At 42.5% G+C, this 53,067-nt stretch overlaps 1 protein-coding gene across 1 annotated transcript; it reads left to right on the top strand.

The window, feature by feature from the left end:
* The first annotated feature begins 8,153 nt into the window (after window positions 1-8,153).
* Window positions 8,154-37,474, top strand: LOC134487214 (probable hydrolase PNKD). The gene is made up of 9 exons (XM_063288874.1): window positions 8,154-8,350; window positions 17,899-18,014; window positions 19,692-19,804; window positions 30,649-30,707; window positions 31,017-31,109; window positions 31,365-31,528; window positions 31,891-31,977; window positions 33,391-33,506; window positions 35,541-37,474. Exons 1-9 carry the CDS (start codon window positions 8,190-8,192, stop codon window positions 35,715-35,717), a joined length of 1,086 nt encoding a protein of 361 aa, XP_063144944.1. The 5' UTR covers window positions 8,154-8,189; the 3' UTR covers window positions 35,718-37,474.
* Window positions 37,475-53,067: the final 15,593 nt, after the last annotated feature.

Here is a 53,067-nt window from a genome sequence, read left to right as displayed (position 1 = left end):
GAGAACCGGAATAAAGATCTTGGCAATGCACACTTCTGAGAATACCAAAAGTGTATTTTTCCTTTTCCTACTTTGTTTTAATCTTTCAGCACAAACAATCAAGACATATCTCTGCAAGTAGTTCTTTGCCCAGTTCTCAAAAGACCTGATTCAGTAACAATAAAATGGGAAAGAGTAGCAGCTTGGATGCAAAGAAAAAACCTGGCTGACATTACTTTATGTATGAAGCAAAATGCAAACAAAACCAAATGTTTTTCAGAAAACCTATTTATAAATAAGCTCAAAGTTACTAAAGGGTGGGCAGATGAGTAGGACACATTTATGAAATAGAGTGGGCATGGATGCAGCTATTGTGATATTTATTTATTTATTTATTTATTTATTTATTCGATTTCTATAGCCGCCCATCTCAACAAGTGACTCTGGGAGGCTTACAACAATAAAACCACAAAACAGTTAAAACAATTACAATTAAAACAATTAAAATATAAAATAAATACAAGGTAAATATACATGGCTGCCAGGTAAGCAATATATGGATGTTAATATAACCAAGAGGCAGGACCATCCACATGCTCAAGGCCCCAGGCCCAGGCACAAAGCCAGGTCTTTATGGCCTTACGAAAGGCCAGCAGGGTTGGGGACATCCTAATTTCTGGAGGGAGAATGTTCCAGACGGCAGGCGCTATGGAAGAGAAGGCACACCTTCTAGTTCCCACCAACCGACACTCCCTGGCTGACAGGACCCGTAGCATACCCAACCTGCTAGATCAAATTGGACAGGCAGAAACAACTGGGAGTTTATTTATAGACTGGGTTCACAAATTATGGTAAACCATGGTTTGTTTAACTATGGTTTATTAAATAAGCTACTATTGGCTAAATTCACACTCCACATTAACCCAAAGCCAAGCAAACCACATAATGCTTAGCATGAGATGTGGTACTTAATATTAATATTTAGTATTTTTATTTGGTAATAAGTGCAACACAATGCTTAATGTTTAGAAATGCTACCTCAGCCATATTCTCTCTCTTCTCATCTGATTCCAGAGAAGATTGTTACTAATCATCAGCACTTTGAGGCCTAAAGTTATGATTTATTTTAATAATGATTTGTTGAATATATTAGGATACATACATACATACATATATACATATATACATATATATATATATACATATATCCATCTCCTAAGCCAAAGTAAAGTGTCTGCATTCATCATTCATATGGTATGCTACAAACTACAGTATTTTTTAAATCAATATGTGAATCCACCTTAAAGTTAAAATTACAACTTTTTAAAAGTTAAATTTAAACTTTTTTGTAATTTTTTGTAATTTTGTGTATAGGCAAATGGAAGAGACAGCAGCTGGAAGGTGCAAAGCATCATAAAAATCAGGGACACTGATTATCCCAGAAGAAGTAGTAACTTCTGGTAGGATGTGTAGAATCAAAAACATGACTACTTCACAAGTGTTACCTATTTTGTCCATTGAATGTGAACTTTCAGGAGCAATTACTTGGGAAACAGTGCCTGTTATTGTGATGAAGTATGTCATTAGATTATTTCTAAAACATTTCAGCTGCATCTGTTCTGGTCTGAAATGTGTGTAGGAAGTAAAAGTGCAGGAACCAAGTACAGTTTAACAAAGCAGTGTTAAACCTATTTATGGTAATTCCATCATTTACTGCACTCTCACAGGTATACCATATACTGTATATTTTTGTTGTTGTTTATTCGTTTAGTCGCTTCCGACTCTTCGTGACTTCATGGACCAGCCCACGCCAGAGCTTCCTGTCGGTCGTCAGCACCCCCAGCTCCCCCAGGGACGGGTCCGTCACCTCTAGAATATCATCCATCCACCTTGCCCTTGGTCGGCCCCTCTTCCTTTTGCCTTCCACTCTCCCTAGCATCAGCATCTTCTCCAGGGTGTCCTGTCTTCTCATTATGTGGCCAAAGTACTTCAGTTTTGCCTTGAATATCATTCCCTCAAGTGAGCAGTCTGGCTTGATTTCCTGGAGGATGGACTGGTTTGATCTTCTGGCAGTCCAAGGCACTCTCAGAATTTTCCTCCAACACCACAGTTCAAAAGCATCGATCTTCCTTCTCTCAGCCTTCCTTATGGTCCAGCTCTCGCAGCCATATGTTACTACGGGGAACACCATTGCTTTAACTATGCAGACATTTGTTGTCAGTGTGATGTCTCTGCTCTTAACTATTTTATTGAGATTTGTCATTGCTCTTCTCCCAAGGATTAAGCATCTTCTGATTTCCTGACTGCAGTCAGCATCTGCAGTAATCTTCGCACCTAGAAATACAATGTCTTTCACTGCTTCTACATTTTCTCCCTCTATTTGCCAGTTATCAATCAAGCTGGTTGCCATAATCTTGGTTTTTTTGAGGTTTAGCTGCAAGCCAGCTTTTGCACTTTCTTCTTTCACCTTCATCATAAGGCTCCTCAGTTCCTCTTCGCTTCCAGCCATCAAAGTGGTATCATCTGCATATCTGAGATTGTTAACGTTTCCTCCAGCAATTTTAACTCCAGCCTTGGATTCCTCAAGCCCAGCACGTCGCATGATGTGTTCTGCATGCAAGTTGAATAGGTAGGGTGAGAGGATACAGCCCTGCCGTACTCCTTTCCCAATCTTAAACCAGTCCGTTGTTCCGTTCTTACTGTTGCTACTTGGTCGTTATACAGATTCTTCAGGAGGCAGACAAGATGACGTGGTATCCCCATACCACTAAGAACTTGCCACAATTTGTTATGGTCCACACAGTCAAAGGCTTTAGAATAGTCAATAAAACAGAAATAGATGTTTTTCTGAAACTCCCTGGCTTTTTCCATTATCCATCGGATATTGGCAATTTGGTCCCTAGTTTCTCTGCCTTTTCTAAACCCAGCTTGTACCTCTGGCAATTCTCGCTCCATGAATTGCTGAAGTCTACCTTGCAGGATCTTGAGCATTACCTTACTGGCATGTGAAATGAGTGCCACTGTTCAATAGTTTGAGCATTCTTTAGTGTTCCCCTTTTTTGGTATGGGGATATAAGTTGATTTTTTCCAGTCTGATGGCCATTCTTGTGTTTTCCAAATTTGCTGGCATATAGCAAGCATTACCTTGACAGCATCATCTTGCAAGATTTTGAACAGTTCAGCTGGGATGCTGTCGTCTCCTGCTGCCTTGTTATTAGCAATGCTTCTTAAGGCCCACTCAACCTCACTCTTCAGGATGTCTGGCTCTAGCTCACTGACCACACCGTCAAAGCTATCCCCGATATTGTTATCCTTCCTATACAGGTCTTCTGTATATTCTTGCCACCTTTTCTTGATCTCTTCTTCTTCTGTTAGATCCTTGCCATCTTGGTTTTTGATCATACCCATTTTGGCCTGGAATTCACCTCCAATGTTTCTAATTTTCTGGAAGAGGTCTCTTGTCCTTCCTATTCTATTGTCTTCTTCCACTTCCGCGCATTGCTTGTTTAAAAATAATTCCTTATCTCTTCTGGCTAACCTCTGGAATTTTGCATTTAATTGGGCACATCTCCCACTATCACTGTTGCTTTTGCTTTCCTTCTTTCTTGGGCTACTTCTAGTGTCTCAGCAGACAGCCATTTTGCCTTCTTGGTTTTCTCTTTCTTTGGGATGTATTTTGTTGCCGCCTCCTGAACAACGTTGCAAACTTCTGTCCATAGTTCTTCCGGGATCCTATCTACTAAGTCCAGTCCCTTAAATCTATTCTTCACCTCAGCTGCATATTCCTTAGGAATATTAGTGAGCTCATATCTAGCTGATCTTTATCTGGGTCTTCCCTAATCTCTTTAGTCTGATCCTAAATTGTGCAAGAAAAAGTTCGTGATCTGAACTACAGTCAGCTCCAGGTCTTGTTTTTACCGACTGTATAGATGTCCGCCACCTTTGGCTGCAAAGGATGTAGTCAATCTGATTTCGGTGTTGTCCATCTGGTGAAGTCCATGTATAAAGCCATCTCTTAGGTTGTTGGAAGAGAGTGTTTGTTATGCAGAGTGAGTTGTCTTGGCAAAATTCTATCAGCCTATGTCCTGCTCCGTTTTGTTCTCCCAGGCCATGCTTACCTGTAATTCCAGGTGTCATTTGACTGCCCACCTTAGCATTCCAGTCTCCCGTGATGAAAATAACATCTCTTTTAGGCGTGTTGTCCAGTAGGTGCTGCAGATCCTCATAGAACTGCTCTACTTCAGCTTCTTCAGCATCTGTGGTTGGGGCGTATATTTGGATCACTGTGATGTTAGATGGCTTGCCCTGAATTCGAATTGAGATCATTCTATCATTTTTTGGATTGTATCCAAGCACTGCTTTCGCCACTTTACTATTAATTATGAAGGCTACTCCATTTCTTCTGTGGTCCTCTTGTCCACAGTAGTAGATCTGGTGGTCATTTGATGTGAAGTGGCCCATTCCAGTCCATTTCAGTTCACTGACGCCCAGAATGTCTATCTTTAATCTTGACATCTCACCAATAACCACATCCAATTTGCCCTGGCTCATAGATCTTACATTCCAGGTTCCAATGGTGTGTTGATCCTTAGAACATCGGATTCGCCGTTCACCACCAGCACCGTCGGCTGCTAGCCGTCCTTTTGGCTTTGAGTTAGCTGCGTCATCACGTCTGGGGCTAGTTGAACTCATCCTCTGTTCCTCCCCAGTAGCATTTTGACCATCTTCCGACCTGGGGGTCTCATCTTCCGATGGTATACCGACATATCTCTGGTTGTACTGATCCATTGAGTTTTCACGGCAAGAATACTGGGGTGGGTTGCCATTACCTTCCCCAGGGATCGCATTGAGTCTGACCTCTCTGTCATGACCTTCCCGTCTTGGGTGGCCCTTCACAGTTTAGCTCATGGCATCATTGAGGTGCTCAAGCTCCGGCACCATGACAAAGTAACGATCCTTTGCTGAAGACTGTATATTTTTAAGAAGCTGTATTATTATAATCTATATTATATACAACTTAAAGGCTAACATTTCAATATATCTGCTCATGAAATCCTCAATTGTTTAATGACTTCTGTGGATTCCGTTTAAATACTCAAACTATATTCATGATAGCCATATCATGTTGCCATAGTAATGGACAGACTACCCATAGGGAAAAACCCCACAGTAGATATTATTGCAATAATAAAAAAGGAACAAAATATTATAGAAATTTGGATGTGAGTTAGAAATTAAGGCCATTTTTGCTAGGAGGCATCTTCGGAGTAGATGCATCAAAGCTTTGGGGAAAAAGTATAATTAATGGAGCCTGATTTTTATTTTTATATATATATGAAAAAAAAGAAATCCCTTCTCATCCCTGTGGTTGGTATGTGTCTTCCTCAACCTCGGGTCCTCCACCAGAGGCCTGGGAGTTTGAGGGTTCTGCGCAGCATCTTAGCTGTGCCTAGCACTGCACTCTTCTGGTTGGAGAGCTCTGATGTTGCTCCTGGGATCTGTTGGAGCCACTCTCCCAGCTTGGGAGTCACAGCCCTGAGTGTCCCTACCACCCCTGGGACCACTTTGGCCTTCACTTTCCACATTTCCACAAAATGAACTAAATTATGCTCCCTAGGAAGGAACCCCTCGAGAGCGTGAATTAAGGTAAATTTGCTCAGGCTTTTCTTAAAAGGGAAAATCATGCTTGTTGTCCACCCTCCTCTCAGCTGTTTCTATGGTCAATGGGAAGGAATCCCGAACATCTGGCTAGGCTTGGGGACACTCTAGTGGGACTGAGGATGGAAAAAATAACAAAATGAGATATTATGAAGAGAAGAGGAAGAAAGGTAGAAGTGCAAGGGGTCTGCAGGGAGGGCATCAAAAAAGTGAAGATGGTGGCTGCAACCATGTGATTGAAGCCCCACCCCTTTCTTTACATGTATCACATGCATGATGTATGCAAAAAAGGGGCAGGATTTCAAGCAGCCACCAGCTTGACTTTTTTGCCCTCCCCTCAGTAGAAATACAAAACTGAGTTAAAAGACTAAAGAACAGAAACTGGGATTACATTTGTAAAACCCAATGAACTTCTATTTTTAATGTGTGTTTTAGGGGGCTAGTGCAGTCTGATCTCCCATGTCTGCCATAAAAAAGGGGAAGCCTAGTCATCTGCAACATGCTTGGAAATGCAAGTTTCGGACATTTTAGCAGGCTGGTAAAAAGAAAAAGGAACACTTCCTGTTAAGCGTACAGTACTGGTGGATGAAGAACGGAGGGGAGATCCACCGGCTTGCTACTAAATTCTGAACTAGACAGAAAACTTCTTCCTTCGTGGCCAGCAAGGAAACCTAGCCCAGAGGGAAGGGAGGCAGCGGATCGGCCCTGCTTCACTCGCCACCATGGAATTCGTTCTCCTTTAACTCTGCTGAGTTTCTTGATAAATACAAAGGATGAAGATAAAGAACAGAGAGGAAGAAATCAAGGAACTCTACTGGGTTTGGGAGGAGGAAGAACACATTATTAACAGAAATATGCATAGTAATCTTGAAAGGAATTGAAGAAAAAAAGGCTGTGTGTATCAGAGTCACCCAGAAATTACTACCCAAGCTAATGCAGCAGACATCACACAACTCCTCATTCGCTTCTGGCACTTTGTGGACCTTATAGCACGGTTCTCCCTGCAGCCTCTCCATCGTATAGAAGCAGGATATTTTTGCTCCGGATCACGGCTAGAATATTGTTCATGCAAACTCTAAATTATTTAAAAACTAATTCAAGCACAGCTCCCTCTTTTGCAATACAGGGCTGCTTATTACCAAATTCAGTGGCTCAGTATAGAAATGCATATGGATTGAAAATACTACATAGTATACTATATATTATTAATGCAAATTGAAATAAAGTTCAAATGGTTCCCATCATTACAAAAGCAGAAGCTTGACATTTATGGGTGCACGTGACAAAGTTAAATGTGAATTTCAGCATTTGGAGATAAAGGAGAATGCAGCAATTTATTTTGGAAATAAATCCAAATTGGAAAGCCTTATTTCTAAATATGCATGTAGCTAGGAAAAATTACTACAATACAAACTATACCTTTAGAGGTGTTTGGCAATACATTAATACTGTAATGAATGTATAAATTTAATCTTTCATTCCACAATTACTTTTCTCTTGGCTTCCCTTACATATTTATACTACTCCTTTCCACCAGGTAGGATTCACAATGCAGCTACAGATAACAGAACTGTAAAATACCCAGAAATACAAGCAAAAGAGGACAAAGCAGAGGGACCAACCACGATGTGTTTCAGAATAGCCTCTGAAATAGCAGCTTGATCATACATACAGTCTTTCAGAAATAAACCCAGTTGATTAATTAGGTAACTTAATTAGCCAAAAGCACAACCTTGAAACAAGTTCAGTATGATATTTAAAAACTCCTTTTTACATGCTCCTAAGCAGCACAGGACCTCACATGTCAGGTGCTTGGAATATTCATTAGTTGCCATTGTTCACACACGGACTTCAAAACTGAAATACCCCAGCATGCTTGTTTGAGGGCTAAGAAAATGACAGTTCCCCAAATGAGATGAAACCACTTAATAGCCTCTGACCTGCAGGGCTTATTTCTGAGGAAAGATCAAGTGTAATTTAGTTAATTCATGTAATGAGTTGGTCCTATAGACAGCTGTTATAATCCAAATTCGGAATTGCTGAAATGACTGCCTTTTTATAAAGACTCAAAATACGCATTTTCTAGACAGGTAGCTGCGTCTCATGACCTCGAGGGTAGAAAGCCTGATAGCCTTTAGAAGTTCTGGACTTCAATTCCCATCAGTCCAGCCAGGAGTGGCAAGAGCTCATGGGACTCTAAAACATCTGACATATGCTTGCCTACACCGGCTGCTGGCGCGCTAAAGCCTACATCTCTCATCCGCTGCTAACCTTTCGTGAATCTCAGTCCACAGCAAGGCAGCTCCAAGCTAACAAAGGCGCGAACGAGTCTCCCACGCTGGATCGTGGACTGTGCTGGTGACAACCTGAGGGGCAGCGTCGAGCGCGAATCCCCCAAACGCGGCGCCTGGCGGTCGCGAAGGGCTTCGGCTGCGAAATACAGGAGCCGGCGTTCCAAGGGGGCGGGTTCCGAATGTGCCGTGCGGGAGTGGGAGGGCTCCTTTGAAGCCAGCGGGGCGGGTTGGAGGCTTGTCGCGCCCCCTCCGCAGAGCATGGCTTGGCTGGGTTGGTTGCTGTGGATCTGGGCTCTGATAACCGCTCTCGCCGCTTCGGGGCGCCGGGCCTTGAGTTACGCCTTTTACCGCTGCGGGAACGGGCAGCATTTGCTCCAGATGCCCATGGCCTTGGCGGGTCCCCTGCTGTTCCGCATTGGGTGAGTCGACGGACCGGAGGGGAAGGGGCGCTTTTTTTTCGTAGTGGCCGTTACAAGAACGTGCTCTGGGGCTGGCACATTCTTGGGCTGAGGGGATGCACTCCCTGATTTGCTGCAAATGGCAAGGTCTTGGCGGGATGAATAGTGAGAAGCGGGGATCTAGGGCTATTACAGTAGGTCGGAGCTGCAAAAATCAGAGCGGCCGCTAGATGGCAGCCAAGAGTGAAGAGTTTCCTGCGGATTTTTGCATCCTAGCTAGAGTACCCGGGATGTGTGTGGTGAAGAACGGGGCAATTTTCTCTGTATTTTTCGGGGTGCAAAGCGATATATGAAGTCGTAGTTCCAGGGCTCTGTGCTTTGGGCTGCGAGGGTGTCCGCTTCGATCCGAAAGGATGTATTTGCTTCGGTAGGATTTTGTTGAATTGAGGACAGTCTGTTCAGTTGCGGGGGGAAGAGTTTATGTGCGCCTGCGCGGGGGGATTAACTGCCTTTTGCAACGCGGACATGAAGGAGGAATTCGGCGGCTCTGTTAGTGGGCGAAAGGAATTATAGGTTAATGAGGATAAGGCTGCTTGCAGGGCTCAGGGATAGCGGGCCGGGTTAGATTTGCGGAATTGGAAGAGCAACATTGTCCGGGGGCATCGCAGCACCCAGAAGGAGCCCTGTGGAGACGACGCTTTGCAGGGCAAAGATTAGCTTAGAAGCCGGTTTAAGAAGCTGCCGGCGTTTGCTTTGCAGCCAGGAAAAGCGCACCGGTAGGCGTGGGTACTTCTGAGAGCAAGCTAGCGTGGGACTGGATTGGTTGGGAACGGTGGATGCCTGCGCATCAAAGGAACATAGGAACCCAGGCTGCACGCGTGATCACTGGCCTTGCGCAGGTAGCTCGCTCTCGAGGGGTTCGTGGCGCGGTGGCACAGAGTACAACTGATGTCCGTTCCCCTCCTCCCAGATCGAAAGATAAAAGGGACGACGTTCTGCTGTGCGCGACTTTTGTGGGATTCTTTCGCCTATAGCGGTTGCATTTTGGTGGCTTTTCCTGAAAGCGCTAGAACATGAGCATGTTCTCTGGAAGTGCCTGTCATTCAAAGGAAAGAATAATAGTGTTACTGTGGTGTTCCGGCTCCTTTATCGTTTAGCAAAAGCGCATTTCCCTCTCTTCCAGAGATCTCCTTGGGTGGTTGGGGGCAGACTTCATGCTTTGTATAAAAAAAAAATGCCTGGGCGTACCCTTGGTATTTCCAGGTGGAGCTGGGAAACCCGCTGCTTAAAAATCCCAGAGAACCATTCTGTTAATCACACAGGTCATCGTGGTTCAGCAGTGCCCTGAATATCTAAAAGGGGCATGCTTCATTTCTCAATCGCTAAGCTCTGAATTCTGATCCTTGTATTCGTTGTGTGTAAGAAAATAAATGGGGAAAAAAGACAGAAATTTTAATGCTGAATTTAGAGCTGTGTGGAATACAGTAGAATTACAATTTGGGGGAGGAGGAGATGGTGAGAAAATAGCACAAACTGTCACGATATGGCTGATACTTCCAAGGGAAGGCTCGGAAGGCAGGATGCTTGCTTGCATAAAGCAAAAAGGGCACAGCCTCTGAAGGATAAACAGCCTTGCAAAAATGTGCTGCATGGGATGCACTTTGCACAGAGATGTAGAGAAAAGCGGCATTATATTTTCTAATAATAGTTCTTCAAACTCCACCCCCACCCATCTTTTATGATAAAAAGGCTGTTGCCTTGAGTAGATAGATGGTGGCAGATGAGGCCTTAGAACTACACACTTTCCAGTAGGTGAAATACAGGGCCTGTGAGCCATCAGGAACCTGCAGTACCATTCTGAACTCCCCTGATGCTAAGTGCTTTCTTCACCCACCCACTACTAAAGGCAAGACAGTTGGGAAGTGGGATGGTTGGAGATATGTGACTCACTGAAAAGGAACAGGGCTTTCACTTTTAAGCAAAATGGTTAAAAGGAGATTGCCAGGTCCTGGCTGGAAGCAAAGGGGAGTGGGGAGGAGGAAGTAGGAAATTGTCTCTGGAAAGAAGCTTAATTCTTAACTCAGAATCCTCTCTTCCTGTAGCTTTTCCAGCATTGGCAAGTGCATTTACAATATCGTTTTGAAAATTGGTGAAGGAAAAACCTCCCAAATGGTTTCTGGTTATTTTTCTTCTTCCCTCAAAAGTCCCCACTCTGAGATTGGATACAAATCTCACAGAAGCATCCCTTTCCTGTATTCTAATTATTCAGTGAAATTTATGTGATGTGTAGTTTGCTTATAGGTTTGCATTCTGTATTTCTTCTTTCCTGAAACATGGGTAGTATGCATGAAGGTTTCCAGATAGCATTTTATCCACGTAGAGGTCAAGTCGCCCTTGAATCAATCTTGACTCCTAGTGACTTTGGCAATAAGATGGAATTGTTTGCCACTGCTTCCAGATGGTTTCTTTTTACTTCCTACAGCCCTGGGATTTCCTGATGGTCTCTTATCCAAGTATTAATTAGATCCAAGCCTGCTTAGTTTTTTCAAGATCAGTCTAAGGTCAGCAAGGGGCTTCTACCAGCCTGGCATTCCATCTAGGTATTGATCAACTTCACTAAGATGGCTGAATTGTTGGTTCCAGACTTAGGGTTATCATTTGAGCAATATCATCTCTTCAGTCTTGGGCTTTGGGGTTTACTTCTTTTTTCCTCTTGCCATATGGGTACAGGTTGTAAAGCTGTGACTTCAGAAAAGCTCATATGAAAAATGATGAAAAGGCTGAAAATATAAATATTACTAATCCAAGTTGGAAGTATTGCCAGGGGGTCTAATGAGCTGATTCCCTGCCTTTTCCCAAAGGCATCTTGGTTTGGTTTTGATTGCTGAGCAGCAAAGTCACCATGCTGATCTTCTCCAAATTACCAATATATGAATCCATGTTTACTTTCTGCTTTTTTGGCTTATGGCACAAAGAATTCAAGGAGTATATATATGCTAAAGCAGGTGGTTTCAAACTTTAAAATAGTTCTTTGCAGGCTTGTGGTTTGGGGGGGTAATTTCAGGAGATGAGGAATATGACTTTGGCTTAATCAAGGCTTAATCTTAATTTAGTTAAATCTCCATCCTTAGTCCTCTGGCTTAATGAAAAGGGAGATGGCAGATTTTCTTTGGAGTGGCAGGATAGGGTGTGTGTGTGTCTTAAATGAGAAGCTGTGGAGCAGGGAGTGAGGTTCAAATAACTTTCCCAACATTCAAGGGATGTAGGTGAGTTACACCTGCTTATTGCTCATCCATTCAGCACACATGATTAGAAATTATCAGGGTTCAGGACCAATGTATTTTAGGCTTCTTTTTAAAAAGCTACCTTTTTAAGTTGACCATGAACTTCCCCATAACATTTTTTTAAAATACCAATTTTTAACTCAGTTTGCTTATTTATTACAGTGATCTGTATGCTGCCCATTCCTTCAATTCTCAGCAGTGTGAGAATCATAAAAGCTGAAAACAGATAAGACTATAAGAAAACAGATAAAACTACATAATCAAACAACCATAAACCATTACTGCCCCACATACTCCTACCGTCTAATGCAGTGCTTCTCAACCTCGGCAACTTTAAGAAGATGCGTGGACTTCAGCTCCCTAAATTCCCCAGCCAGCATGCTGGGAGTCGAAGTCCACGCGTCTTAAAGTTGTTGAGGTTGAGAAACACTGATCTAATGGATTTTTCTCCCCAAAGTCCTTGTGGAAGAGCACAGTTTTAACTGCTTTCCTGAATGTCAGGGTCATCTTGCCCTTGGAGGTTAAGCTATTTCAGAGTGAGTTACTCTGCATTAATTATGCAGAGTAATTGCATAATCCCAAATTAGTTGCGGCACCCTCACTCTTTGTTCAATGAGAAGTGGTATTACAATAATTTAAATTGATTTCACATGCATCTTGGCCCTTAAAGATCACAGTATTTCTTCTGCAAGATGATTTTCATAAAGAAACTATCTAGCCACACTAAACTGCACATATTGTTTATATATTATTCTACCAAGTGGGTTACTTGGTTGATAACTGACCAGTTGCAGGTGGGTTTTACTTGCAGGGTGAGATGCCTTTTTTAATATGTATAAAATGAGAAGGGAAGAGGAAAAGAAGAAAGCCAATAAACTGAACTAAATGCAGTTTAGGAAGCTGTCACATCCGCATTAGTTTCTTGCCTACCTATATTATAGATAATTGTTGGAAGCAGAGTGGAGATGGGCTTAGCCAGCCAGTGAATCAGATAGAATTATCTCCATGCCAGTTATATGTTCATTTGGGGAGGTCTCGTCCCTGTGTTTGACTGCATAAAAATGCCTGCATGGGTGTGTCCTTCCTAGAGCTGGTAATCTGGCTAGTTGGACTTTGTCTATTGGCTGGTCAGTCTGGCAGCTGCTTATCTGACCATTACCTTGGAAGCTGATAGTGAAGGCTTTGCTTTTGTGCTGTTGTTTGTTTCTACAGGCTGGCATCAAAAACACAGCTTAAAAACAGCAGCCACACTTGGCATAATGAACAAACCAGATGGTTGTTGAAGTTTTGGCTTTTCCTAGGCTTACAGGGCAGATTGCCATCCACTCCCACCTCTGTCCCTTTAAGAGAATAGACTTCTCTTCTGGTTCAGATTGTACTTTGAACAGTTTCGTCTTGTCCTTAGAATAAAAGTTCAACTTTTTGCATCCTCTTGATGCTGTCTGTCTGCAGCATGCATGGAGTCTGATTGTATTACCCCTTGATTGCATTGCAACGTATGGCTGCCATCAAGGGTATCTTAGGGTGATTAGTCCCAGCCAGTCGCTCTTCAGTAATGTTGCACTGCAACTCCCATCATCCCACATGCTGGCTGGTCTCACTGGGGATGTTCAGAATAACTATTCAACACTTCTCAAGTTCATCAGGTTGAGGAAAACTAGCTTAGGAGGTATTATTAGTCAAGGAATGTAATCCTGTACAAAGATCATCTGTATTTGAGTCTTCACCATGATTTCATGTTTATTTTCTGCCATGCCCTCTACCGGCATTTTTTCCATCAGCTGCTCAGCTCTTAGGGGCCCTTCAGTGTGGAGGTGGAGCCCTCATTTTATAAATAAGTCACAATGTCATCTGAAAGTTTGTCCATAATCTTTTGAACTACATACTTCAATCCCCTTTGTTAAGTTAACATCATTGTGATCCTGCTAATACCTTTACCAACATAATATTAAAAGTTCAGCAGTGCTTTCTGCTAGATTGAAAATTCCTGTCTATTCGAAGAAATGATGACGTTCATTTCAAGCAGAATATCCAGAGCACATGTTCATTTAATATTGCTAGATGTTCCTTGCTTTCCTAACCAGCTTGAGGAGCCTAGGAATAGAAACTAAAGGGAATCTGCTACAGAAGTATTTGTTTTAACTTTTTCCCTGTTCTCAGAATCAAAGGGTATGTTTGTATTCATTGATTTGTTTGGGAAAGTATAATTCACCTTGTTTGCTATGGAAAGCTTACTCTGATAACCTGATTGAACTGAAGTTTAGAACACTTGTCTGCATGGTGATGGGACTGAATGGTATTTGCAATGCAAGTGTATTATAATTCCAAGGCTGAATTGTGAAACCTTGGCCACGAATTTACTAGATGGCATGGGCAAGATGCCGTTCCATGGAGTTTGCCTCATGTGCAATATGGGGATCCTATACAGACTTGTTATGATTATTGAGAGAATTTATATGGAGAGATTTCAAAATGATGAAAATTCTATGGAATGACTAGCCTGAAAGCTCAGAAAAATGAATGTATGGAAAACAGGTCTTTGAATGCCTTTTGACTATGATAACCAGGGGCCAAATTTGGATGTTTATTGCTACAATTGTGTCTTCTTTGGGGTTTCTCAGTGGCCCTTGGCTCCTCCTCCTTAGACCTGAGAATCCTGGTTAAACAGGCCCTGATAGAGCAGCCATTGCTGCCGATGTGCAAGATTTTAGACGTTTTTCTTCAGGGTCTCTTATTTGAGCCATCTGGAGACATTTGGGTAAAATGAAGTGATTTCACTCCTGCCAGGGAAGAACCTGATCTCTTGTACATGTGGCTGCCTGTCCCATCCTGAGTTTGGGTGGGCTTGCTGTCCCTGGAAAATAAAAACGATTCTATACTGTTTCATTGCCAGCTTGATCTGAACTGAAGAGTGAAGGCTCAACAATGCATATGCTGCAGCTGATGACGCAGGAAAACTGAGTTCTCAGATGTTGATTTGTTGGAGGAAGTTATTGTGGACACAGCTTAGAGGCTGCTCAGTCTTCCAGGAAATGGCTCTGGAGTGGGGCACCTAGGGAGAAAAGCTGGCTCATTTTCAAACTTTTATGAATGTAACATTCCCCAAAGCTCCCTGGCTACCTTCCAAATAAGCAGCCACATTATTGTGTGTTGCAAGTCTCCAGATGTATTAGATTACAACCCATCATCCACACTGAGCAAGGGCTACTATGGGGCTTGTAGTCCAGTACATTTTAAGGAGATCGGTCTAGGGTGCTGTGCAGTATAATGAATGTAGCTTTGTCAGCTGTTGCTGGCACATGCCGTTTGTGGAATCTGTTTCTATTGGCATGGCAGAGCTGCTTTCTAGTGGGGTCTGGAATTTTAATTAAACAAGATGTGCCGCTATGTCAACAAGAGTCCACAGCTAGATTGATCAGTTTTCATTTCTCCTGTGTATTTCCAGCCTTATCTCACAGAGGTTCTCTGAGCTCATTTCTTTCCCCAATTCTTCTCCACTGAAACTTTGGCCATCTTTTGCAGCACCCACCACAAACTGCTACAGAAAATCTTGGCTGATTCAAAATTTTTCTCCAGAGGTTGATGGATTGATGAGGGGCCTTTAGGAATTAGACTTACAGATAGTCCTCGGTTAATGATGGCAACTGGGACTGGAATTTCCATTGCTAAGTGATGCAATTGTAAAGTATGGCGTCACATGATCACGCTGCTTAGCGACAGCACTTCTGGCACTTCCGGTTGCTGTCATTAAGTAAATCCCACACCATCGTTAAGCGCGACATCATGTCATTGCTATTTACCACCTCCTGCCAGCTTCCCCATCGACTTTGCTTGTGGAAAGCCAGCAGTGAAAGTCGCAAATGGCGATCACGTAATCACAGGACACTGCAATGTCATAATTGCAAGCTGGTCACTGAGCACCTGGTTTGTGATCCCGTGACCACAGGGACACTGCGACGGCCACAACTACAAGGATTGGTCATAAGTACCACTGGTTCAGCACCGCGGTAAATTTGAACAGTCACTGAATGAGTGGTCATTAAGTGAGGACCACCTGTACAATACATGTGAATCAGTTGCCAAGAATCTGGGATTTCAGTGTGGTAATGTGTGAAGAGCAATTGACACCTCTCTGTCAGCAATTCTGCAGGGGGAACACTGCATTGAGGGAAGTCTTTACCTGAAAGAGTTATGAAGGACAAGGAACAAAATGTTTATCTTAGCTCAGAAGGTTCTTGTGGAGAAAATATTACCTTAGTCTGCTAATCAACCCACTAACACGTCAGTTATGAATGTGCTGTGTGGTCTGGTGGTGCACATATCAGATGAGCATCTATTTTTGACATCCCTCCATACACATCTGGCATAGGTTTTCAGTTCTTAAATGCTAATTGCATTTGCTGTTGAATCATGCTCAGCCAGTCACAGGAGTGGAACTTAAACAAAATGCTATCTAGGCTGCAAGGTTCTTTTCATTTCGCAGACCATTCCTCCATCTTTAGAATGAATCTTAGGCAAAAAGGGATGCATACCCACAATACTGAATTTCTCACTTCCCTGCAGTTCTGCTCAGGGAACTTGTAAGATAAACATCGTATGCTTGTTTCACTTCTATACTAGTGAGATGAATCTCATCCACCCAAAGGGAAAAGCAAGGATAGTGAGCATAAGCCTACACTTTTGGGAATGTTTGCTCATCCCATATAATTGCCTTGGATTCATATGATATTTGGGGTGAAATGTTAACCATTTTAACACTTTTTGTGGCGGGGGGACTTTTTTCCAGAGGGTGCTTGCAGTGGTCCTGGGGGCTCTTTTCAGTTCTCTCAAAATGACTTTCCAGTCCATATGATCTATTCCTGGAGTGCTGTAGTTAAATGCTCAGAGGGGGTGACCGATCCCTCAAGTCATTTAAGTGACAGCTAACATAATCTTCAACCATTTGTTACGTTTGCTGGGGCTCCTGGGGCTTGTATAAAATATAGAAAGGGTTCCATGAGATAAGGTACTATCTCTTTGGAATTTCTCTCTTTAAGTTACGTTTGACCTTTGTTTTGGCTGTAGTTGGCCTGGAAAATTGCTTCTCTGGACTGCTGTGATTTGTTGATTTCGGTTTAGATGCTGCACATTCTTCTTCCAGTAACTTTTGTCCAAGGGTCATCCCCACCAACTTTTTCCAATTCCAATTCCACTTTCTTTTTTTCTTTTTTAAATCAGAAAAGCCTATATTCAGAAAGCTCCCTTCTAGACCAGCTTTTAAACTAGCTGGGTAATAGCTTGCAAATGTATTTTTACTAGTGCAATGTAAAAACTTTATTACAACCCTTAGTCTTTTTTAATTAATAACTGTCCAGCTCTAATGATTGCTAAACTGCAGACAGTGCTTCAAAAACCTGCAGGCACCACAACGTAAACAATTGAAGAAAGAAGAAGAAGTTGCGTATAGACTTGTATAATTTGAGTTTTCTGGCATCTTTGCGTAGTTTAACAGCTTGTGGGTACATACCTGTTTGTTCCTTGAACATTGAGTTGAGGCTGGATGATATTTTGGTCTCTCTCAATTACATGTAAGTCTGATTTCAATTGTCTACTTTGCATAGTTCAGCAACTCTCCATGTTTCTTAGCAAAAGCCCCATCTGTCTTTTCAGTTATAGCTACATTCTAATTAATCTCCTAAGCCTCCTAGCAGACTGGCTAATCTCAAAAAGTGAAGCAGGGTCACACCTGGTTAATACTTGGATGGGAGACCATCAGTAAATTCCAGGAAGTTGAAAAAAACATCTTGGAGAAGGCAGTGACAAACTATTTTCACAGTCTTGCCAAGAAAACTACATAGACTTGTCCATGAAATCACCAGGAGTCAGTATCAACTTGAGGCTACTTTTTAAGGCAGCTAGGATCCATACTGATCAATTCCTGGAATCTGGACATAATGTACTTCCTTTTATGAGCTGGGTGTACAACATTGTCTTTTGAAGGCTCAGCATTTAAAGCTTGAATGTTGCTCATAAAGGGAATTATTTAACTACACTGTCTTTGATTTGTGAACATCTCACTAGAAATTAGAAGGAAAAAAGCAGGGCAAATTTCAGCAGAAAGGTGTAGTACCAGGTTCCCAAGTTTTGGTTGCAGCCTTTAATGAATTGATCCCAACTTTGTTGTAGTCTAGTGGTGGCTGTTAATATCTCTCAATTTTGTTAAGTATCATCTTGAGGAATGTACCAAAGTCTTTGTTTGTGAACTTGTTCTGACTTGTCTTGCTGTTTGCCTCTCCTGTTCCTCAGGTATAATCTCTATGCCCACACCCGGCTGGGCTACCTGTTATACAAGCGGCAGGTAAAGAAGGCACGGCAGCGTTATCCCCAGGGGCACTCAGTTCCCCAGTCTGTGGAGTTCAATGGTGAGAGCTTGGGTTTTTCATTGCATTTTGGATATCCATTAATCAGATTATTTGGATGGATGTACATACTCCATTGTTTTGAGGCAAATTGTTTGATTAAACTTTTGATTAGACTTCTGGACAGGGAATTTTCAGAAGCAGTAACTGCTGGATTCTGGAGAGTGAAGCAGTCCCTTCATGGAATCTAACTTCTTGAGATACCCCAGAATCAAATTAGGTCTAAATGATTGGGATTCAAATTAATTGCACCTCCCTCAAACTTCTGAATTTGGCAAACAATTTGTACCAAAAAGGCTTTTTATACATGTGCAGAATTCTGGAACTGACGTTGTCAGAGCCCTCAGGAAGGACCCAGACGAGTTTCAAGGTTTAATCTTTGAGATAGCTGAGATTGCAGCAAGTTTGATGGAAGATCACTGTATTTGAACTTCTGCGCCCCAGCAACCCTGAGCTGATTGAAATTACCGAGTATCTTTCTCTATTGCTCATTAGATATATTCAAGGAACTCACATCTCTCCAATGCTTAGAAGGCTGCTGGCCTGCATAGGCCAATTTTATGTACTGCCCCTCCTGTTGATTGTAACTCTTTTGTCATATACAAGGTTGTTAAATTTTGTATTGCAGCTTGTAAAATTTCTTGGAAGTGACTGCTAGTAAGAGATAATTAGAATGGGCAGAACCCTGCACTGTTGTATTATTTAGCATGTTTAGTTATTTTTATCCTGTAGATTTTAAGTATATAATATTTATATTTGTTTTATTTTTATTTCCTTTCTCAATATTATAGAATAATATTGTATTACATCACATTACTTTTACAATAATATGTAGTCATTACCTTATATATTGAGAGCCAGTTTGGTGTAGTAGTTAAGGCACCAGGCTAGAAACTGGGAGACTGAATTCTAGTCACGCCTTAGGCATGAAAGCCAGCTGGGTGACCTTGTGCCAGTCACTCTCAGCCCTGGGAAGCAGGCAAGGGCAAGCCACTTCTGAAAAACCTTGCCAAGAAAACTGCAGGGACTTGTCCAGGCAGTCACCGAGAATTGGACATGATTGAAAGGATTAAAAAAAAAATCTATATATTAATATTCATCTTATATACAGCTTTATCCTTAATTTGATAACTCAGTTTGTTGTCTTTTGTAGATTTCAGTCTTTAATCTTTTAGCAGTTTCATTATCTATTAGACTAGACTTGTTTCTTATGAGATGTTGCTTTTTCAGAAGGTTTTTCAGAAGTGGTTTGCCCTTGCTTGCTTCCCAGGGCTGAGAGGGAGTGACGGGCCAAGATCACCCAGCTGGCTTTGTGCCTAAGGCAGGACTAAAACTCACCATCTCCCGGTTTCTAGCCTGATGCCTTCGCCGCTATACCAAAATGGCTCTCCTTTTTTGTTTACTTATGCTTGAAGTTTCTTTTGTGGTATTAAGTTAGGGTGGCACATTAATTTTACTGGAGTATTGTAAAGTTATTTTTGTTTCTTCCTGTTGTAATGTCACCATTATCTTTTAAAAGAATTCTCTTTTAAACAAGTATTCAAGGTGGCCAACAAAAATCTCATAGGGAACTAAAAATATCATTCCAAATAGTAATATAGATGTTGCAGCTTCAGTGGAGGGTTTTCTATGCTCATTTTCCTGCCTTCTTCCTTCTTCGCTTTCTGTCTGTTTTCCCAGGTTTGAAGATCCTTCCCATCCCTGTTCTGTCTGATAACTACAGCTATCTTGTTGTTGACACTGGCTCCAACAGTGCTGTGGCTGTGGACCCTTCTGACCCTTTGGCTGTACAGGTGAGAAACCAGATGTGATACCTCTCTTCCTTCTGGCAGAGATGGGAAGATTTCCGGGCCGTGGGTCTACCATGTTTTTCTTAACCAGGGATATGGAACCCGTGAGCTCTCCAGATGTTGCTAAATTACCCCCACTACTTTGCTCAAAATTGGCACTGTTGTTTACTGTTACAGGGCATTGGTTTTTCCCCAGTACCTAGAGGTCTTCCTGTTCCCCGCTGCTCTTCTGATTCTTAGGAGCAATCAAATTTTTGGTATTATTTTTGGTATTACTGTTGTCCAGCAGTTGGGAATCAGATCTTTGCAGATCTATTGCAAATCACCCAGGAATCTACCAGTACAGCTTGTTCTATTTTTTGCCTCTCCTGCTGTATAAAGTGATTCAAATATAGCTGGTTGTGTGAAAATATTTGTTTGAAAACCGGAAGGGGAAATTGCCATTCCCACCAATGCTTTTAAATAGGCTCAAACTGTCCTGTTGAGAAGAAGGATTTGGTAATCAGCTTGTCTAATCTCTTGTATTTATGCAAGAATATTTAACATACGTACAGGCAAGCTTGCCAGATTAGCTCATACAGTCAAGGAATTGTCTGTGTTGGCTGTGGCTTTTGGCGTTATTATCAAAACCAGCCGGAGGATGACGGGTTGTCATGACTTGCTGGAAATTCAGGGAGATGTTAATAAAGCATGAATGCAAGAAGTGGCATATGACAGAGTCCTTTGGATAAATTAGGCTAGATTGTATATGTGGCAAGCGGCCAAGAGGAAAAAAGTGTGTATTATATTTCCTGAAAGAACTAGCATTTCTCAAGAATCAGTCCCAAGTTTGGAGGCTGGCAAAGAAAAGAGTTTGGATCCTTCCTCTACCCTCCCTACCTCCAAATGGTCAGTATTTAAATCCACAATTTTTCCTCTGGCAAAGTCTTTGGTAAGCCAGCTATCTTCTACCCCATATATCTCAGTGCTTCTAGGAGGTGCCATTCATAAATGGCTCCTTTCTTCACATAAGTGTAGTGCTACCATTAGACAGGATGAAGCAAACTGCTTTGGCTGATTTAACAGGTACAGGTAGTCCTTGCTAAGCGACCACAATTGGGACCACAGCTCTGTTGTTAAACAAAGCCGTTGCTAAGTGGGAAATTACATGACCACAACTGTGCTTTCTTTTCCCCACTCCCCCACCCTTTGGAGTGCTCACTTCAGTGCTGGGATACTTAGCAAGAAGGGAACTAATGTTTGTGTTTACATTCATTGGAGAGGAGGGGATTACAAGAGAGTAAGCGGGCACACAATGGAGAATACACATTGAGAGGAATGTGGTGGTGCTGGAAGCCCTGAGCATGCTATGCAAATAGCCCGGTGTATTCCCCAGAGCAAGTGAGGGGGGTGGGGAAGGAAAAAAAGGTAATCTCTCCTGTGCCTGACCCATTTTTCTCTCCCTTCTCCAAAGAGTGGAGAGGAAGGGATTACAAGACAGTAAGCAAGCACCCAGTGGGTAATATACTGGGCTGTTTGCGTAGCATGCTTGCAGCTCTCAGCCCTAGTGCATAAGTGAGATTGGGTGGCTTACAGGATTGAAACAGACAAACCCACCAAACATAACCCTGCAACACTCAAGGATAAACAGTTGACCCTACTCACCATTCATAGTAATGGAGCTCATCTATGCACATAACCCAAATGCCTGGGAAATAGCCAGGTCTTCAGTGCCTTGCAAAAGACTAATTGTCAGGCCAAGCCCAAGAATGACAAAGAATCAATCCAGCCAAACTTCAGTTCTTTATTTGCCCACACCGCATAGACAGAATCTTGACAGACTAAAGCAACTCTACCGAACCTAAGGGGAAGTAACCTGGGAAAGCTCTAGGGCAGGGCTATTCTGAACCTCTTAGTTTTCCCACAACTGCTTCCTGGACTGTGTTTCCTCTTATCTTGTCCTCCTCCTTGGAATGTGCTCCCTCCTTCCTGAGAACCAGCAGCTCTACTGGTATCCACAACACTAACAGAGTTGGGGCTATCCAAATTTCTGGGGGATGCTGTTCCATAGGGCATGTACCACCACTGAGAAGGCATGATTCAGGGTTCCAAAAAGATGACATCGTTTAATTGTGAACTGCCCAGAGTCCCCCATATGAGGGAGATGGGCAGTGATAAAAATAAGATAAATAAATAAATAGAAGGCATCTGGAACACGCCCTTTCTAGTAGGGGTGGGCAAAAACAAGGGAGATGGTACCTGATGATCAAGCTTCTGGCAGAGGGGACACCTTCATAAGGGCATCTCCTCCTGATCTGAAGAACTGGATAGGTCCATTCTGAAAGAGGCAGTCTTGCAGATAATTATGCCTTAAGCCTTAGGTCAACACTTTAAATTGTGCCTGGCAGGTAATTGATAACTAGTGCAGGCATCTGTCAGTAGCCTGGCCACCACATTCAGCATCAGTTGTAATTTCTGGGCATTCTTCTTATTCAGTACATTACAGTATCATGATTGTAACCAAGGCATGGATCACCCTCACTGATTGGAAAGGTCACAGTTGGCACACTAGCCATACTTGTCCAAGCACATTCTTCACCAGAGCTGCCACCTGCAAATTCAGTGACAGTGGGGGTCAGTGAGTAAACTTTAAACTTCAAACTACGTTTTTCTGTGGGAGTGCATCCTCAGCCAGAACAGGCTTAACTTGTGTTGCCAAATCCAGCCTTTTCCTTACCAAAAGTATCTGTGTAGCAGCATCCATAGCAAATTGTGGTAATGAATGATAAGATGTGCATGGTGATCCCACCATTTGTATGTTCTGCCTTATCCAATTATTGTTGAGATAAGGCAACAGTCAGGGTTACTGATTGTTTCCTTGGAGTTTAAAGATAGGGAGCAGTAGAGCATGCTGATGACATCCCCCTCGAAAGTTTTACATGATCTCCAGTTGTTTCATGTAGATGTTAAACAGCATAGGAGACAAAAGAAAATCCTGTGGAATAGCATAACTGTGCACCTAGATACCAAATGGTAGTTTCTGGGCACGGCCAAGCAAAAATGACAGAACCTCTCAGAATAGTGTCCCCAAGACCTGACACTGCCCAGAAATATGCCATAGTCAATGATATCCAGGGCACTGAGAGGTCTAAAAGAACTAAATAGGTCACACTCCACTCATCTAGTTTTTGACGTAGGTTATCTCGTCAAGTGACAAAAGGAGTCTCAGTACCATAGCCCAGTTGAAAACCACTAGAACATGAAGTAACTAGAAGGCAGTGCAAACTGTTAGTTAAGTATTAAATAAATCATTGTAGTTTTCTTGATCTCTCCCCCTTCTCCAATTTTTAAAAGTTTTCTTTTAAAAGGTAGCCCAATCTGGGTAATGATACCTCATCTCCAGTTGCTTCGTGTCTGATGTTTCATGGAGAAGAGAGTCCTGTCAGGGTAATACTGTTAAGGCTCTTGTTATCATGCAGTTCCTTTTATATAGTGTAGACTAATGTTTCTCAACCTTGGGAACTTTAAGATGTGTGGACTTCAACTCCCAGAATTCCCCAGCCAGCCACGTCCCCAGTCCACACATCTCCCAAGGCTGAGAAACACTGGTGTAGGCACATGCTTGGCTTGATAACTGGGATCCCCTTTGGCCTCCAGCTGCTCTCCCATCCAAGGGCAAGTTTGCTTGATACTCCTTTGACTTGCAATTTACAATTTGCAAAGACCTCTAAGGGAACGTAAGTCAATTGGTTTCTGTCTTCCTCTTCTCCTCTCTTGCACTGCTTAGCATGGACTACAACTATTAAGGAGAGGACTCATGGCTCTTCAAGTCTGCTTCTTGCTGATTTCCCCTCCTCTGCAGGAACACAGTTGATTAAGTAAGAGCTGGATGCTGCCACGGATATTCCAAGGTTGCAGCAGCAGCCTCACATGATGAGCCAAATCCCTTCCTCCCTGCTTGGGTTTCTCCTCTTCAAAAGCTCCTGTCAGACTGGCTCTTCCTATTCTATTCAAGAAGCAGCTCTTTGCTTTTGTTCAGATGTGTGGGAATAAGGTGTCAAGTGTAGCTGAACTGAGGCCAGAGGGCGAGCTTGAGAGAGAGAGACCAGGAATCCAGAGTCAGAATGGGACAGTGAGAGAATGCTATAAATGATTTTTGCCTTCCTTCCCCTTGGAACTTTTTCCCCCCCCCAAGGGTTCTATCAAAGCCAGCCTGTTCTAGGCAGACCGCTCCAAATGCAGCTCCCAGCTGGCCAGGAGTTATCTGAGTAGTGCATTTAGAGCTGGCCAGCTGGGCAAAGCGCTGTCCTGATTTTGAATAGTGAGCAGGTTCTGAGCAGCTATCCGGAAGTATTGATTGCTGGGTGAGAGCCAGAAAATGGAAATTCTGTCCTTTGGAAGGGATGGGCTCATATTTCACAAGATCTTCCTTTATTCAGTGCTGTTCCTAGGGGTGCCCATAATGCCAGGGTTTTAGCTTCAGCCCAGCCTTTCCTAGACTAAAAGAGAGCCTAGTTTATTGAAGTCAGCTTAATATTTGCATGACTGGATTAGTGCAGTGCCTGTTGATTTGTGATAGGGTGTTCTGAGCAGCAGGGCCCAATTTTGCAATCCCCTCCCATAAAATGCTGGCAGTTCCCATGTAGATAACAGTGAAAAACATATCTGCTTATTCAGACGTTTGTGAGATGATAGGGCACTAGTTGAAACCATTTAGTGCTTGTTGTGTTATTGTTAATTGGTACCTTCTGCTTGTTGGTATATTGCTTTCTGCTACAGAAATTAAGGTTACTATGGTAACAAATTATTCTGGCCCGGTGAAGAGATGGAATTTAATTGTCCTCAGTTACATTGCCTGAGGGGAGGGCAGCTTGCTTGGTTAGTTTTCTTTTAGCCTTGCAGCCAGTAAGCAGCTCTCTGAGAGAGCTCTCTCCTCTCTCTGAGCGTGTGTGAATGCAGAAGCCTGTAAATATGTTTTTGTGCTTTCTGTAAATAAATTTATTTTTATAGAAATGCCTGGTGTGTGATTTTTCTGATCTCTCCTGGGCCAAATGCTTTCCAGCACTCTGCCAACACTGCTCTGGCTCTTTTAAGAGGAGAGGTGATGTGTAAGTAAAAGGAATGATTTTTAAATATGAACTAACCACCTTGTATTGTAAAGGCCGCTAATTCCCTATTTGTAAAAAAAAAAAAGCCATAAACACAAACCAGATGATCATCTTAGCAGGGCATTTTTGTAATGGTTTGTGATACAGAAATCAATAACACTGCTTATGAGGTAGTTTAAAGGTATAATAAATAAACCCAAGACAAATATTCCAAGGTTAATGACAGTTTGAACACTGGATGGAGCAGGCACCTTTGCTAATATGTCTCTTTGATGGAACAATTTTTGTTGTTTATTTGTTTAGTCGCTTCCGACTCTTCGTACCTTCATGGATCAGCCCACGCCAGAGCTTCCTGTCGGTCGTCAACACCCCCAGCTCCCCCAGGGACGAGTCCGTCACCTCTAGAATATCATCCATCCACCTTGCCCTTGGTCGGCCCCTCTTCCTTTTGCCCTCCACTCTCCCTAGCATCAGCATCTTCTCCAGGGTGTCCTGTCTTCTCATTATGTGGCCAAAGTATTTCAGTTTTGCCTTGAATATCATTCCCTCAAGTGAGCCGTCTGGCTTTATTTCCTGTAGGATGGACTGGTTTGATCTTCTTGCAGTCCAAGGCACTCTCAGAATTTTCCTCCAACACCACAGTTCCAAAGCATCGATCTTCCTTCGCTCAGCCTTCCTTATGGTCCAGCTCTCGCAGCCATATGTTACTACGGGGAACACCATTGCTTTAACTATGCGGACCTTTGTTGTCAGTGTGATGTCTCTGCTCTTAACTATTTTATCGAGATTTGTCATTGCTCTTCTCCCAAGGATTAAGCGTCTTCTGATTTCCTGACTGCAGTCAGCATCTGCAGTAAGCTTCGCACCTAGAAATAGAAAGTCTTTCACTGCTTCTACATTTTCTCCCTCTATTTGCCAGTTATCAATCAAGCTGGTTGCCATAATCTTGGTTTTTTTGAGGTTTAGCTGCAAGCCAGCTTTTGCACTTTCTTCTTTCACCTTCATCATAAGGCTCCTCAGTTCCTCTTCGCTTCCAGCCATCAAAGTGGTATCATCTGCATATCTGAGATTGTTAACGTTTCCTCCAGCAATTTTAACTCCAGCCTTGGATTCCTCAAGCCCAGCACGTCGCATGATGTGTTCTGCATGCAAGTTGAATAGGTAGGGTGAGAGTATACAGCCCTGCCGTACTCCTTTCCCAATCTTAAACCAGTCCGTTGTTCCGTGGTCTGTTCTTACTGTTGCTACTTGGTCGTTATACAGATTCTTCAGGAGGCATACAAGATGACTTGGTATCCCCATACCACTAAGAACTTGCCACAATTTGTTATGGTCCACACAGGCAAAGGCTTTAGAATAGTCAATAAAACAGAAATAGATGTTTTTCTGAAACTCCCTGGCTTTTTCCATTATCCAGCGGATATTGGCAATTTGGTCCCTAGTTCCTCTGCCTTTTCTAAACCCAGCTTGTACATCTGGCAATTCTCACTCCATGAAGTGCTGAAGTCTACCTTGCAGGATCTTGAGCATTACCTTACTGGCATGTGAAATGAGTGCCACTGTTCGATAGTTTGAACATTCTTTAGTGTTCCCCTTTTTTGGTATGGGGATATAAGTTGATTTTTTCCAATCTGATGGCCATTCTTGTGTTTTCCAAATTTGCTGGCATATAGCATGCATTACCTTGACAGCATCATCTTGCAAGATTTTGAACAGTTCAGCTGGGATGCCATCATCTCCTGCTGCCTTGTTATTAGCAATGCTTCTTAAGGCCCACTCAATCTCACTCTTAAGGATGTCTGGCTCTAGCTCACTGACCACACCGTCAAAGCTATCCCTGATATTGTTGTCCTTCCTATACAGGTCTTCTGTATATTCTTTCCACCTTTTCTTGATCTCTTCTTCTTCTGTTAGGTCCTTGTCATCTTTGGTTTTGATCATACTCATTTTTGCCTGGAATTTACCTCCAATGTTTCTGATTTTCTGGAAGAGGTCTCTTGTCCTTCCTATTCTATTGTCTTCTTCCACTTCTGCGCATTGCTTGTTTAAAAATAATTCCTTATCTCTTCTGGCTAACCTCTGGAATTTTGCATTTAATTGGGCATATCTCCCCCTATCACTGTTGCCTTTTGCTTTCCTTCTTTCTTGGGCTACTTCTAGTGTCTCAGCAGACAGCCATTTTGCCTTCTTGGTTTTCTCTTTCTTTGGGATGTATTTTGTTGCCGCCTCCTGAACGATGCTGCGAACTTCTGTCCAGAGTTCTTCTGGGACCCTATCTACTAAGTCCAGTCCCTTAAATCGATTCTTCACCTCCACTGCATATTCCTTAGGAATATTAGTGAGCTCATATCTAGCTGATCTTTATCTGGGTCTTCCCTAATCTCTTTAGTCTGATCCTAAATTGTGCAAGAAAAAGTTCGTGATCGGAACTACAGTCAGCTCCAGGTCTTGTTTTTACTGACTGTACAGATGTCCGCCACCTTTGGCTGCAAAGGATGTAGTCAATCTGATTTCGGTGTTGTCCATCTGGTGAAGTCCATGTATAAAGCCGTCTCTTAGGTTGTTGGAAGGGAGTGTTTGTTATGCAGAGTGAATTGTCTTGGCAAAATTCTATCAGCCTATGTCCTGCTTCGTTTTGTTCTCCCAGGCCATGCTTACCTGTAATTCGAGGTGTCATTTGACTGCCCACCTTAGCATTCCAGTCTCCTGTGATGAAAATAACATCTCTTTTAGGCGTGTTGTCCAGTAGGTGCTGCAGATCCTCACAGAACTGCTCTACTTCAGCTTCTTCAGCATCTGTGATTGGGGCGTATATTTGGATCACTGTGATGTTAGATGGCTTGCCCTGAATTCGAATTGAGATCATTCTATCGTTTTTTGGATTGTATCCAAGCAGTGCTTTCGCCATTTTACTATTAATTATGAAGGCTACTCCATTTCTTCTGTGGTCCTCTTGTCCACAGTAGTAGATCTGGTGGTCATTTGATGTGAAGTGGCCCATTCCAGTCCACTTCAGTTCACTGATGCTCAAAATGTCTATCTTTAATCTTGACATCTCACCAATAACCACATCCAATTTGCCCTGGCTCATAGATCTTACATTCCAGGTTCCAATGGCGTGTTGATCCTTAGAACATCGGATTCGCCGTTCACCACCAGCACCGTCGGCCGCTAGCCGTCCTTTTGGCTTTGAGCTAGCTGCATCATCATGTCTGGGGCTAGTTGAACTCATCCTCTGTTCCTCCCCAGTAGCATTTTGACCGTCTTCCGACCTGGGGGTCTCATCTTCCGATGGTATACCGACATATCTCTGGTTGTACTGATCCATTGAGTTTTCACGGCAAGAATACTGGGGTGGGTTGCCATTACCTTCCCCAGGGACCGCATTTAGTCTGACCTCTCTGTCATGACCTTCCCGTCTTGGGCGGCCCTTCACGGTTTAGCTCATGGCATCATTGAGGTGCTCAAGCTCCAGCACCATGACAAGGTAACGATCCTTTGCTGAAGTGATGGAACAATGGCCCATGGTAAAAGATTTGGTATCTTCTTGGACACTAAAGCTTATGCGTAACTACCTAGAAGCGGTAGACAGAGAAATTGGACTATTAAATGAGAAACAACTAACAATACTTCTACTGCAATGACACTTAAATAGCAGTCAGGTGGAGCAATCATGTGTATATAAGAACTTACGGCCATTGCTACCAGGCTCCCATCCAGAAGACCCTTCCTTTTTTTTCTCCTCTTCCCCCCACCCCCTTTACACAGAATAGCAGGAATCTGGGCAATCTTGTATGATGGGCTTCTCAGCTTTTTCCTTTCCTGACATAAATGTGTGTGTGTGCGTGTGTGTAAGAACATGAACATCATTGCAACAAAGCACTGGGCCTAAGGGTGCTTGAACCTTTTCCACTTGGCTGCTTTCTGACCAAAACCACATCTTCCTCTTCTTTGCTCTCATTGCTTTATCATCTGTCAGAGGAAAGATACGGATCTCAAAACAGCAGTGGAACTGCAGTTTGGAATATAAAACACATCCAGCGCCACCAACCCCCTTTTCCAGTTCCACGACTTTGATTTTATAAAATCAGAGGAGGTGGGAGAGATCCAGGGTTTCAGTCAGGGGTCTCTTGAGATATATGTTGCTTGTTTGCCCTGATTGTAATGGTTGCCTATTCTAAAACACCATCAGACTCATGAGCAGGAATTCAAAGATATCTGATTTATTAAAGAATAGTATGCAGGATCACAGAGAAAGCTGAGAATGATGAAAGCGTGCCAAATTCAAACTAAAAACCCTCGGTGCAAATGAGATCCCTCCCCCCGTAGAGTCTTCTCAAGTCCACAATCCCAGGTGCTCCTAACGGTTTCTGATGGTCTGCGGGAAAAGTCCTTGAACAGAGAACATAACCCAAACACATTCCATTGTACTGATTTCACATACAGAGCCTGGTACAAGGTCTCACAGCAGCTCCCTCCCAAACAGAAACACGCATCAGCACCATGGCATGTGAAACGTTATGGTGTATAAACTACATTGAATCAGTGAACATGACACTGATTCTCTCCTGCAATGTAGCAAGAGATGCACTTCTGTTCAGTTTGTTGTGACCTTTCATGGGTTGCCCTTTGTAGCATGAAGAAGCCTTCCCTATGCTGCTAAAGAAAGCTTCCTTCTGTCCTGTCAATACAGGTAGACCTCGACTTATGACCATAATTGGGACCATAAGTCGTTGTGGTTGTAAGTCAAGTCACCACATAAGTCGAGTCACCATGTGAATAGATCTGATTTGACGACCATTTTTACAACAGTTGTTAAGTGAATCACGGTGGTTGTTAAGCGAATTCAGCTTCCCCAATGGACTTTTTCCCATTTTTTGCCAGAAACTGGCAAAAAAGTTTGCAAATTGTGATCACGTGACTGTGGGACACTGCAGCTGGTCGTAAATGCAAGCCAGTTGCCAAACGCCTAAATTGCAATCACATGACTGTGGGGGTGGTACGACGGTTGTAAGTGTGAGTACAGGTCAGAAAGCACTTTTTCCAATGCTGTCATAACTTTGAACCGTTGTTAAACGAACAGTTTTAAGTCGAGGACTACCTGTATGGGCATCACTGTCTCTCTGTGCCTTTTCCCTTCCTCTCTCAATCCCTGTTTTTATATCCATTGCTACCTTTTTCCTCCTTAGAACAGGAATACTCCGAAAATGGTCCTCAGAAAAGAATGGATAGTCTGAGACCCCAGAACAGCGCAAAGTTCCCGTTTTTTTTTTTCTGTGCTTGGAGCCCCCTCCAACCACAGTTTCCAAGAATCGGTGCCTTTTTTTCTTTTTTTTTTGTTGGGCATCATATGGAAACTACTTGGAGCCCTATAATAGATTTTATGTTTTTTTTTAAATAAAAGAAAATCCCTTAACACTGGAAAATCCTGCCATTCCAGTTAGTATACAGTATTTCCCACCCACAGTGGCGCATGGCCCTCCATAAAAGTGAACTATGGCTCCCAACCACCAAAAGGTAGCCTATTGTCACCATCAGATTACATCTGCAAAGTAGGGCATGCCTATGTCCATCATTTTTTAATCTTACTCAAAAGATGATGGGGTGGTGTGAGTCCTCCTGGAGCAAATTTCACTCATGCTCCTGCTTAGTTAGATAACTTACCTGATTCCACATTCAAGTGAGAAAAAAGCTATGTGTATAGTGGATTCATAGAACAGTGCTTGAATTCCTTTTTTTTCCCCTCTTCTTGCTACACAGAGAGTCATTCAGGAAGAGAAAGTGACGCTGGAAGCTATCCTGTGTACTCACAAGCATTGGTAAGGGATCTCCGTTCTCCCTTTTCTTGATGGGTGGCAGACAAGGGGGAATGTCAGGAAACTTCAAAATGTGTGTGTACTGAGCAGAACCCTAGCACAAAAGTGTTGGTGCTACCAGTGCAAGAGCAGTTAGGACAAATGTGTGTACATGAGAAAATAAACCTTTCCTTGGTCATTCTTTTTTGGAAGAAATTGCTCTACCCAGGTTTTATCGGGGGATGTGCCTGTAGATCTGGCATTGAAATCATGGTGGAAATTGATAAGATGGACTTTCTACACTTTCATAGTTAAATGTGCATCCTCTGACAGGGATCACAGTGGAGGCAACACAGCCCTGCGGCGATGGCATGGCTCCTGCAGAGTCTATGGAAGCAGCTTTGATGACATCCCTGAGCTGACAGAGTAGGTGACCTTTAATTTCTGTTCCCCACTTAGTAAGGGCAGGTACAAAGCTCACTGAGTCTATAATGTCAAGACAAATCTCCTCCTTAGCTAGAATTTTTCTGGAGATGGCCCAAGAAAGGTAACATTTATTGGCTCAAGAGGGATGGGGAATGGTTGCCCTCTCCTGGTCAACTGGATATTATAAGAAGACTCAGCATTGGCTCTCTGGTGCCCCTTCCAGCTTGTGACCATAAATATAATGTTCCTTTTCAGTCCCCTCACAGACAAGGAAACCATTGTGGTTGGGCGCCTGAACTTCAAGGCCCTCCTCACTCCAGGCCACACTCTGGGGCACATGGTCTATGTCTTGGATGGGAAGCCGTTTGAAGGGCCTGGCTCTCTCTTCTCAGGAGACCTCCTCTTCCTCTCTGGCTGTGGTAAGTTTCCCGTTGAAGGAGGATGTGGGAGGAAACAAGCTTTGCTTCCTCGTAATGCAGCCTCAGTCCTCATGGATTCTTTCCATCCCCTTTGGGAATAAATGTGAATTTGCCTCTGTTAGCCACTGGAGGGCAGCAAATGCTCTGGAAATATCTGGAACAGCTCTCAGATGAGTAAGTAAAAAATAGAAACATGGACCTTCCTACCTGAAAGTATTAGTGGTTCTGTTTGTAGGTGAGAGGAAAGGCACCTGTAGATATGTGAAGAGGAAACCAATGGTTGCATTGAGATGTAGGCAGCAAATAACCCCTCATGCTCCTTTCTTCCTTGCTGAATGAATTTGTTACTTGTAACTCTCTAGGTCGGATCTTTGAAGGCACACCAGAAACAATGCTGGCTTCATTAGACATAGCAGCTGAGCTGGCTGAAGATACTCTGCTTTGGCCAGGTAGATCCTACATCACCCTTTTTTCGTTTTGTGTTTCAACTCCTATCCTTTTTTTTCCTATTCCTGAACTTACAATGAAAGAGGGAAAAGGGCTTATCTGTTAAATGAAATAAGGCCATGGCAGTGAATGCAGTGTATCAGGGATGCCTGGTGGAAATAACTAAATATCTAAAGCTCCAGGAAAGGACCTTGTGGTCCTCCAGGTACTGCTGAACTACAGTGGTCAAAAGACCCAGCTAGGAAGGTCATTGGACAGAAATCCTTGGAGAGGTAGTTCAGCAGCATCTGAAATACCACAGTCTGCCTCCCTACCCATGTAATGCAAGAATAAATATTTGGGGAACTTGCCATTAAGTGGCAGCTGGTTGTTGGTTTTGTTCACTTTCTTCTCTCCCTCCTACTTGTGCTAAAACGCTAAAACCAAACGTATCAATGTGTGGTAAGGCCTATAACTTGGGCATACAGGTAGTCCTTGACTTACGGCCATTTGTTCAGCGACCTTTCGAAGTTACAACAGTGCTGAATGAATGGTGGTTACGACTTGTCCTCAGACTTCTGGCTGTCCCAGCACCCCTGCAGTCACATGATCTGGGCGCTTGGCAGCTGGCTCACACTTATGACCAGTTGCAGTGCCCCGCAATCGCATGATTGCCATTTATGACCTTCCCTGCTGGCTTCTCCAGAAAGTCAGTGGGGAAGCCAGCAGGGAAGGTTGCAAGTCTCTGAGGTAAGTCTCCCTTACCTGTGCACCATCTCTGAGCGCCTCTGTGTGTGCACCAGCCACTCATGCACCCATGTGCACCCTCTTTGACTCAAGCCACATCTCCCTTGCATCTTCATGCACCTCCTCACACACCCTTCCCAAGCCTCCCTTGCATCCTCATGCACCCCCGTGCACCCCTCAGCCCTTGCTGCTCCTCGCACCCTCCCCAAGCCTCACCATGAACCCTCATGCACCCCCTCGCACCCTCCCCTACCTGGCAGCAGCCACTTAACCTGCTTGCGAGCTGCCTGGGACTTGCAACTTCCTGCCAGCTTCCCCACTGACTTAGTTGTGGGAAGCCAGGAGAAAGTTGCCTCACCGAATGACCGTGCGATTCACACCGCATCCCTTAGCAATGGAAATTCCTATCCCAATTGCCGTAGTCAGTTGAGGACTACCTGTATGAAGGCAGAGCCCACCTGGACTTCATCACTGATCCAGCGATGGTTCTAAAATGTTATTGGGTCATTTAAAAACTGCCTTGAGGTTGCCCAGAGGATTCCACCTGCACCTTCTGCATGATTCTCAGAAACAGTTGTTTGAGAATCAGAGGTTAAGCAGTTTCAAATACAGAAGCAGCAGTGATATTGAGACACCCTGGGTGATTATACATGCTCCATCTGTGTTGACTGTCCATCCTCTTTCCTTAGGCCATGAGTATGCACTTGAGTGCCTAATGTTCGCAAGCCTTCTGGAGCTGGAAAACCCCCTCCTAAAACAGAAGCTCCAGTGGGTGAACCAGCAGCGGCTTGAGAAGAGAAGCACAGTAAGGAGTGTCTCTGTTTGTATGCGTGGGATGTTTCTTTCATGGCAGGTGATCCGTCCATCACTCCAAAGAAAACCTGGGGTGGGGGGAGGTGGGAAGTCATTGGGGTTTATAATTTCTTTAAGGATGAAATATTTCAGCATGTGTGTGTGTTTTCTCCTCCTCCCTTTGGTTGCCATGTAACATTCAGGTAGTCCTCGTTTAAGGACCACAATTGGTACTGGCAACTCCGTTGCTAAGCAGCATGGTCATCATGTGACTGTGATGGACTTACAACGTCACTTCCCATTCAGCTGTTAAGCAAGTCATCACAGTCATTAAACGAGACGTCACGTGACCGCAACTTGCAATTTCACTGCTGGCTTCTCCATTGACTCTGCTTGTCAGAAGCCGCTTGTGAAGCGTGCAAATGGCAATCATGCGACCCCGGGATGCTGTAACGGTCATAAACACCCGCAGGTTGCAAAGTGCCTGAATCTCAATCACGTGACTGTGGGAACACTGCAATAGTCGTAAGTGCGAGGGTGGTTGTAACGTTACTTTTTCAGTGCTGTTGTAACTTTGAATGGTCATTAAACAGGGCACTTAGTAAGCGAGGACAACCTATATGTGTTTTCAGTCTCCTTGTATCTCCATAATCCTTTCCACTCAGCATCTCAGTACCTGTTGCAGTCTCCCTAGTGGCCCCGTCTACACCTATAACAGGTTCCCTGCCTTGTTTCATCCAGTTGCTTCCCCTTTTAAGCTGTCAGTGCGCTCATAAGTCTATGCTTGTATATTTTTCTGTCGCCTTTTAAGTCTCTGCTGCTCCCTTTCTCTGTCATTTGTTTGCAGCTCCTTCATTCTAGGCACTGATCAGTTCAGCTGCTAATCAAGCCAGTAATGGAAATCTTTTGAGCTAAGGAAGCCTTTAAAAAAACAACAACACATTGTTGGGGCTCCTGTGACAGAGTGGTTAGAGCATTAGACTAGGACTATGGAGGTGCAAGTTCACCTTTAGCTAGAAGTGACTTTTGGCTGTCATTGTTTTGTTTTGTTTTGTTTTGTTTATCTTATTTGTCCCTGCCCATCTCCTCCCATCAGGGGACTTATCTCCCTCTCCAATGTGTTGTGGAGAAACTTTGGATAAGGAAGAGTTATGGATGTTACCTTAAGCTCCTGGAGGAAAGGCAGAATCTAAGTCTGACAGGTCATTTCTGTTCCTGCAGAGATACACCACATCTTCATGACAGTCAAGACTCAGTTGAATCCCACCGTGATTTCCAAAGAAGGTGGCTTAGTGGTTAGTTTTGAATAGATTAGAGGCAGTACAGTCATCGGGTCAACGCAGCTTAAACAGTATGGTTTTGTGACTCTTTAGGGTGAATATGCAGAGTATTCTGGTTTGGTTTCTTTGATTCTGTGCCTTTATCTGTTTTCCTGGTTGGTCAGAGCATGGCTAGCCAGCCAAAAAAAACTTGTAGGGATTTAGGCAATGCCTCCTTTTTTTTTTAAAAAAAAAAAGAGGGATTGAGTTTTGAATTCAAGGGGTTAGATGAAAAATGGGAGGGTCAGAAGGGAACCCACTTGTGTCATGTTCATCGTTTCAATGTTCTGTATACATCGTAACGTTTCGCATGTCACTTTACAACTTGGTACTTTACAACTTGGTACTTTAGATCAAAGTCATAGCTTCCCTCTGCTGCTTTCCTTGCAGTGGAAATGAACCCCTTATAGCTAACTGTCAGTACCACTAGGTAGACCGCACTAGGAAATCAGTTCCACAGGAAGGCTAAAACTGTTTTTTATGAAGATTGGCTATCGTAACAGAATCTTGCAGGTCTGCTTATGCTGTACCCCCTTCCCCTTCTTACGTTCCAGTGAATCAGGGAGGCGTGTCTTAAAAATGCTTTAGCCCCTTTTGCCTAGGTAATAGCTCATGCATATTTCCATCAAGGTCATCTTCCTTACTCTCTACACTAACTGATAGGTACCTGCTACTGCTTTTTTTTTACAGTCAGAATAAGCAACCCACTCATTCTCTGTTCCCTACAGTGTCCTTCCACCATCGGCGAGGAAAAGCAGTACAATCCCTTCTTACGGACTCACTGCCAGGAGATTCAGGAAGCCATGGGCCTACAGCGCCAAAGGGATGAGGACTGGGACATCTTCCGGGCCCGGGTACTGAAGGAAGTGCGACTACGAAAAGATGTCTACAAAGCGAACCGTTAAGTAGACCGTCCAGTCCAGAGTAGGGGCCGAATCAGACTTCTACAAAGACCAGTCCAGGCACAAAATGGGTTCTGTCTTACTGAGAAGGTCTCAACTTGGATACTGATCTTTACCACGACATGAAGGGAATGGCAACTTTATGATTGGGGCCTTCACTTGATCTTTTCCCCCAGAAACTCTGGTGCCAGTACTGTTTATCCATTTACTATGGTAAGTGGGATCACAGTCTCCCAGAAAGGGTCTCGCCTCACGGATGACAGAGCAGATTCTTTGAAAACCCAACATGCATCATCGACTCCTACCTGCCCTCTTTCTGCAGAAGGGGATGGCATAGCATACAGCGGAGTGATGCTGAAACAGTTCTCTTTATTTTCAGTGTGAGTTTAAGCAAAGTCTCCTGCAACTTATTACAAGGGCAACTGTGCATTTTTCCAATGGAGACCAATCCATGTGTTGAAACTGAGGCTGTTTTGTCTTCCAGCTGTTGTCCAGCAGTTCAGAAGGAGGTTTGGCCTTCCCCCTTCCTCCTCTGCCAAACCTTTTCTTAAGCACCAAAGCATCTTGCAACTCATGTACATTCAAGGAGAGAGTTTGTTACTGTATACTTCATGTTCCACTTTTTCCTCTTTTTTTAGTAGAACTGAAGATAGTGGCATTGATATCTACAGCTATGCCATGCACAGATTTCTTGACAGAAAATGTCCAGGCTCATATCATGCATCTTAGCAGTAAAGTAATGTCTCTCAAACTTCAGGCTCTTAATAAAACCCCAGGCCAACAATTGCTCAAATTTCTGAGAGAGCTGGAGAATAGAAGTAGGAAGCTTGTTTGGGAGATACTGTTAGTCCTTCAGTCTTCCCATGTAAGTTGCTTGCAGAAGAAATTGTGCAGACTAACTTCGTGGTAGGTATTTAACTCAAGCTTCTCAGGACCGTGGTCTTGAGCTTGGTATTTGTATACAACTGCTATAGTATCTATAATAGAGCTGGGCAAAGTGTTTGAAAGAGATGCCTTGCAACATGCAACAATGTGAGCAAAACACTTCACACTGGATCATTAAAGCAGCCGTATCTTTTTCCAAGCTTGTGCAGCTGCTTTGAACGTTATCCCTGAGCCAAGTGGCTAAAGCTACACATTCATGATTTCTGTGCTTGCGAAGTACCTTCTGTGAATGCTTTGCACAGTCAAGTATAATTTAATTCCAGTTAGTTTCTTGTCTTTATTGCAGCACAAGGTTCTTAATCAGGAGAGGTTGAAAACAATTTTTTAATTTTGGATAAAATAGGAAATAGTCTTATCCTGTTTGCAGTGCTGTTTTGTTTGGAGCGAGAGAGTTGTAAACTTTACTTTTCAGTTTGGCCTTCTCTCTCTCAGAGTCTATGGAGATTTGTATTTTGGAACACAGAAATTTGGAACACTTTTGATTTGTATGTATTGCTGAGAAATGTTTGCCAAATGTTGACATTTTATGATACCACTAAAATGAAATTACCCACAATTTATAATGGTGTATCTTGTCTGTTGAATCTCAGGGAAAATATTTTTAAGAGTCCTTCAAAACTGAATAATGACTTTTAAACCAGCCATCCTCATACTATGAAATTGGCATCTACACAAGCTTTCTCAAAAGGAGGATAAAGTCAGAGTAGCTGAAGACTAACTAGTGGAAGTTCCATGTTGGATGGTTGGAAATAAAGTCACTATGGAAGGGCAACGGCCTTCTCCACACTGTGTCATGATCATGCTTGCAATACCACGCACAATTGCAGTAGTAGCTTTTTCTCCAGTATTTACCCTCTTGCTCTTATGTTACCAGATTGGGGGGTGGGGGTAAATCTCCAACCATGTAGATTTGGCATCTATTTAGGACTGACAAAAGAAAAAGGCCTTTCCACCCTATGTATAATAAAAGCATGGAATTTGTGGCTTCTGGAAGAGACGGTGACTGTCAGTTTAGACCAGCCTTTCTCAACTTTTTGACCCTGGAAGAACCCTTGAAATGTTTTTCAGGCCTCGGGTAACCCCTGCACGTTCAGGCTCGAATATAGGCCAGAAAGTACAAAATGTTTATGTTCATTTAATGTGTAGGCCTGTATATATGCATTAACGGTGTTCCTAATCTAAAAATAAAGAATGATACTTCTTTAATGTGAAGTTGCCTGAATTTGAAATAATTTTTGAAATAAATTGCAATCTCTCAGGGAGCCCCTAGTGACCTCTCTTGGAACCCCTGGATGCTCTAAAAGTCAACAGATTGTTACGAAAGGATGGTATGATCTATGGCTGCTAGTCACAACAGATATAGGCCTTCAGATTCAGAAGCAATATGACTTGGAAAATCAGCTGTTGGTGAATATGGGGATGTGATTATTGCCTTTAGATCTTGTTTGTAGACCTAGCGGAGGAACCAAGTTGAAAAAAGGTGGTTCAGTCAGATCAAAGGGCATTTTCTCATGTACAAGTTGATTTGACTACCAAGAATCTCTTTTACCAAATTCATAATGAAACCTGGATCTACACTAAAAATAATCACACTGTTTTTTGTCTTCCCAGTTTTTATTTTAATATATAAACTTGATGTTTATGTTCAAGGTGCCATTGAGGAATGGGATTCTTAATGTTTTTTGAATGTAAGATAAATCACAGTGAGAGTACTGTAAATGACTTCCATAGTACGGAGTAATCGAGGACTCAGGTACTAGTGTTCTTTCCCCTGGCTGAGGAAGAATACTTTGGCTGAGTTCATACATTGTTCAGATCAATAATAGTTCTCCTTGGTTTGGGTTTAGTGTATTTTGCAAACCCAGCTGTAACTGTTTTGAAGCCATAGCTGTCTTGGGCAATTTATTGCTTAGGTTAAATGAGCAGCAAGCAGCAGTCACACCACCAGAGGGCCCCATTGAGTTAATAAGGTTGCCTGTTCGTTGCATCCCTTTGCAATTCTTAACGGGAGGCCATCTAAAATAACAAAGATTTAGTTATTGCAGTTGAAAGAAACTGCTTGTTCTTCTAGCTTGTTTTCAGAACAAACCAAAGCCAACTTCTCTTCCTTCTTAATAGAAAGTAATGGTTAGATTACTCTTCCTGTGTTTCTTTCAGCAAAATGGGTCAAAAGATATGGGATTGCTTTTCTGATGTTGTAAGTCACTACTGCTGTGTATACTCATTGTTCCTCAAAAGTTAAAGATTCTATATTCACAATAGTAATAACAGGTGATTAAGATAGTGATTTAAGATTCCTTCCTATTTAATTTTGTTCATTTAATATAAGTTACAGGAGAAAAATGTACAAGTGGGAAAACCCTTCGTTTCTTTTTAGCTATAAGGGCTAAGGGCCAACCTCTCTGGTCTCCAGAAATACCCCCCTTTTTCCCCCCACAGTTGTGGCAAGTCCTCAGTTGAAAGGGAATGTGGGATTATCCCATCTTGACTTCTGGAAAATAAATGTGGACCTGATTTCTTGAATCGTGTACTAGCTGGATCCAGTCCCTCTCTCTCAGCCCGTCACCTCACAGGGTTGTTGTAGAGAAAATAGGAGGAGGAAGGAGTATTAGGTATGTTCGCTGCCTTGAGTTATTTGTAAAAATAATAAAGGCAGGATATCAAATCAAATCTAGCTGGAAATGCCTGTCAGATCCCCCTGATCAAATGGTTTGCAGAACCCCTTACCGAAGCATCTGCCATTATTTCCTTCTCAATGGGTGTAGACTCTGTGTCGCCAGATGGGAGGGGGTGTGAGGTTGGAGTGTGAAGTGGATTATTATGGCTATGGCAGACATCAAGGACAATGGCTTGAGATACACCAGGAACACCACCTGGATGGGAGGGGGGTGACATGCTTTCGTGGGAAAGGGAACAAACTAAGGGAATGTAGTTTTAAATCTAGGTTTGAGCGGGAACTCTCCATTCACAGCTTTACTTCTGTACCGTTCATTTCGCTTCATTGAACAGTTAAAGGAATCTCAGCCTCTTGACTGTGATTGTGTGAATGCTCGAATGACCAGGTGCTGACGACGCCTCTCAAGTAAGCTGGATATGAAAAGGGAATAGAAAAGACATATCTCGGTGCCTGGAAAAGTGGAATAGCACTGGAGGTAACAGAAAATTTAGGGGAAGAACCTGAATGTGGGAGAAAGATCCTAAATGATGTATTAACACAAGCAATGGGATAGCTCGTGTTTCTCTTTCTTGCTTTGACTGTCTAGATCTGATCTAAAGGTGCAAGGAAACTGTGTTGGCATCTCTTTGCCTTTGTTTATAATCCATTCCTAGTTTTAATAGAAGAGTCAGAAAGGGAGTTTTTATAAATGAGGAAGCTAGGAGATAATACAGAAAGTTGTGGATGTCTAAATAGAAGATCATGTTTATGTGTTAAAGGCAAGCCTTTCACGTCACTTTATTAAGCATCTTTCTGTGCTTGTTTTTCTGTAAAGGTGAAGGGAATATTCCATAAATGCCTTGCTAGATTCCCATACTACTGATCCAGAAACTTCTGACACAATATTGCTCTGTAAGAAATACTTCAGCTTGTACTGACATTTCTATTGGATATCATTCTGCAATAGCAGTGAATCATTCATTTTCCATCTTGTGCCAGAATAAATTTGTTGTGTTTTTACAACAAATGGATTATGATTTAAATTGGTTCTCTGGTGCATGTGATCATGCCACTAGCATGGAAACTGTTGCTTCACTGATCTCCAGAGTGATAGAAGGGTTAGCTTCCATGATGGAAGGAGCATGTGAAGGCAATACCTGGAGAGGGTTCCTGCCAAATCCAGCTGGTGTTCTCCCACAGCAGGTCCTTAATAGTGTAGAAATTGGATGACGTTCTCAAGTAACTGAACTGAATAGCTTCAATTCTAGTTATATTTATCTTGGTTCTACCTACTGCTTTTTTGAAAGATAGCTCCCAACACACCACTCAAAAGCCAAATGTAACCCTCAGCTTAGAGAATGTGATTTGTTCCATTAGGTAGTAGCAGACATATGTTTTTCAACTCTAGTTAGGAAGACCTTGATGGCAGGGTTTTCAGCATGAGCACCAGCAGAATATATCTCAACCAACCTGGCCTTCAAAGCAGGGAAATAGAAGCCCAGGTTACTTACATATAATTTACTTTCTTGAGAAAACCAAACTTTGGATTTGTTACAGTCAATAATAGGGTTACACAGAGACTGACTGTCAGGGCAGTCACGCTCTAATTAAGACACAGACTCACTTAGAGGATCTAAGGATTTCTGGGTTTATTAGAGCGGAGTACATGCAAAGAAAAAGACAGGAATCCTTATGCGTTGACAGGTTGCCCTGTTTATACTTTGTTGGTGGACGTTGTGCTTCTTCGCCCTCGAGCCAGGCCCGGATGGGTGCTTGAGACGGCGATGTGTTAGTTGATGGGCGATTCCGGGATCTCTTTTGTCTCCCTGTCTTCGACCGGACCCGGTGCGTCCCCTGGAGAAATGGGAAGGCGTTTTCCCTGGACCCTTCGATAGGCGTTAAGTCCGGTCTGATGGGCGCTCCCATTTTGTTGGACATTCCTCTGTATACGTGTGTACCTGAGGGAGGTGTGGATGCATCCCCTAGGGGAATGGGGAGGCGTTCCTTCTATCTCTTGATGGGTGCCAGGTCCGGTCTGTGGGGCTTATCTATTGTGTTTGGGATTCCCTTTTGGATATGGGTGCTTGTGGGATGTATGAGTGATTTAGGGATTATGCTTATCCCTTCCTCTTACCTAATGTGCATGTTCCCCGTTGTGATGCACATATGCCTTGCAACGGGGAACATGACACTGACTTGCTTTGAGGTCCGAATCTGGGGCTCCAGATAAGCCCTGGCCTTCCTCAGGTCAGCCTGTGGATAATCCATTCCATTTTATTTTCTAGCTGTGGAAAGTCATTCAGAAAAGCTTTTCTCCTTGGGAAAAGCCTTCCTGTAGCATTGAAACAGCCTACCCTGCACTGGGAATGCTTTTTTTTTAATCTTCTGTAGTCCTTTACTGGAACATGGGCACTGATTTTATCCTTTCCCTGGGTGAATAGGGGAAGTCTTCAACCCATCTGTTGTGGAAGGAGTAACTTCACATAAATTAACTCATATGACAATGTTTCTGAGCAAGAGTGTTGTGCTGGAGAAATTCTGTTTAAAAAAAAATGTTCAGTTGCTACAGCTTGCAGAATCTGCTACTTAGTGATCACATTAGGAGCCTGGCACAGTCTTTTTTTTTTTAATCTATTCAATTGTGCCCAGTTCTTGGAGATTGCCTGGACAAGTCCCTGCAGTTTTCTTGGCAAGGTTTTTCAGAAGTAGTTTGCCATTGCCTCCTTCCTAGGGCTGAGAGAGAGTGACTGGCCCTAGGTCACCCAGCTGGCTTTATGCCTAAGGTGGGACTAGAACCCACAGTTTCCTGGTTTCTAGCCTGATGCCTTAACCACTAGACCAAACTGACTCTCTGGCACCATCTAGATTCCTGTAAATTGGTATTACAGCTTTATTCCAAGAACCAGTTGATTGCCTTCCATAAGATCTACTGTAGCTGCCAGTGACTCCTACCCATGTAATATGGTGAGTGTGAAAGATGTTGCCTCATGGAGAATTTAATCCACTTTTAAAAAATACATCCCAATTATGAACCCGTACGTTCGGTTTTGTAGTTTTCTCCCACATGGCTGGTTGAAGGGCTTCCAGGCTGGGCAGTTACGGCCCCTGTTTCTGTTGCCACCTTTAGTTCTACCAAATGATCAAGCATTATGACTTCTGTAAAATAAAGCTGAGGTTTCATGCTGGTTTAGCCTTAATTAGGTGGTGAATGTATTAGGTTTTAAAGTTTCTCAACCATCTTTGTACAGTGATACGGGTTCCTTCATAAAATAGGATTTTGCAAGAAAGGGAGGAAAGTCTGAGTAAACCATGCAAGTTTCATGCCATGTGAACAAGCTAAAGCTGTCATGGTGGCACTTTACCCCATATTACCCTACCTCCTGGGATAGGATGTACAGTTGCTCCAACACTTCTTACCAGAACCTGGGAAACCACTAATGACATTGATATGGGGGCGATTCAAGGTAGGCCAAAGAGACACACCAGGTAGGGAAGCTGGGAGTGCCAGAAGAAAAGGTGGTCTCCCTCCAGTTTAGGTGCTGTATGGAAAGGTGGCCACCAAAGACCATGGAATCTTGAGAGAAAGAGTGAACAGGCTGGCTGACCAAAGCCCAACCCACCTAACCCCCCTTTTCCTTCCAGCATCTGATAGGCACTTCTGTGAACCTGAGGATTTCCCTTGCTAGGACTGGATTTGCTTTCAGTACTTTCAGAAATTGTCTCAACACCTGTCTTAAGTTGATTTGACAATCAAGGAAGTATTTGTCTTCTACCCCACAACAATAGAAAAAGCCAAAGTACAGTCTGGGTGTGCTTGAAAATAATTATTAACATTGCTTCTTGCCTTCATATGTGTATTTATTTTGCCATTTGCACATGAGTGATTGACAATATTATTGAGCAGGTTGTTCTTAAAATACCTGGAATTTCAGAAAAATTACAGTTGGCATAGATTAGCTGAAAAAGGTCAAAAAATGAATCCTCTATGTGTTGCACAAGTCAGTTTTACAGCAAAAGGCGGTTAGTCTTGGATTTTCACCAGCATTTATACTATCACAGTCATGCTGTGAGCCACATCTCCTGAAAGTGAATTTTTCCATGACATCTAAAGTGGAAAGAAAAACATAGTTCACACTAAGAGAAATTGAATATAATTGTTGACCTGCTTTCTCTTTCATTCATGGTGAAAGGTCCTGGATGGATTCCCATTTTTTTCTTTCTGGACCAGCGCATTACCTTCTGGCCCAGACACATTATTTGAAATTACCTCTTCCTTCATACGAAAATTGTATGATAGCAAGGTTGAGGCTTAAGATTGGTGATAAAGTCAGAAGGTGGCCTACCTGGTAATCTATTTGTGTGGCGACTAGGGTATGAGTGAGCGTCTGAAGGGCCTCCTGGTGCAGGAAAGGGTGCAACTGGCACACTAAATGTACCTGTGCAAAGGCCTTCTTGGCCATACCTGCCACCTGCCCTTTAAACGTGAGTCCAAGACAACCCCCAAATTGCACATCAGTCTTGAATGAGGAAATGCAACCCCATCCAAGGCCAAAGATGGAAAATCCTCAGAGCCAGCAGATCCAAATATCAGCAGTCACTCAGTCTTGTCAGAATTTAGCCTGAGTCTGCCCATCCCATCCAGAGCCACACTGCCTCCAGATAGTGGGACAGGACTTTGAGAGTATCACTTGGTTGGCCTTGGACTGAGATGTATACACTTTTGGAAGACTTTCCTCGTGTTTTCCTGTCTATTTCCATCACTGATGTCTTTATAAGTGTCATTGTAATAGTGCTTATTGTCTCTTCTAACAGCTGTTTGAAATTCTTTGTTAAGTTCCTTCCTGAGATCTTTGTCTGACTTGGTTTTGGCTTCTCCTCCCTTCTCTCTTCTTGGCAATTTCCGTGGTTCATTCAGGCATCCAGTTTGCTTTCTTCTATTTCTTGATGCTTGGCAGTCTTTGTTCACATTCCTCCTTTACCACTTCTTCACGTTCCATCCACAGTTTCTCTGGTTCCCTATCAGTGAAAATCAGGACCTCAAAGTGATTCCTGATGTTCTCCTTGAACATGATGGGTACATGATCAAGATCATAATGTGGAAGCTGGATGGTTTTCTTCTGCTTTAGCCAGACTTGGAACTTGCACATGAACAGTTTGTAATCTGTTCCAGTCAGCCTCCAGCCACATCTTTGTTGATATAACTGAGCTTTTCATTCCCTGTACAAATCATATAGTCAATCTGATTTCTGTATATTCTGTCTGGTGATGTCTATGTATGCAGGCAGCACAGTACAGCAGGACTTGGGGTTATAATTCTCTATAAATCAACTGAAATAAACACAATTATTCATTTTTATAAGTGTTCACTATATTCTACTTACCATTTTTTTCATACTTTATAGTCATGCACAGGTCTGTGTCTGCATAACAAGTATCTGAGAAGATACATTTTCCTTTTCTAAGGGTATAGCAACATTCCAGAGTCTCCAAAGCTGAAAGAGAGGAAACAAATTTGCCATTTTGCACAGCCCACTTTCTTATTAATATCTTTCATTAGTGGGAATTGGGAGTAAAAATGCAGTAAATCTATCTGCATCATAGATAGCAACACTTGGACCCTTTAATATTGACCTCCATCACCAAGCATGGCTTTTGCAACTGGAACCTTCACCCCACACTCTCTAGGAAGAGAAGGTGAGTATGGACAGGAAAGGACCAGTCAATTCTGGCACATTTTGGAAAGGATGTTTGAAACACGAGCAAAGCTTAGCTTTACCCAAGTGTGATTACACGATTCTAGGCATGCCAGATCTCTAATCCAAAAAAGAGCTTGCAAGCCAATATACTGTTACCTACATCTCACTAACTTGGAGGTAGATGCAATGTATACAGACAATCCCTCAGAAACGAAGATGGAATGACAACGTAATAGCATTTTTAGGTTGTGAAAGTTTGTCTCCGTTATCTCAGCAATAATAGGAATGGACTGGGTCTGTGAAACAAAGAGTTTCAGCAACAGTGAAGGTTAACTTACCTGGTAGCCAAAGCATTAGGGCAAGAATGCACACAATGCCTTTCCTCATTGTTTTTCTGGAAACGGATTACCTGCAGGCCAGAACTGTAAGTCAGTGTGGCTGGATGTGATTTTTGTTCCTCCTTAGAAGCCCTTTTATGCCCCATTCATTTTATGCAAGTGAAAAAAGAGTACATGCTTAGATTATTTCAGTAATATTTTGGTTGATTTTCAGAACATCCTACATATTATACAAAACATTATGTTCTAATAGTTATGCACTTAAGCCCACTGATAAACATCCTTTTTTCTGAAAGGGACTGCAGGGACTTGTCCAGGCAGTTGTGTGGAGTCAGCACTGACTTGAAGGCATGCACACTCACACGGATGCGCGCAAACATACACACAAACACACCATATATATAATGGCCTCCGGATGTTGCTACCTCTTCCAGTAATCCCAGTCAGCACCAATGATAAATGCTGGAACTAACAACTTACAAATATCTGGAGAGTCACCAATTCCCCATCCATTTTTAAATATTTTTCTTTAATATATTCCAAGCTAAAAAACTAATTCAAAATAACAGCAATCCAGAGGGAAAAAAGTAGGAATGAAGTTTCCACTACTGTCAGAAGATTTCATACTCTGGTTTATAAAAGTGGATTTCTGAGTCAGAAACTGTTAACTCCTGTTATCTGGTTATATAAAATGGACAATAAATAATACAGTAAATCATTAATTCTATATAAACAAAAGCTGAATCTTACACCTTCTGTGCAGCTGAAATGAAATGTAGCCTTGTTTTGCTAGTTTATATAAGGTTGCTGTGAATTTTATTTATACTCTCTGATCGCCTCTCTTTCCTTCCTTTATATTTTTCCTTCTTGATACTTGAAAATTCCATCATTTGTTCTGCAATCACCCTCCTGATTTTAAAAAGTAACAGAAATGGAAAGGCTTACCTTTTCTCTTGTAATTTTTTTCCCTAAGGATATCAATGCAATGTTCAGGTGTACAAAACGCAACATCCACTTCAGTGAAGTGGTTAAATTTCTTTATGGGGGCCAGATGATCAGAGAGCAAAGAGCCAAGGATGAAATAATACTTGCATGTCCTACTTCGGTGAAGTCTTGTTCAGTTAAACTAGGGCACTCTTCTCATGGATGAACTTAAGTAGTTCTGGGATGGATGAACTTTACTGGCTTTGGATGGATGAAATGTTCTAAACCCTAAACATTTGCCCTCCTTTTTCAATACATATGTTGCAGTTTCCTCTTGAGATCCAATTCATGCAAGCAGACTAAGCTATGCTTTACTTAACTAAGCTTTATTCAATAGGCCAGAACTGGGCTGAACAACACGCTAAACCAAAATATAATCATTTTTGTTGGCTGGAGTTTTATAATGTTTGTAAAACATTATAAAACAGAACTCTTTCCCTGGAAATATGTAGCCTCTTCCTCAATTGAAATTTGAAACTCTAATGGGAAGGATGTGCTTGCTTACTTTTGTATAATTTCCAAAATCTGGGTTTCATTCTAACGATTGCCACTGTCATTTAATAAAGTCAGGGCAGGGTTGGGGGAGAAAAAGATGATTAGAAAGGGTAGATTATGGAATGAAATAAACTTTGATGTAACCTTAGAGAGAAAGGGCAAAATATAACTGCTGTTAGGAAGACTGGAAGCCAAGTCTTTACTATTCTTTTTTTCTTTTTCCTTCTTTTCTACTTCTTTTTCTATATTTCTTTTAACTCCAAATTTCTATTGTTTTTACTCTGTGGAAAAACTTCTTTTATAAAAATTATATATATGAAATTCCCTTCTCATCCCTATGGGTGGTATGTGTCTTGGAGGCCTGGGAGTTTGAGGGTTCTGCGCAGCATCTTAGCTGTGCCTGGCACTGTACTCTTCTGGTCGGAGAGCTCTGATGTTGCTCCTGGGATCTGTTGGAGCCACTCTCCCAGCTTGGGAGTCACAGCCCTGGGTGCCCCTACCACCCCTGGGACTACTTTGGCCTTCACTTTCCACATCCTCTCCAGTTCCTCCTCCAGGCCCTGGTACTTCTCCAGCTTCTCATACTCCTTCTTCCTGGTGTTGCTGTCACTTGGCACCGCTACATCTATCATCACTGCTGTCCCAGTATGATTTAATTTTTTTGTTACATTTGAGACATTGAATTAGTTGTTTTGCTTAGCGTACAAAGGTGTTAGTAAACCCAAACTTTCTGTACCGTATTTAAAAAAGAGAAAAAAGTAAAAGCTTTTGAGACTGTAGTAGTCAGTCTTAGCTATATCATGGCCCTTCTGAACTGCCCATTTAGGTTAATTCCTTGTATTCAGTCAATCAGTCATTCACAAGTTCTTTTAGAATACAAGACAATAAACACACTCATGGGGGAAATAACACACTTCTGAGAGAATAAACAAGAGAAGGTACCTAAATAACCTTTCTGCAGAAGGAAACTCTGAAAAGGTTGAGGTAAACAGCATAAGGCTTGGACAGCAAGTGCATGTGCATCAAGATCTGTACAAGATAAGGTCATTAGAGAGTAATCAGTACAGAATGTAAAGGTAAGCAAATAATAAAATGTGGGGTGATACTGTCAGCCCTTTGAGGGAGTCCAGACAGGAAACCAAAACCATGAGCACTTGCACCACCTTTATTGTGAGGTTACAGTAACAGAATCGTGCAAGTCTGAAAGCCCTTCTCCCCTCCCTTGCCTTTACTTTCCAGAGAACTGTGGGGGGGGGGGACCTTCTGAGGCGCTTTCTCTGCCCCCATTCCTTCTGTGGGCTGAGGTATCTCTTATCTGACCTTGTCTAGGCTGCGGCTTCTCCTCCGCCTGTCTCCTCACAGCCCATTACAGATACAGACCAATATAGAGTTTTTAAGGTAACCAGGGGAAAAGTGGATCACACCTCTGAACCTCCTTGCCATTTCTTCCACATTAATATTACAGTTGTGGGAGCTTTTTCTGCAAAATGATCAGAACCCGGGGAAACTCCAGTAACATAGATTTGGTGTAGACACAGGATAGATGTAAGAAACCCCCATATTTTTATTTGTTTTTCAATCACATAGGACTGATTGACAGTATTACTGAGTACCACACTCCAAATCACTCTTGAAATCACAATCAGCACCAATGGGCTGAGGCCTATGAAATCACTGAGGAGGACTCCTGCTGAAAATGAACACTACCTATTGCATTAGTCAGAGACACAACAAATGACAGGTAAAGTTACCGCTGCATTTGAATTCATATTTTTACATTCATACCATGTGGCACATCTCTTGAGAATCTTTGGTGGTTGGTATCCTAAAGAAAAACAAGGATTTAGTGGTTATAGTTGAAAAGTTCACCAGCTTGGTCTTTTGTTGATGATGGGAGGTCCTAGATAGATTACCTTTTCCTCATTTGGTCAGTAAGTCCTTAGCTGCTGGGCCAGGCATGGTGCACATTTGCATTATTCCAAATTCTTGCTTTGTTCATGTGAAAAATGTGTTCGATAGCAAGACTGAGGCTTGGGACCTGGTGGGGAGGTCTCAAAGTGGCCTCCTGCTACCCTGAAGACAACCCTGATATCCAAAAGAATCAACAGGCTATCTGGTAATGCATCTGCAATCACATTATTAAGAATATTGCTTGGACGGTGTTAGATACCATCTGTACAACATTTTGTAAAAATTTTCTTTTAAGTTATAGCTCATTGTAAATTTTAAATGTTTAAAAATATAATGAATGTATGTTGGAAATGTTCACAAGGAGTAGGAACTTTTTACCATTTATGGTGGACATGTGAAAAAGCAAAAAAATACTGGGAACAGATATGTAAAGTTATTCAGAAAATTCTTAAAGTAAATATAATAAAAAAGCCAGAATTGTTTCTATTAGGGTTAATGGAGGAAGATTTGGAGAAAAAATACAGAAATTATACATATATAATTTACTGTTATATATGATCACGGCTGTTAGAATACTCTATGCACAACGATGGAAGGACACACAAATACCAACAATACAAGAATGGATAATCAAATTAATGGACTTGGCACAAATGGCGAAATTAACGGAACTGATAAGAAATAAAACTATTAATAGATTTACGGAAATATGGTGACCATTTTTAGAATATCTGCTGCTGACAGAAAAAGATGAAATTATGATTATGGGATTTATACAATAATGAGTTTACTGGTTAGAAATAATGAAAATACAGACAAACTAATAGTTAGAGAATATATTAAGTATTAGTATATCTATAATTGAATTAGCCAGAAGTCGTTTATATATACTTATATGTATATGCATATTTTTTTCTTTTTTCTTTTTCTTCTTGTGTATCTTTTTTTGGTGTATTGTGGTATATGTATTGTATTGTATGTATTATGTAGTTCGCTATACTTATTTTTTTTCTTTTTCATGTAATTTTATTTGGAAATAAAGCTTATTTAAAAAAAAGAATATTGCTTGGACTATAATCAAAGTCTTGTAGAGTAGCTTGAACTTGAACTGATTGTTGGAAGTTCTGGCAAATCTAGCATGCTTCATTTGCATGTGAATTAACATGTAAATTAAATTGTCCCACAGAGCAACTCTGAGGAAGCTGTTTGTTGCCACTCCCACTTCCTTTTTCTCTCTTCCTTCTTCTCCACCAGAAGCAAGCGCAGGGATGTGTGCTGCTCTCCTCCATTCTGGGCACCATGTGGTGGGCCTGGAATTCCCTTTTCTTCCACGCAGCCCTTGGCAGCAAAATAGGACTGAGGGTTTAGGGCAAAACTAAGTATTTAGAAAGAAAAGAAGAATAAAGGAACTTCATATTTTTCAGCAAGATGGATGTAGCAGAGGCAACATTAAAGTCAATAAGAAATTCCCTTTACTTATCTCAACCTAATGTGTCTAAGCCTGTGATTCTTTGTGCTTGGGAGGGCTGAATGTGTAAGAGCAATAACCTGTGTTTCTCTGGCATGCTCACTGAAGCTATTTTAAGATAATTCTTTTTCTGTGCCAGCTTCTCAGCTGTGTTATAAGCTCTGCTCCATTTTAGTGGTTCTAGCAAGCCACTAAATTGGCTTCACTGATAAGTTTCATTCCATCAACTGTTGATAAACAATTGTCACTCATAGTTCTTCTTGGACAATACTCAGTGCAATACTTGCTTTTGTTGCAGGGTCCAGATCAGTCTGGTCAGTTCTATCGCTTGGATACCCGAGACACTAATCCAAACTGAGGTGGGCTGTGGAGACGACATATCCCAGGATTCTTTAAATCCCGAAAGGTGCATCCTGGGTACAAGGGGCCCTGGACACGTTAGTGCCACAATGGCTGACATCCACAACATGATTGGGTTGCTGTGAGAAACGGTATTGCCCAGGTTCCTCGAAGTTGGAAACATGACTGGTGCCTCACTGAATGGATAACACAGGGAGGAAAGCAGGAGTAGAATCCTCCCCACGTCTGCTGGGCTTCCTGAGGTGAAGGCTATGGCCTTGCACAGAAAGGGCTAGTTGAGATCAGGACTCAGGGAGCAATGTACTCCCCACCCACTTCCAGGACTAGGTTCAGACTTCATATGGGGCAATACAACATTTTCTTTTCATTTTGGAAACTCACTAGTCCATCCTCATGTTCAGTGTTTTGAAGGTCACCTGTTTCAGCCACCTAAATGTGGGACGTTCCAGGAAGTGGCTCCGTTTCTTCCTCCCATCTGTTACTCAGGAGGGCTGTCCACAGCCTTGAAGGAGCTGCTTTGCAACTCAAGGGAAACAAAGCAATCTTCCTAGAGCGGCACCTTTTGTAAGGTTTTTGCAGCTGCCTTCAAAGTTTCTCCCAACTGTCTCCAGCTATGTGTCAAAGGCCTTGCACAGCCTTCTCTTGAAAGCTCATTGATGTTTTCCCCTCTAAATAAGTTAAATGGGATGGGAGTCAAGATGGTGACAAAGTTGCAGCTTCTGTAATGAGCTCTTCCAAGAGAATTTGATTTTTTAATGAGTATTTTTTTACTGTGATACTTTTAAAATTCTTCAGCAAAGGATCGTTACCTTGTCATGGTGCTGGAGCTTGAGCACCTCAATGATGCCATGAGCTAAACCGTAAAGGGCCACCCAAGACGGGAAGGTCATGACAGAGATGTCAGACTAAATGCGATCCCTGGGGAAGGTAATGGCAACCCACCCCAGTACTCTTGCCGTGAAAACTAAATGGATCAGTACAACCAGAGATATGTCGGTATACTGTCGGAAGATGAGACCCCCAAGTCGGAAGATGGTCAAAATGCTACTAGGGAGGAACAGAGGATGAGCTCAACTAGCCCCAGACGTGATGACGCAGCTAGCTCAAAGCCGAAAGGATGGCTAGCGGCCGACGGTGCTGGTGGTGAACGGCGAATCCGATGTTCTAAGGATCAACACACCATTGGAACCTGGAATATAAGATCTATGAGCCAGGGCAAATTGGATGTGGTTATTGGTGAGATGTCAAGATTAAAGATAGACATTTTGGGCATCAGTGAACTGAAATGGACTGGAATGGGCCACTTCACATCAAATGACCACCAGATCTACTACTGTGGACAAGAGGACCACAGAAGAAATGGAGTAGCCTTCATAATTAATAGTAAAGTGGCTAAAGCAGTGCTTGGATACAATCCAAAAAACGATAGAATGATCTCAATTCGAATTCAGGGCAAGCCATCTAACATCACAGTGATCCAAATATACGCCCCAACCACAAATGCTGAAGAAGCTGAAGTAGAGCAGTTCTATGAGGATCTGCAGCACCTACTGGACAACAAGCCTAAAAGAGGTGTTATTTTCATCACAGGAGACTGGAATGCTAAGGTGGGCAGTCAAATGACACCTCGAATTACAGGTAGGTATGGCCTGGGAGAACAAAATGAAGCAGGACATAGGCTGATAGAATTTTGCCAGGACAATTCACTCTGCATAACAAACACTCTCTTCCAACAACCTAAGAGACGGCTTTATACATGGACTTCACCAGATGGACAACACCGAAATCAGATTGACTACATCCTTTGCAGCGAAAGGTGGCGGACATCTGTACAGTCAGTAAAAACAAGGCCTGGAGCTGACGGTAGTTCAGATCACAAACTTCTTCTTGCACAATTTAGGATCAGACTAAAGAGATTAGGGAAGACCCAGGTAAAGATCAGCTAGATATGAGCTCACTAATATTCCTAAGGAATATGCAGTGGAGGTGAAGAATAGATTTAAGGGACTGGACTTAGTAGATAGGGTCCCGGAAGAACTCTGGACAGAAGTTGGCAGCATTGTTCAGGAGGCGGCAACAAAATACATCCCAAAGAAAGAGAAAACCAAGAAGGCAAATGGCTGTCTGCTGAGACACTAGAAGTAGCCCAAGAAAGAAGGAAAGCAAAAGGCAACAGTGATAGGGGGAGATATGCCCAATTAAATGCAAAATTCCAGAGGTTAGCCAGAAGAGATAAGGAATGATTTTTAAACAAGCAATGCGCGGAAGTGGAAGAAGACAACAGAATAGGAAGGACAAGAGACCTCTTCCAGAAAATTAGAAACATTGGAGGTAAATTCCAGGCAAAAATGGGTATGATCAAAACCAAAGATGGCAAGGACCTAACAGAAGAAGAAGAGATCAAGAAAAGGTGGAAAGAATATACAGAAGACCTGTATAGGAAGGATAACAATATCGGGGATAGCTTTGACAGTGTGGTCAGTGAGCTAGAGCCAGACAT

This window comes from Candoia aspera, chromosome 1 (assembly GCF_035149785.1).
Source record: "Candoia aspera isolate rCanAsp1 chromosome 1, rCanAsp1.hap2, whole genome shotgun sequence".
NCBI lineage: Eukaryota > Metazoa > Chordata > Lepidosauria > Squamata > Boidae > Candoia > Candoia aspera.
Note: the sequence above shows the minus strand (reverse complement) of the source record. Positions and strands in the feature narration are given on the sequence as shown.

Bases quoted from the DNA above. Each gene is read 5' to 3' on its own strand.
- LOC134487214 (XM_063288874.1), top strand. From the start codon at position 8,190: ATGGCTTGGCTGGGTTGGTTGCTGTGGATCTGGGCTCTGATAACCGCT. The intron at 18,015-19,691 runs GTGAGAGCTTGG...CTGTTTTCCCAG, and splicing joins CCAGTCTGTGGAGTTCAATG to GTTTGAAGATCCTTCCCATC. The intron at 33,507-35,540 runs GTAAGGAGTGTC...TGTTCCCTACAG, and splicing joins GGCTTGAGAAGAGAAGCACA to TGTCCTTCCACCATCGGCGA.